The sequence below is a fragment of the Cimex lectularius genome, unplaced genomic scaffold (genome assembly GCF_000648675.2).
Source record: "Cimex lectularius strain Harlan isolate CLEC.00 unplaced genomic scaffold, Clec_2.1 scaffold8, whole genome shotgun sequence".
NCBI classification, from domain to species: Eukaryota; Metazoa; Arthropoda; class Insecta; order Hemiptera; family Cimicidae; genus Cimex; species Cimex lectularius.
The window spans coordinates 3,003,239-3,069,821 of NW_019392656.1; the positions used below are offsets into that span (position 1 = coordinate 3,003,239).

At 36.0% G+C, this 66,583-nt stretch overlaps 1 protein-coding gene across 1 annotated transcript; it reads left to right on the forward strand.

Annotated features, from left to right (window-relative positions):
* Nucleotides 1-23,687: 23,687 nt before the first annotated feature.
* On the forward strand, nt 23,688-54,872 carry LOC106664444 (homeobox protein unplugged-like). The gene is made up of 4 exons (XM_014390146.2): nt 23,688-23,785; nt 37,297-37,662; nt 50,805-51,001; nt 53,727-54,872. The coding sequence occupies exons 2-4, from the start codon at nt 37,332-37,334 to the stop codon at nt 53,937-53,939; spliced, it is 741 nt and encodes a 246-aa protein (XP_014245632.1). The 5' UTR covers nt 23,688-23,785; nt 37,297-37,331; the 3' UTR covers nt 53,940-54,872.
* Nucleotides 54,873-66,583: the final 11,711 nt, after the last annotated feature.

Genomic DNA, 66,583 nt, shown 5'->3' on the forward strand with positions numbered 1-66,583 from the left:
CGTCAAACACGATCTTAGATTAAAAGTATAATTAATTAAAATTATACTTTATGTAAAATACATGCTGTATGTATATGTATATGTAAGTACATTTTTGCTGAAATGCAGACAACACGAGGCCCTGAAGATGATCTCAATAAAGATCGAAACGTTGGCACGATAAAGAAAATGTTTTTTTTGAAACTATCACACCAGACCGCATCTCACGATTTCTGAATAATTATTGATTAACACTCACTAATCACCACACAAAAAAATATTATTTTAAATGTGTGTTTCTTAGAGACCTGCTGTTTCATAATTTTTTGAAATCGTGAGAATCGGACAAGAACGAGGTAGTTTAGAAAAACACCTTTTTCATTTTTTTGCCGACGTTTCGACCTTTATTCGAGACATCTTCAGTGGATAAAGTGTACGGCTATTCTTGTGGTGACATATTGACAAAGGGAAACAAAAAATTACACTTCAAAAACAGGCACTAAATAGAACACAGTCGCATACATAAAAATGGAAGTATATATATAGATAAATAGATCGCGATTGAGATGGGGAAAGAGAGTAAGAGGGAGACAAGTAGAAGGAAAAATAGACCCCCAGAAAGCCCTGCAGACAAGGCAATAATAAACAAATCGACACCATAAAGACGACACTACATGGACGACCTTCACATAAACAAATAGAGCAGTTTAGAATCAAAACAGCGATGGAGACGACTAACACAATTGTAAAAAAACAAATATAAAATGAAAAGCTATGAACATAGGCGAAACATTGATAAAGGCCGTACACCCTTCCCCAAACGACCTTATAAAAGAGGCTTGACTTTACAGAAATTACGCAGACCCACCACTGAACATGACGAAATGCCGAAACACGCTTTTAAGCGAAAAATATATACAATGGGTGATACCACGATTGTGATATTAAAAAAATTGCATCTATAAATCAAGAAATGTTGAATGAGTCAGACGCCCTGTCTATTGTATTCATTCAAAAATGCAGTAGATTTTGATTGATTGATGCACGAAAAAATTGGACAAACAAAACTCATTGTTTCTGTATATATAATCTTATATGTATATGCTTGAGCTTATTTATTTCTATATGAGACCTCAATTAAAAAATTATTTCTGATTTCACTATTTTATGGAGTTTTACCAGCCAAAGATGTAAAAATAATAATGAAATGACTTACTAACTATATAAAATTGTAAGTTACCTCATTGGCTGGAAAAATTACATAAAATAGTGAACCTGAAATAATATCAATCAAAAAATCAATAATAATTGTATAAAATTCAGTAATTAAAAAAGAAAAATTGTACTTTCTAATATTATTGACTAAATATTACAAAGATATGCGTTTATTTTTACTTTGGCATGTTTCCTTGACTATCTGCTTGATCGTGCCTATTTTTCTATACAAATATTTATTTATCTGGGTATTTATTTAACTTCTACTAGACAGAGTATACTAAAAATCATTCTTTTACATATATAAAAAAACAATTAGGCAAATTTGAACGAATCAAAACACAAATAGGTATTTTGCCGTTAAAATAAGACAAGAAAAGAAAGAATCTTCACCGTTTCTTTTGTCACGCTGCACACAGGGCTGTGGTCAACATCAGGTAATTATTCCACAGAATTTCATTCTTACACAATCGCCACCAGGCAATTTTCAAATCAATTATTCTTACATTTTACAAAAGGAACATCTGCCCGTCTGTCGTACTGTCGCATTTGCAGTTACGCCCCTAAGAAGACAAACGGCTAGCAATAAGAAACAGCGTAATAACTCATGACAAAAAGCTGTGTTTTTTAATAGTTTACGACTGTACCAACAAAATAACCCTATAAATTGTTTACTCTCAGCGATAAATAAAGATAATAAATTATTGTATATATGTTTCATATTTGAAGCATCACCAAAATTAAAAGCACATCGGGAGTGCACGTTTTTATCATTTCGCATCACATATCAACATCCTGTCCACTCAAAAAGAAATAAAAATAATAAAATGTTCTTTTATTTTCATTTGTTAAATAACTTAACCTCCGCGATTCAGCCCTCTGACGGTAAAAATGCAATAAAAACATGATTAAAGTAAGGTGGCAGTCGTTAGGCCGGGACGACAGTCGAAGGTCACCCTCACCGATTGAGGATAGGCCATGCGGGATTGACACGTAGGGTTGATCGATGTGTCCGCCTAAAGTGAAGAGTGTAACTCCTGTGAGATTGGTATGGCTGTATGCTGTAGTGAGAGAGAATGGCGGAATATTGAGAATCGATCCTCAATTAGAATAATAATGCAGGGTGTCCCAGAGAAAGTCGATTTTTTTTATGATAGTACACCCTATTTGAAACAACTTCCTATGTATAGTCCCTACATCTTTCTTCACTTCCTGAGGAGTTCCGATTTTTTGTTAGTTTTTCATGGAAATGCAACCTTACTTGAGAAAAACACAAATATCTATCACCAGGCCTACACAATTTTGGATTCAAACACCCTGGATTTACTTCTGGACTGAATACAATAATAATAAAATATATCGTTCTTGAAAGATATATTTGGTTCGTTCTTAAATTTATTTTTGTCAAATATTTATACAATAAACAATTTTTAACAAAGAAGTAGTTTTAATTTTCAACATTTAAAAAATTAGGCGAGCTGAGCTATAATTTTTTTGAAACTACATTATTTTCATCTTTTGAGTTTTATGTCAAAAATAAAAGGTATTTTTTACCCTAAAATTTATTGTGGTGAATGTGTAGAATTGTGTGTGGTGTTTAGTGACGTTAGTTAATGATTATATGGAGATCGTGAGATGCGGTCTGGGGTGACGAAGGTTTTAGAAAAAACATTTTCTTTATCGTGCCAACGTTTCGAACTTTATTGAGTCATCTTCAGGGCTGAAAGTGTTTGTTTTCCGTGTAGATGTTTCATTCTTGTCCGTCGTATTGAGAGTGGCACACGAAACGTTGGCATGATAAAGAAAATGTTTTTCTAAAACATAGGTCACACAAGTCCGCATCTCACGACCTCCGAATAATCAATAATGTGTTATTATTACCCCATCGAGGGTTGAATTTAAATATGTAAGAATAAGTAAGAGTGTGATCGGGTTTGGATCTATGAACATCATGCGTTGTGTGCTGAATTAACCTAGCTGTTAACCTCGGTGGGTGGATAAGACCTCAGACTGCCAGCACCCTAGCTGCTTGATTCTCGACTCCTTCCGGCAATTTATTGTTAATTACAAAAGCTGGAACCGGTGGACTGCGAGAAGGATAGGCTCAACTATGCGTGTCTGTATTCTGTAATGCGTGTTCAGATTTGACCTTATATAATTATTGTACACTGTCATGTATTATTCCAAATCTGCTCATTTTATATTTTATTTTTCTTCTTATACTCTTCAAATTGGTTTAAACACGCAATAACAGTAAATTATTGCCTATTTTGTTGTCTTCAAGGCTTCTTAAAAATTAAAGTATGAAATACCATTATGCACGACTTCCCTGTGAGCAACAACTCCATATACGGGTCGACTTGCGGTCGACGCAACTTGAACACGATGCGACTGCAACGCCATCTCTGCTCGACCTAAACGTGAGGTTAAACATGGGCTGATTTTTGTTCAGTCTACTTGTGTTTTGCCAGAAGGGTTCTCACTACATAAACGGTTTTTAAAGGGGGTAAATGGGTTGATCAAGTGATGAGGAGGACACTCATGTTCTATTGGTACCGTCAAATGAAAAGGAGGCAAAGAAAAGAAACGGTACATCCGTTCAATTACTGATTAAGACGCGGAAGATGCACTTTACGTATATAAATATACGTACTTCATTAACTAAATATACGTACGTTATGTATTATCATTATTTACTTGTTTGTTCATACTGAAGATTCTAATACTTTTTGTTGTAATAATTTGTAAAACTCATAAAAAACTTCATTCCAAGCCTTCGCCGTTGAGTCCTTTCAGGAATAAACATGAAGTAATTGTACAATTCAGGATGCTTTCCCACCTCCTGTACAAATTTTATGTTCGACCTGTGCACTAACCCGAAACTCGCACTAGCTCTACTTTTTCGTATACTGCAGGTCCCACGATTCGAATCCAAGTTGCGTCGCAACCAAGTCGAGAATGGTTCTCCCGTGACTGGTTGCCTACTTACTTTCACAGGAAGTAGAGTTGTGACAAAAGTTGCGTCGCAGTAGTATCTAGTCGACCCGTGTATGGAGGGCATTATTGATACATATTATTTAAACTTTCCCATCATCTTCATCAGTTAGATAATTTAAACCATACAATTATCATATGTGCGTTATTTTGTGCTACATAATTATCTAGTATGTAAAAATTAAATAATTTATTTCAATTAATCATGCTTTTTATCTAAAGTCTTGGTCGAGATGGAAAAAGTTAGTGTCTCAAGCGGGATTCGAACCCACGACCTTCGGTTCAATACTCCGCTGATCTCATTGGTTGAGCTATCCTGACTTCCTGATTAATTGAAATAACTAAATAGGTCAATTATGACAGCTAAACATATTTGGATTAATTTTTATATATTTGTTTATTTTTATATATTTTAAAATATATAATTATTTATTTTTTATTTATTTGTTGATTCAGTGAGTGTGCAGGGGTCAAAAAAGCCGAACTTGTCGCTGTACTGATATAAATTGGTACATTAAATATGAAAACAATTAGAAAATCACGATTTATGCCAGTTTTTAAGCATTTTGCATAAATCTGCGCAATTTTTGTCCAGATAAGGTATTTTCTTGCCCAGAATAGTGAGAAAGTAGGTATTATTTAGTGATTCGATTATTGTGCATAGAAATGATAAATGATGGAGTGAGTGTGGTGTTCAATCCTTTTAAAAAAGATAGTTCCTACTCATAGTAAGTTGTTTTGCAACGATCCGGTTTCGAGCCCTTTAGCTCATCATCAGGTTGAAGGATTTCTACAACCACATCTGTAAGATCTTACAGTATTTACTATTATAATATTTATTTGTGTTATAATTTCCGCTTTTCGCACGTTCAAATTGAGCGCCATTAAAAAACCAGCTCCTCATTGGAACGTCGCGTTGGCGGGGGTATCAGAGGGTCCACTTTTGCAATTCATGTCGAGAGACGTGTTTGTAGAAACCCTTCAACCTGATGATGAGTTAAAGGGCTCGAAATCCGGATCGTTGCAAAACAACTTACTGTGAGTAGGAACTATCTTTTTAAAAAGGATTATTGTGCATATGTCAAAAGAGCTGAACTTGTCAACTGATGTAGTGATATAAATTGCTACATTAAATATGAAAATAATAAATATAAAGCATGATTTACGCTAGTTTTTAAGCATTTTGCATAAATCTGGGCAATTTTTGTCCAGATAAGGTATTTTTTTGCCCAATATAGTGAGAAAGTAGGTGTTGTTATTTGGTGATTCAATTATTGTGCATATGTCAAAAGAGCTGAATTTGTCAACTGAGGTACTGATATAAATTGCTACATTAAATATGAAAATAATAAATAGAAAAGCATGATTTACGACAGTTTTTTAAGCATTTTCCATAAATTTGGGCAGGTTTTGTCCAGATAAGGTATTTTCTTGCCCTGTGTTTAATATTATTTGATTCCTGTTATTTTAAGGCAGTGTGAAGAAGATTTTTGTAAACGAAGTTATTGGACTTAGGTGAAGAGGATAGGAGAGTCTGTCTGGATAGGTTTTTAACACGTCGAGAAAAAGAAAAGGAATTAGAAGTCGATTTGTTTTTCAGAGATTGTTTCTTGATTATTTCCGCCGTGGGACAATGGGTCATAAAAGCCGATGGGCCGTCGCCCGTCGGGCTCATTGAAAAATTCAGTTTCGGTATGAACTTTATTGTTCCTGGGCCGTGGAGTAAACGGTCCCCGGGCCGGGTCCTGCATACACGAGAACGTAAATTAGGCAATAATCGTTTACAAATTTTGACTCGCCTTCTGTTCCGGGGTTTTGTTTATAAAACGCTCACTCGGCGAACAAAGTCGAGATGGAAAACTGTCAATGTTGCGTGCCGGTCGGGTTCAAAAACAATAGAGACCGCAGGGCTCGGTTTCCCGTTTTATTAATGGCCCTATCGTGCGGACGGACGTATTTAATTCAACGTGAGCCGACACCTGGCCAAAACCAACAAATACAATTCGGACAAATATTTTCCTTTTCCTGTTTGCCTTGTGCTCCGGGACCGGAGGCGGGAGGGAGCGCTCGTTTTAAAAATCTTGTTATCTTTGGCAGGACCGGTTTTATTTATCTATCTACAATTAAAAAAGTCAGACAAAGCGATAGCCAGTCTTCAACTAAAAATATAAAGCCAAACCCCTTATTAAATGATAATAATAATGGATACGACGATGACATTACTCTGATGACAGACTATTTTAAAAGGATCGAGTAAAAAAATTCAGCACATAACATTTTGATCCTAAAGCTGAATACAAAAAATAAATTGTGTTCACATCAGCCCACAATTTATTTTCTTTTAAACAGTTGATAACCTTTGACTAATTCTTACAACATTTTCAGCTATAATAAAAATATAGTTTCATCTCCGATCTTCATAGTCGGCTGTCTGCTCAATATATCTTTCAGTTTTAAACAGGTCTATACATTGTTTTTTAAGCAGACAACAAATTGATAGGATAAATTCACAGATAGAAACTGAACTATAAATCATTTAGTGATAAACAGACCTACAGATAAATAGAAATACGGTGGCTGTTGCTGACCGTTTTATAATACTTTTCATATATTCACGACAATAACAAAAATAATCACATTCGAAACAATAATATAAAAAAAATGGTTCAAAATCAAAATTACATGAGGGCTGAATTTGAACTCAAAAGTGTGGCAATTACGACCGATAAGCTTCTAAACACACATCCATTGCGGACCTCTAAAATGATAAATTGATAAATAGAGGATTAGATGCATAAAGAAGAGAGAAGAGGAAAGGGGAAGATAGGAAAGGAGAGTTGAGAAGAGGGACGGAGGGATAGAGATAGATAGACATACAGACACATAGACAGAGAGAGAGAGAGAGAGAGAGAGAGAATGAGAGAGAGGGGGTGAGAAAAAGGAAAAAAGAGAGATAGATAGAGTGAGATAATGAGTTAGTGAATAAAGAGACATTTCGAAAGAGAGAGTATATGTAAGAGAGAGAAAGGGAAAGATTCAAAAATGAAAATTGGATTATGAAAAAACAAATAAAGAAACATTATATAATGACTATGAGGATCATCAAATAATTTCATTTTAATCTTGACCATACACCAGATCCACAAAGATTATATAATAATTTATAAATAGGTAAAACGATAAATAAATTAATAAACAGATAGATAATCAAAATGAGAGAGAGAGAGAAAGAGAGAGAGAGAGAGAGTGAGAGTGAGTGAGAGTAGTGAGTCAGAAAAGGAGGGAGATGGATTGGAAATTTAGATTCAGAAATAGTAAGATAAATAGTAATAGCATAATAAACGATACGTAATACTGATAGACAATGAGAGAGAGAAAAAAAGAGAGAGAGAGAGAGAAAAAGAGAGAGAGAGAGAGAGAGAGAGAGAGAGGGTGGGAGGGAGGGAGGAGAGATAGTGAGTTAGAAAAGGAGGGAGATGGATCGGAAATTTAGATACAGAAATAGTAAGATAAATAGTAATAGCATAATAAACAATACGTAATACTGATATCTGATTACTGATGATCCAATCAAAGTGAGATAAAAAGAGAGAGAGAGAGAAAGAGTGAGAGAGAGAGAGGAGAGATAGTGAGAGAGAAAGGGAGGGAGATGGATTGGAAATTTAGATTCATAAATAGAAAGATATTGATAGACAATCAAAGTGAGGTAAAAAGAGAAAGAGAGAGAGAAAGAGAGAGAGAGAGAGGGAGGGAGAGAGGAGAGAGAAAGAGAGAGAGAGGAGATAAGAGTGAGATCAGTTTTGGTTGCAAATAAAACAGACCAAGACCAAACTGCAAGGTCCATTATCTGTCTATTGACGTAGAATGTAAACATTGTGAAACAAGGCATGTACTTTTTCATGAAAAAAAAAACTCCTGCATATATGTAAATAGATACTCTAATCAATAATAATAAAAATATAAACAATATAATTATATTCTTTTTTTAAATCGTCTAAAATTCAACAATTCTAATTGTCGAAATAGTTTTAATTGGAAAATCTGTCCTCAGAATTGAATTTAAATTATTGGGTAAATGGTTTTCAGCGCCTATTGAAAAGTTTCGTAAACATCAACCGTTCTTAATGGCTGTTAGGATGGAATAGGCCACAAAGCTTGTGCCAAGGGTCAGAAAGAAGAAAAAAATGGGGAGAGAAATTTGTAAATATTTGGCAATTTACACAGGTAAGACCTCGGCGGTGGACAATTGGCGGTCCCTCCTCCTTTTCCCATCCTTCTTCTCAATACAAACCTCGGGGGAGACGCGACAAAAGGAGCTTTGTCGTCGGTTGTTCGAAGTTTCCTCGAGTCGGACTGCATAATGGGATTATAATTTTATACTTCGGCCAGGCCTTTTCGGGTCCATTGAATCGATTTGTTAAGCCAGACGTCCAGAAGTCGTCCCGGGCAATAAAACCGGCCAAAGATGAATTGATATTGTCAGAAACGGGGGACGATACGGAGTAGAGGAATCTGTTGAGAGCCATTCAGTCGAGATCGGTAGGTTTTGAAAGAAAAAAAATATACATTTCCCAAATACAACTAGGTTCCTTTTTGGGTGGCATTCTGTTTTTAAAAACTACACAGTCCCATTATAAACAATTTAACAACAAAAATATCTTCCCCCATAAACGTAAATACGTGCAAACAATCAAAGTTCGGAAAAAAAGTTAAATTGTCATTTCAAATAATGTCTATGCGAGCTTTTACTTTATATGTTCTCCACATTGGTCTTTTATTGGTTCAAAGTCATAAAATCACCATTGAAAGTCATGGTCTCCTTGCAATAGAAATTCCTTTCTTGAAGGGCCAGACACTTGCTGTGATGCGAATGTGAAACGAAAACGAATAAACGATAAAAAAAAAAGCTTGTAATGAATAAGCAAAGCGTGTAAAATGTACGTGCTTGCGTGCAGATCGCGGGCGTCATCCCCTTGTAAATACAGTGCTGCATTCCAATGTTCCGAGATTTAATGTCTCTACTTTTTCTAATTAATCAGCTTTGGAGCTAATTTGGCCAATAATAAAGATTAAAAAATATCGATTTTCAGTCGTAATACTGATATAAAACTTCAAGTTCAACCCGGAGGGAAAAAAAACCTTGTCTGTTTTCTGACCTTTCGGCTTTAAATCACCATGGGTGGACGGACATGGTTTGGGGAAAGAAAAGAGAGAAGAAACCACTTGTGGTGTTACAGTCAATTGGTTTTATAATAATTCAAACTCGCGTCAACGGATCTAATCGGATTACACGGGTCGTTTGCTTTCTTCCTTTCTCCAAACATTTGGCCACCGTATGATTTACAGCGTCGAACGCGGACAGTCCTCATCATTGATAAATCCCTATGATTTTCGCTTCTCAAAATAAACGGTTTTGTACGATTCGGTCATTCTTTCTTGGCCGCAAATTCTCAAATTACTGCACCAAATACAGATACATATTTAGTAAAACAAAATTGATTGAAAAATGTAAGGTAAGGTACATAAAAATAAATAGATTGATAATATGATTCTACAAATGCATTGTTTTATATTTAGACCTGCAGTTTAGTCAAAATTCGTGTCTGGTACACACGAATTAAGTCAAATATTTGGAATTCAAATATGGCTTCCACATTGGCCAGAACACTCCGTCACTTTAAATCTGGAAATTTGGTTGTTTTTTTTAACTAAACGCCCAATTTATTTATATGCCAAATATTTTAATTGCTAATACATTTCGGGCCACGTCCCTGTCCCTCTTCAGATCTCACTATTTAGCTAAATGGAACTCATGGAGCTCCATGGAACTTGGAATTCCGTTCCAGAAATGCTTTTTTCTAACAAAACAGCTCTATTTCTTCCAAAAATCCAAACAGGGAACCCCAGGGTCCCAATTTATTTATATGCCAAATATTTTAATTGCTAATACATTTCGGGCCACGTCCCTCTTCAGATCTTCAGAGCTCATTATTTAGCTAAAGTTCCTTGGAGCTCTATAGAGTTCCATTCAGCTAAACAATGAGCTCTGAAGAGGGACAAGGGACGTGGCTCGAAATGCGTCAGCAATTAAAAAATTTGGCATATAAAATTGTGTGTATAGTTACAAAAAATAACAACTTTCTTGATTTAAAATATTTTTACCACCGTATTAAATTAAAATTAATAAAAAAATAAATATAAAACTTGGACACCTGTCTAATATTTTAAGAGTACAAATCATCGGCAGCAATTTTTTGGGCCCCATTTTCGGATTTTAGAGGAAATCAGATTATTTTGTGAGAAAAAAAGCATTTCCTTCCGTTTTCAGAGCTCGATATTTACCAAAATGGAACTCCAAGCTCCATAGAGCTCCATGGAGTTCCATTTAGCTAAAAAGTGAGCTCTGATGAGGGACAGGGACGAGCCCCGAAATGCATTATCAATTAAAATATTTGGCATAAAAAAAATCAACTTTTTAGATTTAAAATATTTTTACCACCATATTAAATTAAAATTAATTTTAAAAACTCGGACACTTGTCTAATATTTTAAGAGTACAAATCACCACTGTACGGCAGCAATTTTTTGAGTCCCCTATTCGGATTTTTGGAGAAAATAAAGCTATTTTATTTATATTTAAAAAAACACAGTATGTAAATTGAGAGATAGTTTGTTATTAATTAATACCTTAAATTGGATTTAACCTGTGTTTTTTAACTTTTAATAAAACATTAAAATGAAATTTTACTTCTGGTTTAGATTGATAATTTTAAAATGTATTTTGTCGATCTAAACATGCACGATAATCAACTTCTTTCTTCGATGTTACATAAAATTTAAGGTTGCATAATTTCTTTATGTGCTTAATTCATTCAGCAAAGTAGTTTTTAAGCACAGCTCTCAGACAAAGTGCGTATAACATTGTTTTTAATTAGACGGCAGGATACATAATTTAATGAATAGATAACGATTTCTTGTTGAAGGAGTTCTTTGTAAAGAAACGCCTTTTTAATTGCAGGTTTAGCCGGAATCGTCGGCAGGGGCTTATTAAGTAGGCTTCCATGTCCAGTCCCCGAATAGAGCCGGCTCAAATTGGGCTAATCACCGGCTTTGAGGCCAGCGGAGCGATTACACGAAAAGCGAAACTGTCAACTTGTCACGAAATTATAACCGAAGGGCATCTGGCGGGATGGGTCCGGATGGCCTCGCTCGATCAATTCCAACAAAACATTATTGTACAAATTGTACGACGAGTGAGATTGTGGGATCAAACAGAACATCGATCGACAACACAGTCAGTGAGAGGTGTTAAAATAAAACTGACAAATTAGAGCGGCCAGGTAAGGGAGTTATGAAAATTAAAATACGGAAAATATTAAGTATCAGGAGATAATAACTTATTTGTGGTGAAAGAGAGATAGATGGATAGATATGCGCATGGTAGTTCGATAAAGTATAGGTAAAAAATATCGATATATTGTTAGATTGCTAGTTAAACAGACAGGTAGTTGTATAAACACCTATACGATCTTATGAGAAGAAACAAAGATAGATAATAATAATACTAATAAATCGTAATTTGCAAGAAGCTACATTACGTATAAATTTACAACAAAAAATAATATTTTGATACATCCCTGCCTGCTGTCAAAAAGCAAAGCTTGTACTACACAGCAGGAGTTTTTTTAGAGATCCTCAGAGAAATAAACAAAATATATCCTCAGAGAAATATATATCTCTAATAGCATAATGATAAACAAACGTAATACAGAATAACCGTTTAGTATGAAAAAACCAACTGAATTTAACCTTGGCTTTAAAATAGCTTAATTACAATTTAAAATTTTTGAAATTATAATTTTGTTCCTTTCTTTGTAGTTTTTGAATGATTCTCTTTATAAAAAACGAAGTGTCCTATTTAATGAAAAATTATAATATTGTGTAGTCTTTAGATTGTAAAAATGTGAGTTAGCCAATGTGTCTTGTGCTATATTTACTGACGTAACTAGTTACAAGATTATTTTTATATACACAAACATGAACATTTAAGAAAGATTTGGTATAGATTCATTCACTTTAAATTCACTGCACAATTTTTTCGTATTATCTATACGGTGTACGTAAAAAAATTTTAAGAAGTGAATTTATAAATTCAGAGTCTTAGTGTAGCATTTGTTTAGTACCCCCCTAGGAAACAATACCATAGGCTGTTATAGAGTGTGCAAGAGAAAAATATATTACCCTTAAGAAATGTGTGGTGATTAGGGACCGTTAATCGATAATTATTCAGAAATCGTGAGATGCGGTCTGGTGTGATGTAGGTTTCAGAAAAACATTTTCTTTATCATGCCAACGTTTCGATCTTTATTGAGATCATCTTCAGGGTTCAAAGTGTTTGTCTTCTGTGTAATTATGCCATTCTTGCGTGTCGTGTTCTGTGTGTGTTTGAGCCCTGAAGGTGATCTCAATAAAGATCGAAACGTTGGCATGATAAAGAAAATGTTTTTCTGAAACCTACATCACACCAGACCGCATCTCACGATTTCTGAATAATTACCCTTAAGAGTTCATTTTCATAAAATTGTGTAAAATTCTAAATTTATAAAAGAAGAGCTTTCTCAGAAGGAAGACCAAAGAATCAATATGTAAATTAAATCTCAAATTTGAGTCCAATGTCACACCAAGATATCCACCACTGTAAACAAAAGGGATAGGCAAGCAGCATCGTCATTATTATCACCATAAGTATGAAAAGCAAATTTTAAATTATTAGTATTTATTATATTTTTTAATGAAATGTGTAATGCATTACATTTTTTGTATTTAAACGTAGAAGTTTGAGCTTGAACAAAAATTAAACATTTTCATATCATTATTTATACTTTACTTAAATTAGTTTAATTATCACCTGAGAAAATGACATAAGTATCATCTGCATAAATAAATATTTTTCTAGAGAATTTGTTTTTCAAAAAATCATTAATATATTAAAGAAACAAAATTGGGCCTAAGACTATACCTAGTGGTACTCCCGTTTCAAGGCGTAAAGAAGAACTATAAACTGTTCCAACCTTTGTGACTAGAGTTCTGTCCGATAAATATAATTCAAAGAATTAATTAAGGTTTTTAGTTGAGATAAAGCTAGTGAATTTAATGTTAAAATAAAGTATATCTTCACTAAAGCTCTCCGTGGCCGTTTCATTTGTCGCCGAGAATAGATTACACGACATTTGAAAAATGGCAAAAAGGAGGGAAAATTCAAAAGATGGGGTTGAGATGGGAAGTTAGTGTCCGAGAAGATCGAAGTCACGATAACTCAATTGGTAGAGTAGCGGCTTATCTAGCCGAAGGTCGTGGGTTCGAATCCCGCTTGTGACACTGACTTTTTATCTCAACTAAAAACTTTAATTAATTGAAAGATATTAATTGGTCAAGAATCAAGGTCACCACGAAAGCTAGTGAATATAATTCAAAGAGTTTAAGAGGAATATTAGGCATACCAATACATTTTTTTAGCATCAACTCAGGTGATAATTTAATTAATTTAACTAAAACTATAAGTAATGATATGAAAATTATTAATTTTTGGTTAAACTCAAACTTTCTACTTTTAAATGGTCAACAGAGTCGAAAGCCTTTTTAATGCCCAGAAACAAACCAATAACGTAACTACCTTTATTAATTTCTTCTGAAATCAAATTAGTAACATCAAACAAAGCCTGCTCAGTGGATCTGCCCGGAAGAAAACCATACTGTTTTGGAGAAATAATTCAATTTTCAATTAAAAAAAGTCCAATAATATATTTTTAATTATTTTTTTAGAATTTTTGATGTAGAGAATGTTAATGAGATAGGCTTATAATTATTAAACTCTAGTTATAGGTATTACTAGGGATTTTTTAAAAGCAGGGATATTGACCAAGTGAATAAGCTAAATTAAAAATGTGCACCAAAGGTGGAATTATAAATTTAGAAATATTTTTTAAGAACAAAATTATTTAGAAAGTGATCATGAAAAGTATTATTGTCTTTCAAGCATTTAAAAAGGGATTCAAGTTCCGTTATTGGCTTTAAAGTAAATGGTGTAGTAGTTTGTTCTCTCGAACAGTACCGATTATGATCAGAGTTGGAAATTTCAAATGCACTGTTTTCTATTTCCTCTTTAATATTCTTACCAACATTCGCGATTTTAAAATTAACTGTTATATAACCATCAGAATCAGAAAATAATTTCATTAAAATTTCCTTTTTTCTTTTTTTTCTAGTATAAAGTCCCTATAGTTTGAAATTTATCATTCAGTTAGTACAACTGATTATAATTCGAGTTGACATTGATAAATCGGTGGAATTACTGTAGTTTGACGTTTCACTTTCAACATTTCAATCGAACAAAACAGCTCTGTAATTTTACAAAGTTCTGTACCATCTTTAAGGTGTTTGACAATCCATAATAAAAACTTTGTAGTTCCAAATTCTCGAATATGTCGAATTACAGTAGCTCTTAACGTGTCATTAAAGACAATATTTAAAGATTTAAATATTTTTAAGTTGATCAATCAAAAAAAGGTTGCCGTTTAAAATAATATCGACCCTTTAAGTCTTAAATTAATCACAATTAAATTAATCTGACCTTTATTTCCACAATTCTTAACATCCAATAATGTAGTTCATAACGAGTGTGTAGTATTTAATGACCGTTAATTAATAATTATTTAGAAATCGTAAGATGCGGTCTGGTGTGGTATAGTTTTAGAAAAACATTTTCTTTATGGTGCCAACGTTTCGAGCTTTATTGAGATCATCTTCAGGGCCTGGTTTTTGTAAACATTGTTTAAATTATATAAATACATGTAGGATATGAAAAAATGAATTTTTACAATTATGTACACAATATAGAAATTTTAATCAAAGTCCATTATACATATTTAGTGGTCTATTGACCAAATAACTTCTTTCAATTAATTAATCTTTGTATGTAAGGTTTTTGGTTGAAATGAAAAAGTTAGTGTCACGAGCGGGATTCGACCCCACGACCAAACCATCCAGCCGAAGGGATAAAAATTCGTAGGTTCGAATCCCGCTCGTCACACTAACTTTTTCATTTCAACCAAAAACTTTACATAAAAAGATTAAATAATTGAAAGATTTAATCAAAGTGTTTCTACTCACTCAAAGTGTGTGTTTTCTAAGTAGATGTATCACTATTGTGACGTGTTGAGAGTGTTAGTGGGAGTTTAATTTTTTTGTTTATATATGTTTGATTTTGAAGATATGGGGAAGGAAGTCGGGATAGAAAAACATTTTTATAAGAGGAGTCGGCTTCTTTAGGTGAAGGGACCGACTATTGAAAAAAGGAAAAGGAGAGATAAATTGTTGAAGAAGTAGACCATGTAGAATTGTTTGATGTGTGGAGTGTAATGATTGTTTTATATGTTGTATTATATATTTTGTGTTTTATATGTGTGTTATTGATATTGAATTTGATTTATGATATTAGCTGCGACTGAGTTTACATGTGTCTGTTCTGTAATTGATGCTGTGTTTATCTCTGTTGATGTAGACCATTTCTAAAAAGTTACGTTTATGTTTATTTTGTTCTGTTTTTAATGTTTTTGGATTGTTGAATTTTTTTAACGAGGGTTCGCAATAGCAGAGGTTATATCAACCCTCGGGGTGCCGGTGTTTTTGAAAAAAAAACATTTGTCGAATGCAAGGCCGCTGGATTCGAACCCGGGACCTTTACCTTACAGTGATGAGCGTCGTGTCGACGCCTAACCCGTTGCGGCCACAGACGCCCCAAAATTTCCTTATTAGGTTTGTCATTATTTGCTGATCTAATCAACTCCCAAATCTTTTTAGGATCTAGTTCAAAATCAACAACCATTTGTTTAAAATGGTTATATTTAGCCTTTTTTATTACGTGTGTGTGGTGATTAGTATGTTTTGCATTGTGTAAATTCACTTTTTTCCACATCCTACATGTTTGTTAAATTTAAACAATGTTTGAAAATCCCAGGCCTTAAAGATGATCTTAATAAACGTTGGCACGATAAAGAAAATGTTTTTCTGAAACCTACATCACACCAGACCGCATCTCACGATTTGTGAATAACCAATCAGCAAGGTTTGCGTAGGTGGGACAGTTTACTTTAGTCAAAAGATTTCTGTATTTTTTTAAATTTAGGTAACAAAGAAGTTTTCTTTCTTCTATAATTTATCCCTATTTCTCACAGAGACCAGAATACCTCTCGTGATCCAGCTCTTTATTTAAATGTTTTTTTTAGTTTTAACAAAAATATGGGAGTTATCAATATAATAACTTACACAATCCAAAAATATCTGATAAGGGTAATCAACAGAATCACTAAGTTTATATATTTTGTTTTATAGATGGATTTTATGGTTATAAAGAATAGACAAAAAGTGCATAGGCATACCGACAAACAGAAAGACTAATAGACTTCATAGAATTACAGATTTCCACCAGGTGCGATTTAAATTCGGCTTCTCGGGTATTTTAAATTCCAAAGGCGACCGCAAATATTTAAGAGGCACTTAATGGGACATGTTCGGGATCAGATTGAGAGTAGGGAAGCCTTGAAACGAGGGGTGACTTAGCATCGATCTGCAATCAACCCCTCTTTTGAAACTGGCAGCGCCTCTCATTACGCCCACAACCCCCTTCGGCCTACCAGAAATCCCCTGTAATCCGATCCTGCGAAACAATTACCGACAACATTGACAACAAGGCGTATATGAGATTTTTATTCTAGTTGAAATTAGATTTGGATTGTTTAAAATTACAACAAAACATTCTACGTACAAAATGTTTCATTTGATTTATTGTTTTCTTTAATGAATTTTTATTGGTTCCACTTGTTAGAGTGCATTGAACGTTTAACGTTGTTGGCTGTTAGATTTTTATTAGGCTACCATAACGTAGATTGACCCAAATTATTCTATTATTAAGTTCTAAGATTCGCTGCATGCTAAGGACACATGGCATTGGTAACAGCAAAGCTGGCACTCAGTGTGAGGGATTAAGGGAGGTTGGTGACATAGCGTTGACAATTTGTCTGAGGACTTTTGATTGTAAGGATTTTGTGAGCTGGATGTTGAATGACGGCAGTTCCACTCCATATTTCCAAAGTGGTAGCAGTAAAATCTTGTAAAAGGTTAGTTTTGAGTTGACGGTCAAGACGAAATCGGTCCAAGAAGTCTTCCTAGTTGTCCAAGTCTTCTGTTAAGTTATTGTCTCTTAGTCTTATGTGGGGATTCACTTCAGTTTGCTGTCTCGGTCTAGTCTTAATTATTTGACTTGAATGGAAGTCGGTATCTCTTTGTTGTTGTTGTACAATGGAAGGACTGTTTTTCAATGTTAAAGTACACTTTTTTCTGCCTAGGATATTTGACGCTACAGGAATTCTCGGAGTTTTGTACATTGAGTACATTTTTCTTCATTCAATCTTGTTCCAATTTTCGCACCAGTCTTCAATAAGCTCAATGTGTTTTAGATGGTGGAGGTAGCTTGTGTAGGATTGGAGTTAGAAGATAAAATTACGGTATCGATTATGGTAATGGGTCAGTGTATAGATGATAAAAAAGGATGGGACTAAGAATGCTCCTTGTGGGACGCCGGCTTGTATCGGACTGATTTCCGAGAGCTCGTTGCCGCAAATCTCTCTGAAGGTGGATTTCAATAAGATAATAAGGATCGGTTAGGAAGTGTTTAAGTTTAAGAGGAAGTTTTGGTTTCAGACCCTATAACCTGTGCTACATCTAGGAACACCCAAGAAATACTCTTTGTTCTCTAGATGAGAGAAAATGGTGTCGACTGCTCTCTTGCTGGATTTCCACCGCGCGAAAGTCCCTCGCGAAGATGTTTCGAGGTGAGCCGACCGGCTGTTTTTTAGTGTGCATCAAAGTGTTTCGCGTTTTTTGTTTCGTTCCGCGTACTTGTCTCAAGTATGAGAATGAACCAGGAGGTGTGCATTCGATTTATCCGAATGTATCACAGCTAACGATTTTTCTGAGATGCTAAAGATAAAACTTATCAAAACAAGAACAAGAGGATGCTTGGAAGGAAATTAACATCAAAATGGTACAAACTGTCTATACGCTTAAAGCGAAAATGAAAAGTCTAATTGGGTTCGCCGACGAAATAATTCTTTGTTTCACCAACAGCGTTTTCTCCGTCCGTTTTCCTTTTTAACATAAAGTATCGCCATGATAGCAAACGCTGATGCTGCAGTTTGTGAGTTATAAACGCATGCTTGTTCCGCGCAATTGATGGCTCACCTTGTTTCGCCTCGTGGAAATTGTAAACCCAAGACCGCGTTTCGCGTGAAAAGTGGAAACACAGCTTAAAACCTTGTTGGATCGTAGAATTATGAGGACGGAAGCCGAATTGTGGAAGGAGATGATTTTACGAGTATCTAGGATGGGTAATAAACGCTTTCATAGGAGTCTTTCGAAGATTTTGGGCGTTGCAGGAAAAAGACCAACGGGTCTGATAGATTGGTTGGGAGGTTTGTAAGCATTAAGACTGAGAATAACGGCGGAATATAGTGTATTAGGGAGGATAGTGAGTGGTTCGTAGGATGGCATTATATATGCTTTTCTTATTGTCGTTAAGAAAACTATAGCTTTTTGTGGGAGGTTTCGAAGTATGATGAAGGTAATTAGATTGTTTGACTTATTTCCTGTTTCTTTCGGTTAAAACCATAACCACCATTCGGAACAGTTGTTGAATTTTAAACAGTGTCGACGCCGCAATATTTATTTCATTAAACTACCCACAAAAAAAAGTTGTAGTAAAATATTTTCTTTGGCGTACAAAATCGAAATGGGAAGGAATAACTATAAATATCCAAGTCGAAACGGGTGTCCTCTCTCTACAGATACTTAACCAAATAAACTGCCTTCGGAGGAGGAGGAATTACACATAATTCAGGGCAAATTCAGTAACTAAATGAAAAGAAAGGGGCCGCGTCATTTTTCTTGTAGAACGGCGGAACGCGGAGGGTCGATTTGGGCCAGGGCCAAAATCCCGATTCCACTAAATTGTCCATTGTTTCACTTTTCCCAAAAGCCGACGATTTGAGGTGGCCCCGCGGCTGACAAATTGCGCCGATTTGAAAATGCTTTAAGTAATTTTTTTTTTTTTAATTTTAATTGCGATGCCTAGCTCCGACTTAGAGCAAATCGTCGAGGGGCGTCGGTGGCCGCAACGGTAAGGCGTTGTCGCGGTGTTCATCACTATACGTAAAGGTCTCTCTCTCTCTCTCTCTCTCTCTCTCTCTCTCTCTCTCACTCTCTCTCTCACTCACTCTCTCTCTCTCTCTCTCTCTCTCTCTCTCTCTCTCTCTCTCTCCCTCCCTTTCTAATTTTATTATAAAAACCAAAAGAGTCTGCGCATTAAATTGTATATATAATTAATCCATATTAGCGGTCAAAATTGATCATATTAATTATTCCAATTAATTATTCTTTTTATCTAAGGCTTTTGGTTGTGATGAAAAATTAGAGTTACGAGCGGGATTCGAATTGGCTCAAGTGGTTAGAGCAACGGCGTGTTGAGCCAGCCGAAGGTCGTGGGTTCGAATCCCGCTCGTGACACTCGCTTTTTCATCTCAACCAAGACCTTACATAAAAAGTTAATAATTTAAAAAAGTTAATTTATTTTATATACAATGTATAATGTGCAACATAACTCACATTAAGTAAAAGAAAGGTCCATGTGGCCAAATTTTGCATGGTTAAATAAAACGTTCTCACTCACTCTCTCTCTCTCTCTCTCTCTCTCTCTCTCTTACTCACTCTCTCTCTATCTATCTATCTATCTATCTATCTATCTATCTATCTATATATCTACCTCTCTCCTCTTCAGTAATTTACCGAATTTAACAGATTTTTTTTTTCAAAAACCCAGCACCCCGAGGGCTCATATAACCTCGTAGTTAAAATATCATAAAATATAATAATAAAAACTTCTTGAGCTTTTCCAACGTTTTATTTTTAGTAGATGCATCTCGAGGCTCTTTCGGCCTTCTCCTCTGAACATTTTTTATTTTGTATGTCAACAAACGACGTATAAACAAAACAAGAATCGTGATCAGCGGACAGCAAATTCTCGAATTTTCGCCAATAAAAGGAAATTGGAGTAGGACATCGGTTTTTACAACAAGAATACTGCTAGGATATTTCTTTTTTTAATGGTTTTTTAGACTTTCGTAACCAATATGCAGACAGACTCATAAGCAGACATTTAGAAATATAGACACGTAGAAAGATAAATAGTACACAAAGGATGAAAAAGAAAAAAATAGAAAAATGAAGGGGCAATTGTAAAAATAGATAGCTAAATCCATCTAGCGCTCTTTCTATCTATTTAAGTAGATAAATAAATTTATGGATATAGCAATAAATACATGAAAAACACACAATATTTTTGGGGATCTAAGACGAAAGCTAGGTTAGTTTAGTGTTAATTAAATAACAAAAATATTCACGTGCTGGTTAAGAATTTGTTCTATTCTGCTTTCGGTGAATTCTCGAAATCTTTTTCCCACGTCCATAAATGTAAACTTATTCTATTATTCCTAATAAAGGATACAAGTGGAAGAGGCTCGTGCCGCAGCTGTAACTAAGAAAGGATCCGTCACTTCAAAGCGGAGGAAGTGCACGGAATCGATTTTGTTCTAAGATCGCTTTTAGAACAGGCTAACGAGCTTTCTCGCCGTTTCTTTCAAAGCTAATCGACCAGTACATCTGTCGGTACAGGATGTGGACACACCTAACGTAAATGCGATACCCTCTCGAATGAGCTAATGGCAAAATTACTATTATATCTTTTTTCTTTTACTGTAAACATAAGGTACGCATTATTGACAAGACACGGCTATTAGGGATAAAACGGTGCACACGAACCGATAAATGGTAATATTATCATAACGGATTAATTGAATTAGATAAATGTATATAATTTTATTGTACTGCGGAACAACCTTTTAAGCAGAACTGTGCACAAAAGACAGGAAGAACTTTGACCACGTGTAAAAGAAGTAAACAGAAAAAGATAGATTTTACGATCTTGTACACAGGTGGATTGATTTTTAGGTTTATGAGTATACAAATTAATGGATAGAATTCAACAATATAAGGTGGAAGAAGAGGCTAAAGCAACTAAACTAAGAAAGGACTGGTAGACAAACAGATGTACATATACAGATAGATAGATATATTGGTAGACAGATATATAAACATATATATTGAGAAATCAAAAGATAAAAAGAAGCAGACAAACCTATAAACAAATAGATGAAATACTACTGGAAGTTTGGTACAGGAAGAAATTGTAAGAAATAAACAGAGTGAGGTGGGAAATGAAAAATGTAAGTGAGTAATAATAGTACAAATGGTATTACTTGGTTGGTGGCACTGGGCTACTTATTGGGTCCGCCTAAACTCGCGGGTTATGAACTTACTCAAACGCATTTCGGCTTTACGCCATCTTCAGTGAGGAACTGTCTATTTATCTACACTGTATCTCCCATTGCGGAAGATATATAATTGTAATTATTTATTTGTTATGTATTTTAAATCGCACAACTCTCTCCCTCTACCTCACTCGCCACTATTCTCTTTCTTTTTTTCACCTCTTTCTATATATCTATTTATCAAATGTTGGGTTAATTATTGCATTTATGATTATAATATTTTTAATTTATTATATTTTCCAAGCTCTCTCACTCTCTCTTTCTCTCTCTCTCTCTCTCTCTCTCTCTCTCTCTCTCTCTCTCTCTCTNTCTCGCTCTCTCTCTCCCCTCTACCAATCATTCGCTTTACGTATAAAAATTTCCACAGGCGACCACACTACAAAAATTTATATACAATAAAAAAACTAGCTTTTAATAACCTAATACGTTCTCTAAGTGAATTGTAAATTACCCATTTATTTTTGCCTTTTCTCCTGTGACCGTGCATGCTCAATTACTTAACAATACTAGTAAAATTTAATTATCTAAAAACATTTCTTATAAGTAAATTGCTAATGTAAACGTACGATAAGTTGGAAGCTGATTCATCGAGTAGTTTAACTAATAAATTAAGCCTTAGCACTTCCCTCCTAGCGAAAGTAGTTGATGAAGTAACGGCAGGATTTAATTCTTTAAAATTTCTATTTCAAAAAGTCTACAGCGAAAACTGCCGATTGAAGCACATACGATTGTCTAAGATCTTGGAAGCACAGGAGAATAAAACATATTTTATCCTCCTGAATCTTCTCACTGTGTTGCCTTGTTTTGTCTAAAATTCTTATTCTCCAACTTTCTCTCTTATTTAACTATCTGTTACTTAATAACTTATACAAATATTTATCCACTAACTCACTGATTTGTTAATTTATTATACTGTTAATTTGTTAAATTGTCAATTTATTACTAATTTGTTAAACTAACTTGTTTATTTAATTATTTAAACAAACTTATTTAGTTTAAACTAAATATTTCTCTGTATATACTATATTGGACCAACTTATTAAATTAATATCTTTTTTGCTAACATATAACTGTTAGTTCTTGGTAAAATTAATAAGTAGTTTTCCCAGTTTCTGAACAATACCGTAATGATTTTGTTAATGCAAAGGATTTGTTAAAGTAATGGTAAATGGGGTTTTCGTGAACATTTTCCCATCACCATCAACAATAATGTTTTTCAGGAGGTATGGTACACAAATGGAGATATGCTAAAGAGGACGCATAGGGGCCCGCCACTTTCCCTCAAAAATACATATGTACGCAAATTACTTATTGTTAGAAAATATGTTAAATAAAAATAAAACAAACAAAACCTTAGCATTAATTTTTAAAGAATTGCTTTCATGAAAGTATGGACTTAAAGAGAATAACGTGCATTAATAGGATTTATTATTTATTATACCGCACACACCAAATAATTTAAAAACTTCTCATTTACAAGCGAGGATGGAGTAGCAGTGATGATTTCGATTAAACTGCCGTCAACAATGCTAAATAGCCAGAATGGGCGGTTGGCGGAGGGGGTTTTACTGAGCCCAAGTCTATTTAATTGTCACTTAAGGGGCAGGTCCGTCGGTATTTTATCGTACAAGGGTTGACGTACTTCGTACAGTGCTGCGGGTGGGGGGGGGGGGGGGGGGGGGGGGGGGGGGGGGGGGGGGGGGGGGGGGGGGGGGGGGGGGGGGGGGGGGGGGGGGGGGGGGGGGGGGGGGGGGTTTGGTAGCGATGAAGGAGCGGGGGTGGTATTAGAGGAGTGGGCGTGGCCGGCGGACATTAGCCACCAAATTACATCGTAATTAATCAATACTGTAATTCGGGCCAGTGGGTGGGGGTGATTATGACGTCACCTAATTGGCAGGCCGTGATTGGCCCGGGCACGGCCAATCCAACGGCAGGGACCGAGGGGGCGTGGCCCGTCCCGATCCACCCCGCGCGAACCGGTTAGTCTCATTCAGTGCCGTGTGACCGCCGGAGGCTCTTTCACGTTCACATTCACCGACTGAAACTCCGTCCTCTGGAATTATTTCTACTATTTTAATCCAAGGGAAACAACAATCTCCGTAAGTACAAATTTAATTTAAATTAAATTTGATGTAATTGCCATAAAAAGGCTAAATTATATTTTTTTTTAAACGAAATATAAAGCAATATTATCTCGTTTGCCACTTACTAATTAGGTTACATATATAAATGAATAGAAATACAAAAAATGTATGAAAAAAGCAGATTCCAGGGGACATTGCACACGCACAAAAAAAAATTTAACTTAAAATACAAACATAGGAAACAGAAACGCTTTACTTGCCAAAGTAATATTTTTTTTAGAGAAAAAATATCGAAAGTAAGCAAATATAAAAGCAGAAAACAAACTAAAATTAAAAATCAAAGTGCTATACCAGCAATATACCACATGCTTAATCAAGGATATCCCTTTAAATAATAACAAAAAAAACTTACACTTCTTTGGATTGATCATTCCGCGAGAGAGTTTTCACATACATGAACACAGATTCATACATTAATGTCAACGAACATTAGACAAAGAAGACGACAAAAAAGTCCTTTGAGATTACTAACTTCGTGTCTGCTCTTACCCTTCTTACTGTAAGGCATTATTTTAAAATTCATTCCTTCATATTGTTTGTATTTTATCTCACTTGGCAAATATGTTAATTATGTACAAAGAAACGATATTATACAGGAAGATGAACTGTCAACAAAAATTAGACCAAGAAGACGACAGAATGTATTCTTTGTCGGAATAGGGCACCTGTTATCAATTTTACAAAATGACCTTTTTTGTCAAGAAGAAGACATTCCTTTCTACGCTTATTTATATTTTTATTATCTAAGTCCCCTAATGGTGTAAAACCATGGTGATGTCTTTAACCTATTAGATAATGTGTTATTTCATATTATGTATCATTCATGAAAAGAAAGACTTTAAAGTTAAAAAAAAAAATATGTATATATATAGATCTGGAGGGTAAATGGGTCAATTAAGTATTATGTATGTAAAAAAGTATTGTACATCGATCAAAATAAAGCAGATCCTTCGGATAAGTTTCATGTCTGTGCTTATCAGTTTTGTTCTTACTTATCTTTCTTTATATATGTTGATATATAATTATTTATGTATCTTTATTGCTTGACCGAAATTTTTAAATAAAGCGTTAACCGTCAAGAAAAATTAGACCGAGAAGACGACAAAAAAATTGATACTTTGTAGGACGAGGACATCTTTTATCAATTTCATAAAAAAATTTTTATTAAACCTATTTATATCTTATGTTATTACTTGAGGACAAATGTGTCAATACAATAAATTAAAATACATGTCAGAAGCAATACTATACATAAAAGATCCATATGAGACAGATCCTTCTGATGACCATTATTTCTGTACTTATCTTGTTATTATGCTTTGCCCTTTACTTTTATTATTTATTTTAAAAATTATTATATATTTATTGCTTGCCCCAATTGTAAATAAGCTTATCGCCAACAAACATTAGACCGAGAAGACAAAAAAATATTTTTTGTACGAATACGGGCATCTGTTATCAATTTTACAAAATGACAAAAAGTACATGTATGAAGCAATGTTATACAGAAAAGACCCACGTAAGACAGATCCTACGGATGACCTTTATGTCTAGGCTTATCTATTTTATTTTTAGTTATTTTTAGTTTTATTGTTTATGTTATTGCTTGCCCTAACTTGTAAATATAGTATACATTAACTGCCAAAAAAAATTAAAGCGAGAATACGGCAAAAAAATTATTTTTTGTGGGACTAGGGCACCTGTTATCAATTTTACAGGATGACCTTTATTACCTATTTTTATTTTATTTTACTACCTGAGGATAAATGTGTCAAATACAATAAATTAAAATACATGTAAGAAGCAATATTATACAAAAAAAGATCCAAGTAAGACAGATTTATTATTTATTTCATTGCTTGCCCTAACGTGTAAATATAGTATGCATTAACTGCCAACAAAAATTAAAGCGAGAAGACGGTAAAAAAATTATTTTTTGTGGGACTAGGGCACCTGTTATCAATTTTACAGAATGACCTTTTTTTACCTATTTTTATTTTATTTTACTACCTGAGGATAAATGTGTCAAATACAATAAATTAAAATCCATGTAAAAAGCAATATTATACAAAAAAATATCCAAGTAAGACAGATTATTTATTATTTATTTTATTGCTTCCCCTCACGTGTAAATAAAGTATGCATTAACTGCCAACAAAATTTAGCCGGAGAAGACGACAAAAAATTTTATTCTTTGTGGGACTAGGGAGGGCTCCTGTTATCAATTTTACAACATGAATTTTTTTTTTAAATTCGCTTCTAAATCTATTTATATTTTATTTTATTAGTTGAGGATAAGTATGTCAAATATATGCAAGAACCAATACTATACAGATCCTTCGGATAACCATTATGTCTGTGCTTATCTGTTTTGTTCTTATTTATTTTCTTTTTAAAAATCAATATGTAATTAATTAAGTAAAAAAATATTAAATTAAGTGTACTAACGATCAAGACAAATTAGACCGAGAGACGACAGGAAAATGTATTCTTTGTAGGTCCATCGCACGTGTTATTTTCAATATTACCATTTGACCGTTTTTAAAAAGATATTGTTATGCTTTATAACAAATGAATATGTTTAATTTATTTTATCATTTAAGGGTAAATATGTCACTATTTACATTAAATTAAAATACATATAGGACGCGATGTTATAAAAAAAATAATTACGTAAGACAGATCCTTCGGATGGCTCATGTCGAAATTAATTATTTATCATTGTTTGACCCAAATATTTAAATTAAGAATATATTAATTGTAAAGAAAGATTAAACCGAGAATATGACATAAAAACGTATTTATTGTACGACCATCGCATTTGTAGAGGTGTCTGATATCTAGAAACCAATTGGCCTAGGGGACCGAGACTAAAAAGCGCCCTTCTTATCATCGTAACCAAACACATCAGCCCTTAGGCCAATTAGTCAAATCAGATAAATATGTATAAAACCGCTTTTATCTACTAGGAAAAGGGCTCACTCTGTTGCGTGTTATGTCCGTTATAGTGTCGGTTCCCCCGTTGTAATCTTTCACAATAAAAATACTTTCTTTTTAAAACGTCTCTTAGGCAGAGTGGTTATTTAATTTGCATTAACAGTAAATAAATACACATTTTAAAAATTTTTAGACCTAGGATATGAATACACAAATAATTAAAGTCAGATTTGAAATACTTTTCTCTCCTTTATATTTTAATATTCATCAATCAATCAAATAAAAGTAAATGCTTAAATGAAGTCGTGATATATATACAGGGTGTTAGGTTACTTGTGTAACATACTTTGCCAGTAGATTCTAAATTCAAAATGGAACCAGAAGGTCCTAATTAACTATAGTCCGAATCTCACCAGTTTCGGAGTTATTCCACTTTTTCTGATTTTTTAACATTTCACGATCATGCTTCAAATAAACCATGATAACTCAAAACTAAAAGGTTTTGGACAAATCCGCTGATAATTGAAAAGTACGTTAAATTTCCAATAAGATTTGATTAATACTAAATTTGTAAACCTTGGTGAAATAATCGTTTTAGGAGCCAGAACGTTGAAAAATAATTCTTTTTTAAATGTTGAAAAACTTACTATGGTGATTTGAAACTACTATTTCCAAACTTAGAGACCAGCAAATTTCAGAAAACTCTATTTAATATCCTTTTAAGTGGTGTAATTACTTTTTCAATTATTTTTTTCAAAGATGAATAAATTGATGAAAGAAACGTAAAAACCGTGGTTGACGGATTGGTAACGAGGAAAGATTTAAAAAAATGAAAATCTTAAGGAAATTTTGTATGAATTTTTTAAACTTTTTTTTAATTTGGGTTCGAAACCGAAATAGTGCAATTGTTTACTTATTTACCAACACGACTGCAATTTTGATTAAAAGATCATTGTATTATGATTCTCCGGAATAAAAGAGTTTTAAGAGTCAAAAATTTTTAGTTCATTCATTCCAAATTTCATAAAATTTATTTATTATTAATCTTTCCACTTCACCAATCCGTCAACCACGGTTTTTTCCTCTCCTCCATGAATTTCTTCATCTTTGAAAAAAGTTTTAAAAAAAATTACACCATTAAAAAGATATTAAATGGAGTACGTTTTCTGAAATTTGCTGAGCTCTAGGTTTGGAAATAGTAGTTTAGTAAAAACATGCTAAATTTTTCAACAGTGAAAAAAGAATTATTTTTCAATGTTCTGGCTACTAAAACAATTATTTCACCAACGTTTACAAGTTTAGTATTAATCAAATCTTATTGGAAATTTAACGTACTTTTCAATTATCAGCGGATTTGTCCAAAACCTTTTAGTTTTGAGTTATCATGGTTTATTTGAAGCATGATCGTGAAATGTTAAAAAATCAGAAAAAAGGGAATAACTCCGAAACTGTTGAGATTCGGACCTTAGTGAATTAGGGCTTTTTGGTTCCATTTTGAATTTAGAATCTACTGGCAAAATTTGTAACACGAGTAGCCGAACACCCTGTATACCAAAAACCATTTCATACAGTTTTTTATTGACTTTGGTGTATTTTTTTTAAAATATTTATAATGTCTAAAAACAGCACATATGACGCACTTGCGTACATGCATGTTCACAACTGAGCCTTTTTCCTGGCAAGCCGCGAGAATCACGATCGCCCACTTCGGTGTGTTGATAGAATAGGTTTAGACTTCGTCTTATGCGTACCACCGTGGAAGTTAGGCTCAAGGGGCAATGGGAAACGAGGCCACCACAGCCCATTGAATTTTAATTGAGAATAGTAATACTAGTATAACAAAAATATTGTCAATTTGACGCTATATTTTTGATTATTTGATAAAACATGTTTCAAATCATCTATTCTGATGACCCAGGTAAAACTCGAAAGTCCTTTGCATTAGAAGAAGTTTTCTGACATCAACTTTCACATATTAAAATAGAACGAGAACTACTTTTAATACAAGATGATGAAATGTTTTACACGTATAATTAAACGTTTCGATTAGTCTTATTGAATATTCCAATGCTTATTTATAAATCATTGCATAACAAAGATTAAATTAGCTCTTGTCGTTGTAATTGCCAAGGTGCGATCATTAGAGAAATCTCCTTTTGAAAACTTACGGTGCATTCATTTGATTCATTGATCACCATCTTTAATTCGGCAAAAAAATGTTTAACATTTGACATAGCTATATACTACAGGAGTATGTGTTTAAATGAAAATCAATATTAGAAATTCTAGTGGTCAAACAGTTGTGAATACATCAGTCAATTAGTCAGAACCCGTTGACGTCAAGGGGAACGACACCTGTGCCAATTGTTAAGAGGCCGATGAAATGAAATTGCAACACCCGTGATTCTAGCTTTGAACTGGTCATATTTTGTTCTCTTTTTCAACGTCGACGATGTTAAACAGCCCATTTCTGACAAATTGGACACAACGATGTTGTTTTTAATAATGGATTAATAGACCGTTTTCATCTTGGCCTCACTCCACATCTGCCTCTGGGTTTTATTTTAGTTTAACGAATAAGTATCAGTGAAAATAACTGTTGAAGGAAATACGGTGGGATTATTTGAAATAAACTGCTGGCACATAGCACTAATTGATTGAACCTCAGCAGTTCAATATGGTTAAGTGTCTTTTTCTTAGGCTGTTTTGATCATATCACTTGCACCAATTAAAAAATTATTTATTAACAAGACAGTCACTGATCGAGTTGTACGTCCAAGGATCTACTTTTTTTTAAATTATAATATCCCACGAATTTACCCATGAGTGATAGGGTAGTGAACTAAGAATATAATTTGTTATGGGATTTCAAACTGAAAATTTGTCACTCCCCGATGTGCTGACTCTAGGGTTCTGTACATCAAGGGAGTTCATCTACGACGTTATGCGGCTGGGTCGCTAGTATCCCTCTTAACTAGACGCCAGGAGATCATCGCTTCCAAACTGACGATATTAGGCACATAGCTAGATGATTTCAACCACCAACGTGAGCAAATTATGATCTACCTAGAGCTAAGGGTGGAAACACCCGGCAGATGCTATTGACATCCAGTACCTATATACTGCCGACATGGCCGATGGTAATTATGTATCTATGTATACTGATGGAAGCAAGTCAGAGAACGGTGTCGGTCTCTTGTCTGTTTCCAGAATGGTTCGACAATGTATGAAGCAAAGTACAGACTGCATCAGGCATGTTCTGATAATCAGACTGAACTTTTGGCCATTCTAAAGAGATTACAATGGGTTATGAATAAAAAGCAGAAGGTAATATTGCCAAATTTATCATTTTAAGTGGCAGTCAAGTGTCTTTAGAGTCAATTATTAATTATGATAATCATGATTTTTTGCCTGAGCAAATAAGGAAAACTATTCAAACTCTAGAGAAACAGAATATTAATGTACTACTAGGCTAGGTTAAGGCTCATTTCGGAATAGAGGGAAATGAAGAAGCTGACAGGCCAAATTAGCATCTACTGACGAGAGTTTAAATTTGGCATACACCAAACTCCAAAGTCATCAATTACAAATAAGCTTTTCGAAGAGAGTCTAGAAGAATGGGAAAATATTTGGTCAAGTACAAATAATGGAAGGCAGACGAAAAAGTTCTTTCCCAAAGTTGCCGATAGATTCCAGGAGCACATCCAACTATCCGCACCACTAACCCACATCGTAACTGAACACGGCCCAAACAATAGTAATTTTTTTCGCTTTCATCTAAAGGAACCCTCATCATGCTCCTGCACGACAAATTTCCCAGTAGAACAAAGCATAAAACATCTAATATATGAGTGCCCACTAATAGAACAACTGCGTAGTGTTTGGATACGTAAGTGCCTACTGCAAGACAAGAAATGGCCACCTGATGAGAAGGACCTCATGATGAAAGAATATTACGTTCATTTTGACACATTCATCAAAACAATAGATTTTAATGTGATTTAGTTAAATGCTAGGTTATTTGCTTATTGAGTTTTTAATTGGTTTTCTATTTATCAACGTTATTCCTTATTCTATTCACTAATTTCGTGGTTCGCTTGACCAATTAATATATTACAATTAATTAAGGTTTTTAGTTGAGATAAAAAAACGTTAGCTCAAGTGGTAGAGCAGCGGCGTATCTAGCTGAAGATCGTGGGTTCGAATCCCGCTCGTGCCATTGACTTTTTTATCTCAACTAAAAACCTTAATTAATTGTAATATATTAATTGGTCAAGCGGACCACGAAATTAGTGAATTTAATGATTTAAAATGAAGTATACTTCACTAAAGCTCTCCGTGGCCATTTCATTTGTCGTCGAGAATCCAATCCGATGACACGACAGTTGAAAAATGGCAAAAAAGGAGGGAAAATTCAAAAGGTGGGGTTGAGATGGGAAGTTGGTGTCCGAGTGGATCGAATTCACGATAGCTCAAGTGGTAGAGCAGCGGCGTTCTAGCCGAAGATCGTGGGTTCGAATCCCGCTCGTGCCATTGACTTTTTTACCTCAACTAAAAACCTTAATTAATTGTTATTCCTTATTATTTAACAGTTTTCAGTAATTGTCTTTTCGCCTTAATACAATAATATATTTTATATTTATGGTTATTGTATTGCATGTAATATTTTGTATAAAGCATGTGAAATAAAATATTTTTAAAAAAACCTAAAACTAACTAACTTCTATGATACAGTCGCATAAATAAATACATTCACACCTATGTTGCCCTCATTTTGATTAGTCGGTGGAGTATCCGATATTCCTCCATCGACGTACACACCATATCAGTAGTCTAATCAAAATTAGGGTCCACACTCACACACACACACACACACACACACACACACACACACACACACACACACACACAAACATACCTGGAGGGGCGATGGTGACGTTATATTTCGCCATCACCCATCACCACTCGCACTAATAAATACCCGCATTCAATCAAAACTCATAGTGACAAAACACATAAAACAGATCTATATACAATAAAAAACCACATCCTCCAAATACCGAAATAGGGGACCCAAAAATTCGCTACCGTAGACCATTCTTAAAGAAGGAATTTTTCTCTCTTTTCCATTACTTTTACAAGCACATTTAACACACTTCGGTTTGTGCTGGCAATATCCATCCTCATGTGTGGCCGTACTCTTGACACCTTTTGCACTGAATAAATCATTCTGATCTCTCTGATTCTTCGTACAATCATAGTCTGGAATCTGCTGTCCGCTTTTGGGAGAATTTTCGACTGAAAATATCTGTGTCCGTTATTGTGAGTGTCATCTTTATAGATTTTTAGGTGAAGAAACTAATGGGAAGATGCCGGGTAATTATAATTTGTCCGTTCACGGAAGATATCCTTTTTTCATAGCTGTCGTTAAGGGAAGTTAAAGGGGAAAATAAAGTCTGGAAGTTTATATATATTCACACTTCCTTAATGGCTTACACTATTCGATTTTTTCATACTGTACGGTTTTTATTTATTTTATTATTTAAAAAATAAAATTTTTGGGTGGTCATTTCAATGCCATTAACCAAACATTGTTGTTTTTTATTTCATGAAAGTTGTTATTCTAAATCCATACTTAAAAAAAGCTCTAGTGCATTTGGTTTTAATTTTCAGTACGTAAGATTTTTTTTATAGCATATTTCTTATATAATATAATTATTTTTATAAACTTTGTAATATTTTATAGAGTTTAATTTTGGGGAATAAACATTTGACAACTATATCTACTTTTAATTTTTATAAGTAAAAAAATCCATTGTTCACAACCATGTTAGATTTTAAACTTTCCGCGACCGTTCTATTGGCAATTTGAATAAAATCGGTCCCAGGCCGAATGTGTTGGTGGTTTCGTTGGAGGGAGCGGGTCGGAGGAGTACACCCATAAATATTCATCGGTTCTACTTAAGCGTCCAACAGCTCCTGAATATATATTTTAGTACGGGACATTAGTTATAAAACAATGACACAATAAACCAGACGTTGTTATAAATCTGATGGGATTTCCGGCCTGTTGAAAAAAAAAACCTCTGATCCGGCTCACATCAAAGCATGGCACAAATTTAATTTAACGTACCTGATCAATGACCATTATAACACGTAACAAATAGTACTTAATAAAACTGTTTATTCGTAGTAAAATAATTTAGCTTCACAATTATCAAAACAACTGGGCACAAGTTATACTACACGTACAGGTAAAATATTCCACCCAATTGATTTTTTCTCGATAAAAGAAAATTCTGCTCTTAATATGTCTCACTGTTCTTATCAATAAATATTTGTTTATGCTATGGTTTAAATTGGGAGTAGCAATTAGAGGTAAACACACTTATAATCCAAAACAAGGATAAAGTATTTTTCAATGTTTAATTTTTACGGAATTTAAAATGTTTATTCAGTCTCATGTGAATTCTGACGCAATAAACAGTTTAGATTTCATCTTTGTTTTCTTAATTTCAATTTTTAAACTTAAAAATGCAACTTAGTGTTGAGCATGTTGCGCGTGGTGTGGCACTTATTGATGAAGGACGTTCCATCAGGTGCGGCTATTGCCATCGGAGTTCCCTACAAAACATTGCGAGATGCCGTTAGATATTTCGAGAAACAGGGTCCTGCCGTAGAAGGCCTGGTTCTGGACGCCGTAGGGTAACAGAACCAAAGGATGGCCGTTTTTTGACTTTGAGAATTTTGCAAAACCGGCACCTTCAAGCGTTCAAGCGATTCATCAGCCCCAGGAAATTTGAGGTGTACAAATATCTAAACGCACTGCTCGAAGAAGGTTAAATCAGTATGGATTGATGGCTTTTCGCCACCTAAAAAGATCAGAATTGACCAGAACACACGGAGTTGCACGACTCCCATTTGCTCAAAAACAAAGCCATTGGTCTTTAAACAATTGGTCTGCTGTGCTTTTCACAGGTGAGTGTAGATTTTCTGTACGATCTCCAGATTGGCGTGAAAGAGCGTGAAGAAGGCGAAATGAAAGGTACGAAGCTTGTAATTTTTCCCAGAGCTAACCTTTTCAACGTAGCTCAGCGATGGCGTGGGCGGGAATTTCAATGGAGAGTCGAACAGATTTGGTTGTTGTTCGTGGAGGATCATTGACGGCCACTCTCTATGTGGATCAAATTTTCGAACATCAAGCATTGCCAAGCTCGATGAAATCAGCGACAATCCTATTCTAATGCAAGATAAAGTCCGTTCGCAATTTTAAAATATTTTGTAAAATGTATTGAAACGATCAAAATACCGACCCATCTCCGAAAATAGCGAAACGCTTGAGGCCCTAACATTATTACATAAGTACCTCATTATTTGCCTTAATTAGTAGCTGGTAGGTTCTCTGATCTTCTCCGAAACCTCTACTAACCTTTTTGGATTGTTATTTTAATTAAAACATTTATTTATTAAAAATGGTCAAATGAGACAATCTATTAATTTTTACAATGGCTAGTTTCGTAATAACTACATTTTAGTTCATTTATTAGTGTCACAGTTTATCTAGTTGAGTTCGCCTTGTAACTTTTTACATAACTAATTCAAATGGCTTTGCCCTCTTCAGTCGTCTTGCCCTTGATGTCTATGTATGGCTGGTGTTGAAGACGTAGATAGTGCTTATAAGCATATCGTGTGATCTCCGTGGCGATGTTTGGAATGTTCAGATCTATTGTGAACTTAACGAGAAGTATCACCACATTTCGTAGAACGGGTATTGCTTCTTTTGGCACACCCCTAGAGTAGTATACCATATCCATATACGTTTTAACATATGATTACAAATCATTATTATAGCCGGGAATTACTCCAGTAAAGTTGACGATATTTGAAATCAAGTTTTGTCATTTTCTTTTAGATATGTGCTTCCCAATTTCATTTTTTATCTAGTGCCTAAATTTTTAACTGAATTCTGGATTGGAACTACTTTACCATTGAAGGTGATTGGTTTGTCTACTATTTTTCTATTTGTGAAATTTACATGTTCGGATTTCTCTTCGTACATTTTCATAGAACCTGTCCAGTCATGGATACTATTGAGTACCATTTGCAGCTTTTTGGGATTAGATTTTAAAAAAATTAAATCCACTTTTGTCAGATATTCTAAAGTGCGATGTTTGAGGTCCTTTTCGGAATTGATCTGCTGACTTTGGACATAAACAACACTACTAACTTCTACTCAACAGTTTTAATAATGCTAACTTTTTTTTATTTGGCTAGCCAGGGCAAAACTTAAATATTTACACCACTCGCAGTAGGATCGCATGGACATCCAAGATTTGAGACCCCTGCGTAGATCTAATGGACTCGGTGTCGGTGGGAGAGCCACCTAAGATTCCGTGCAGTATTCACAGCTATTAGCAATTCTATGCCGCGCTGTTATGATGATAACGCTGATTTCTGATAGTATAGCGTGTCGCTGCCGTTTGTTGTTTTTATACATTTTATAAATATATAATATAAAATATCCAGGCTCATTAATCTGACATATTGTATATTTTTTCGTTTAACTTTTGCCACATTTCAGCAGACGTATCATTTCCTTTGGCATAGAAATCTCTTTCGATTCGTATGATCCTTAGATCGATTTCGTTTTAGCAAATTTTGAAAGAAAAAGACCAGAACACATAGTAGTCTGGATTGAAGTGTAGAGATAGCAACAAAATATGGAAAGACCATCCGATACTCATGGCTCCAAGAGACGACATGAACAGGATGTTTGAATTTAACCAAAACTTCCGAATAAACCTGGGTACCAAAAAAGAATAGGAAAAAGAAGGAAACAACTCTTTCAAAAATGCCACCATCCTCTGGTACACAAATGGATCTAGAACACAAGAAGGCACAGGGGCAGAAATATTTGGACCTAGAACCAAATACTCAGAACCCGTTGGAAAACACACCAGTATCTTCCAAGCTGAGATTCATGCAATCGAAAGATGTACCCGACTCAACCTAAGTAAAGAGTACAAAAGCAAGAATATAGCTATCAGGTCAGATAGCTAAGCAGCCATCAAAGCACTAAGTTCAATTATCATTAGTTCAATGATGGTGCTGAACTGCAAAACCAAACTAAACATATTAGGTATGCAGAACAAAGTCAGCCTCTGCTGGGTCCCCGGACACATGGGAGAAGAAGGCAATGAAAAAGCGGGCACCCTTGCAAGAAAAGGGGCTGCTACACCGCTGATAGGACCTGAACCCTTCTGTAGCATAGGAACCCACACTATTAACGAGTATCTCAGACAGAAGGACAAAAAGAGAATGAGGGAACTTTGGAATTCACTCATTGGACACAGATAATCCAAGAATTTCCTAACTAATTTTGTAAGAAAAGAAATTACAGAATGTGTCAAGGGAAACAGGAACAAACTGCGACTTCTAATAGGATTTCTAACAGGACACTGCAAGTTAATAGGACACTTAAAGAAGATTGGAATAATCCAAAATGGCACATGCAGATTCTGCAAGGACATTTACTAACAAACTGCGGAGCTACAGTAGCCATTAGAGGAAATGTTTTCGGATGTAAAATGTGACCATAGAAGAGCTTCAACCATTGAAACCGGGCCTACTAATCAAGTTTCTGGATGAAAAAGGACTCACCGATGTGCTTTAGACAGAGCACGGGGGATACAATAGCTCTTAAAGGGCGCAGTATACTACACCCCGGATCTATGTCTACATCTACATCTACATGCCCGAATATTTAGCCCCATCCAATTTATTTGTTTTTGGAATCTCTGTGAGATTTTCCTAGCTTCTTCGTATATAAATGTGTCCAATAGAGGTAGGTTTGATTCATAGGTTTTTGAGACAGTTGATGAGGTTATTCTCATTTCTTTCACGCTGTTTCATTTTTCGGGAAGCTTGGTTTTGTTGAGTTTTAGTCCATTTGATAATGAGCCACAAAAATACTATGATGTAGACGAGGATCATTTTCTTGAAAACTTCGAATCGTTTTAAAGATAGAAAATCTATGTACTATCAAGTGTATTTAAGCTATTTCATGGGTTGGAAGATTTCTTCATGAGTACTACGGGGTGATGTCCTGTAGCTTGATCTTTTCCGATAATTGTGGTCTACCTATCTTCGTCACTTTGGCAGTGGCAGGCATTTTGGGGTTTTGAGTATTAAGGTCCTTTTATATGTTCAGTGTATATGAACAAAGATTCTTCCCATAAAAGAACATCGACAGAAGAACAGAATGTAGAGAAATACTATCAAACCTGAACTCTTTCATATAGAGCCATACTGAAGATGGCAAAAATGCATCTGCCGACCAAGACATCGAGGCACAGCAATATTAATTAGCTATTTACATAGTATAAGAGTGATTATAAGTTATTTATTGCTGTTTTTTGTAATACTGCTACCAATAATAGGCTTGATCTAGGTTCATCGAACAAAACTAGACCTAGCAGACTGTCAATTTAATTTGTATTAACTAAATACGTAATTTTGTATGATTTTAGGTTTTACAGCAATATACCAGGATGAACCTTTAGTGATGGAGGACAAGAGAGAAGGGAAGAAAGCCGGCGGGCGAGGTTTCACCATCGAATCTTTGATAGGGAAATGCGACGAGGAGGCTGTGAGGAACCTGAGCCCTTGGGCAGTGCCGCCCCCGGTCACTCCATATTTCCCTCTGCCGCTCCTTTACAACTCCTGGCTGCCCTTTTCGCCCTTGCTCATCCCTCCGGGTGATATGCTGCCCTATCTGCCTCGGCCGCCGCAAATGTCGCCCCCTTCGGCGTCAACCCCGGCCCACAGCGACGATTCCAGGTCCGAGTCGAGGAGCCCGCTCACACCGCACGACCTCACGACGAAATCACCTCAAGGTAACTCTTCAAAAGCTTTTTGACATTTTGTGAACTGCCGCAATGCAAGGTATATGGATGTGTTGGTTTCTGTTCATAACACTTTTTTCCTTAATTAAAAGCAATTGGGTTGCTTCACATGTCCGATATCACAGTTTCAGAAATTCAGAAAGGCTACAGCGGTTTTCTATTGTATACGTCCAATTGTTTACAATAATTAAGCAGTTATTAATCCTCCACATTTGTTTATATTGATGAGCTCGCTAATCCATTACACACTTTTTAGTATACCTCCAAATATGAACATGGAAACACGGGATTTTCGTGTATATTCCTTTACGAGTTTAAACTCGGTCATTCTGCAGCTGAGAATGCAAGAAATAAAAGTAAGGCATTTGGGGATGGGAAGGAAAATGAACGTCCGTTGGTTTGCTAAGTTTTCGGAAGGGAATATCGAATTGGAAAACGAGCCTCGCGGAAGACCTCAAACTTTAATTGACAACGATGTCCTTATGCCTCAGGTGGAAGTAAACCACTATCAAACAGTCAGAGCCCAGAGGACTCGCAAGACAATTCAAGACAATTAAAGAACATAGGAAAAGTGAAAAAGCTTGATCTATGGGTCCCTCATGAGCCCATTGAGCGACAGCGCCTTGAGACATGCGTTTCGTTGCTTGCCAGGCAAAAATCCGAGCCTTTTCTTGACAGATTAATCACTTGCGATGAAAAATGGATTGCATATGACAATCAGCGTCGGTCTGGGCATTGCTTCCCGTATTTACCAGAGCCCTTAAATGGGCATGAGGATCTTCAACGTCCGTATCTAACCTTTTCGGCCCTACCGGACGTTTAGATTCTCAAGATGAGAAATGACGCACCTCCGCTCACGACCAGATGGGCGTTATAGCCTCAAGCGTTGGTGTAGAAGCCCCGAGGGGCCGAGACGGACCTCACTCTCTGCTTATCCATTCCGTGTGGATGGGGTTGTGTTAAGCACCAGACCGTGTGTCGCACAGCAAAGGGTAACCTCAGATGGCTGAAATGCATCAGCCTGGGTCGTCCCGCCGGCTCCGTAGATAGAGAAGGCGACTCTATCTCCCAGAGAATTGAGGCTCCTCGAGCGTAATAAATTTAGGATCCGCTCCGGCCGCGGTTTTGGTTAAAGTGGAATTTCTAACCACCCCACTGCCCTCGGAAGGAAACCGCGAAGTACCCCCGAGCAACAGGTTCACACTAAGTTCTCTCCAGGGGCATCGCCACTAAGCCACTACGAGTCCATTCCCATGTAGTAGGGTTGACTTGGAACATTTTCTGCTACCCCACTGGGGTCGCAATGTCATTTAACATTGAGGTTCTTAGCGTGCGCACCTAGACGTAGTTCAAACGGTTATGCACCCTCCCCCCGTCTATGCAGACAGCATCTGTTACCCTAACCCTCGTGTGCCTCTGATAAAGAACTCGCCGTCCGCTGCCGACCCGGAGGAACGAATCCAGCTTGTGATTCAGAGAGGCTACACCATGATGTTGTGCCTGGATACCCCCCTTGCATCCAAGGGTTGGGAGAGGTCTCAAGATCGGTCAGGGCATGCCAAAACAGTGGCTTGACATCGACGAAAGACCAGGATATTTTAAAACCAAATTTACCACTAAAAAATTGATGGTGATGTATTCCAGGCTTCACGTTTCAAAACATACAGTAAACAAATTGAAAGATCTTGGCTACGAAGTTCTTCAGCATCCTCCTTATTCTCCAGACTTATCTCCAACAGATTTTCACCTGTTTAGGAATTTAGCCAACTTCGTCAAAGAATTTTTAAAAATTACGTTCAAGTCCAAAAAGCATTTTCAGATCTTGTTTCATTTTAAAGTTCAGAATTCTTCAGTTCCGGCATAAAAAAGTTCGTCACGCGTTGGGAAAAATGTGTAGAAAATTTAAGGTAAATACTTCGAATACAATTTTGTTGTTATATAGCAATTTTATTAAACACCTTCTTCTTGGAAACGGACATTTCATTTGAAACAACCCAATAAAAAAATCTCAAGTGTAAAGGAACAGACATACCTGTACATCTATAACACAAAAATATGAATCCTGATCAATACAAAATTATAATGCAGAAGGCTGGCCACTAATTATATCGGTGAAAAATAAAATATATCATTGACAATAATTGATCAGATATTGCAATTTAGGTCGATGCTGAGAATACTTAAATTATTTTTGGCAGGGTCTATTTTGAAAATTAGAAGCTCGTTAAGAATTTAATTTATACCTATCTATGAATCGAATCGATCTGTCAAGATTCGTTGGCCAAATTAGCCCAGTCTTAATTAGTCTTCATTTTTTAAATTCGTACACTGCCGATATATTTTAGCATATAACCAGTGACAATATGCAATTATTCCTCGTTGGAATATGATTCATACACGCTTCCACGTAGATTCTAAGGAACGTGGCATGTTAAGGAAAAAAATGGGACAATCAAGTATTTCGGAATCGATCTTGTGAATAATTGAAAACTTGCCCATGGATAATCGTTTTATTTGAGTTTCCTGGGCCACGCGAAACGCGCGTTATACTCGTGTATAAGGAGGATATAATTCCCCTGGACAGTTTAAGAACTAGCGGACAATCTTCAAAACTGGCAAATTATACGAATTGTAACAAATTGATTTAGCCAAGGAAGGAGAAACAATTATTACAAACTTACCGTTGGCCCTTTTTATCGATTCTAGCGTAATTACAACTTTGATAGATGGCATATTTCCTGCCTTAATGAACCAAATTCGAGTCATTATTGTTTATTAACATTTATTCGATGCGTTGGGGAAAACAAATGAAATTTTTTTCATTATTCATTTTTAGACGATTGGTAGAAATTATTTGTCAAAATCACTAAATATGACTAAAATAACCACAATTGCTAAGAAATGGGAACTGTTCTTGATAAAACCTTAAAAAATTTGGCTTTTGTTCCTAAGTTAATCAGTTAAAATTGAATACAAAAGTGAAACCACCCGCACACACATGATTCACATTCAGTCACAATCAAGACGCAGATTAATTGTAATATTTTTTGCAAGAATACCTACCGAAAAATACGTGCTAAAATTTACAATAAGCGAATAATTTAAACAATCGTGTTTAGAAGGAGCTGACAAGAGAACCAGTAACTTTTTACGCACTTTTTTTATTGAATAACCAACTGATATCTCATTCGGAGATATTCTGAGGCATTCTTTGCGGAAAATTGTTCTTTGGAGACCAGTGCCAGTAGGAACTAGTGTTTCAAACTCAATGAAGACAAAATAAAACCAGTAATATTAACGCACATTCATACTTCACTATAATTACTAGTTATTGAGTAGTTATTTGAAAATAAAATCAATTGACAATGTGAAGATGGGAAGTAGGTGTCTGAGTGGATCGAAGTCACGATAGTTCAAGTGGTAGAGCAGCGGCGTATTTGGCCGAAGGTCGTGGGTTCGAATCCTGCTCGTGACACTGACTTTTTTTTATCTCAACCAATACCTTACATAAAGGTTAATTAATTGGAAGATGTTATTTGGTCAATCGGACCCCGAAATCTAATGGAGATTATAAATAATTTATAGTTATGCATTGTCGTTATGTATTTGCAAAAAATCTTGTAGCAAGATTCTTGAGTATGTATGTATACTACCATAAAAATTAACAACAGTAATTTTACAGAATATTTGAAAAATAGATTTTTCCAGTTTTTTTCTTTATTTTTACAAGGGTTCGCAACAGCAGAGGTCGTATAAACCCTCAGGGTGCCGGTGTTTTTGAAAAAAAAAGCCCATTTGTAAGTATGTCGGGTCCAAATGCAGGGCCGCTGGATTCGAACCCGGGTCCTTTATCTTACAGTTATGAGTGCCGTGTCAACGCCCAAACCGTTGCGGCCACTGACGCCCCATCCAGTTTTTCTTAATTTACGGCGAGTTGTGATTATCTACTTGATGAAAGCATAAGGACATAATTTAATCAAAAACTGATTACGATATTTTATTTTTAACAAAATCCGACTAATAAACGCGGTCTATTATCAATTTTGATTTAGCCTTAATACGTTATCTTTGGTTGAATGGCGAGACTCAAAAGGCATGATTGATAATCATGATTATCATGATTATTTCACGGTTCCAGATTCAATTCATCGTAATTTCGTAATTGAACAAACAAGAGGTTAAGATATTTGAAAAAAAAATCAAACGGATAAAAATGGTCTAGAAATCTATTTTTTAACACTAAATCTTACATATTCTGTATGACAAAATTTGGAATCACGCACTTCTCTGAGTCGAAGATCTAAAGACATTACAATTTCATTAATTTTTACTCAGACTAATTCTAAAAATTATTGAAAATTTCGTTGTGAAGATTTTATGGTTCTTTAGACAATTGTGGTGCTTTTTTTTAAAAAAAAAGGGAAGGTTTTTTCTGGTTAAATAGTGAGACTACGCGGGCAGCGATAATCATGAAGCGACAATTTTAGAAAAAAATTATAAAAACTAATAACAATAAAAAATATTGAGTACTACAACTACTACATGTACTAAATAGAATGAATGCAATGTATATAAGTGTGAATGTATTTATTTGTGCGAATGTGTATTGGATGTTTTTCGTTTTATTTCGCATGCGCTCGGGGCGAAATGACCAAGCTGTCGGATGCCCCTTAAAAAAATAATTTAAAAAATCATTTTCATGGCAATTCAAAGCCCGATTTATCAGGATCAGTTATAAAAATCGAATTCGACTTTTGTTAAGATCGTAAATTTGAAGATATTAGAAGTCGTGGCTATTAGCGGGCAATGTGTAATAACGCGTGTCAAATGAGCCACACTTCTGAGAAGGCGGCAATGTCAATTTTTGATCTTTGTCCAAAAAAGTCTCCTTCTTTGCTTTCATCGGGTTGGCCCTTTGAAGGGCTGGTTCAAATTGGCCGTCCCTTCTAATGGTCCAATATCCGCCAAGACAAATAGACGGACTAATTCAAGACGGCGAGGCGGGACGGATTAAATCAAGACACAGAAAACACATGTCTCAATTTATTTCACACCCGATTAAATCCGATGGGGCCGGCTATTTAATAATGGATTGAGCTCTCGGCTCATTTGGACCATCTTTATTTAGAACCTCGGCACTCCACCTAAGACTAATCGTTTCCCCCATCGGAAATAAATCAGCATAACAAATCCTTCCCTAATGCTTCAACACTTCCTCAAAACAAAATGGTGGGTCTTCTCTTCCGATCAGCAGACACACTGTCAATTTAATTACTCTTACCAACTAGCAACCGATTACGTTCTTGATTTATTTTATTTTCATTTTTAATAGGATAATTGTGGTAAGGTTTACGAGATGAATGAAAAAACCATAGGTTTTATCGGAAAACACGATTTTTCTGATTATCCTGATCTGAGCTTTGGAGCATCGGCGTATTTAGCCGAAGGTCGTGGGTTCGAATCCCGCTCGTGACACTGACTTTTTTTATCTCAACCCAAACCTTACATAAAAAGAATAATTAATTGAAAGAAATAACTTGGTCAAGTGACCACTAAAACGTAAATGGATTAATATTTAATAAGTAAAAAGAAGTATCACTTCACTTGTGGTCTTGCAAATTTTCTATAAGTAGTCCTTCACAACTATTACTCGTAATTCGTTATTTATATCTATTTTAAATTATATTTTATTATTATTTATTTTATTGTTAAATTTAAACTGCATAAGAGTGCATATTAAAATATCTTTATATATAAAATCTATGATATTTGACCTCTCGTCAAAATAAATTACGCCCTCTCGCAACGACGCCCATCCAATCTTTAACCGGGTTCTTACTGTTTGTTTACATTTTATTTTTACCGCTAACTCCACCGGCATTAAACTTTCCAACCGATCGCCTGGCAGACGATTAAATGACAAAGAGCCGAGGCTTTTAATTTTAAGTCGGATCCGCAATTAATTCCGTCAAAGCAGGCGGCACGCAACCGAAATGGCACCGCACAACAATCGGTTACAGCACTGATTGATGGCCTCGGGCAGACGACAAAAGGAAACCACCGATGAGATTATCTTCACAAATATTCAATTAATCCTCTGAGACCGACGTGTTTAAACATACAATTAACGTATAACGTCCGGCTATGATTTTCGGTTCCCATGATTTGCCATTTATACAAACTATCCCTTTTCATTTCTATTCATTATGTATTTTATCTGTAGTTTTCTACTTCTTAGATATCAGTATAAATAGCAATAATAAGAGGTCAGCAATTTGTTTTGACCAATAGTCGTATTTTGAAGTTGATAAGATACAAAAACAAGTGAATAAATTAATAAATTATAAATACAGGAAATAAAATATAAATCTATCTGTCAAGTGATTTCCTATACAATCTGCCTATCACTGTATACGTGATTATCCATTTAGACATTAATGGAATGAAACAGACTCACCACGAATTATTCTCACTTCTGCTAAACTGCTATATACAGGATATGCCACTCTCTATGTTCATCTAACTATATGTCAATTGATTTTCCAGTAATACCCCCATATAATATTTATGATTATCCATCATAGTTGTTAATACATATAACATATAAATTTACGGGGATACCACGATCTATCATTCACTCTTTCCATCTAACTATCCATCAATTAGCTTTCTCTCTATCTATTCTTCTTCCTATCAATCTATCTGTGATTATCTTTATAGACCTTAATTCATTTAAAAAAGCCCACCAGTGAAAATTCTCACTCCTGATAAACCAACCCTCTAGCGGATACCATGATCTCTCTCTCTCTCTCTCTCTCTCTCTCTCTCTCTCTCTCTCTCTCTATCTATCTATCTATCTATCTATCTATCTATCTACCTACCTATCAATTAACTTTCTCTCTGTCCATTCCTCTACCTATCAATCTATCTGTTATTATCCATTATAGAAGACATTGATGCATCCAAAAAAGCCTAAATTGATTTTCTATTAATATCTCCAGCATTCTGCCCTATTTGTACAGAATATTTATGATTGTCCGTCATAGGTTTTACTGCATCCAGCAAAGCCCGCCACTGAAGATCCTCACGCCTGACAGACCATTCCTCTATGTATACGTACCATGTTACTTACTTTCTACATATCATTCTGTTCATCAATTTGCCTATCAATCTATCTGCAATTATCCATCATTTATCAAAATGCACTTAAACAAACCAGTGAAGGTTGTAACGTCTGACAGATCAAACAAGCAAGGGCACTAGTATCTATCTTCACTCTATCTACCAATCTGTCAGTGTCTTCTATATATCCCTACCCATCAATCTGCCAATCAATCCATCTGTGTTTATCTATCATAGATCTAAAAACATCCAATCAAACAGTCGCTAAAGATCCTTCTCACGTTTGAGAGACCAAAGTTGCGAGGATACCCATTATTATTCCCTTTATCCTTCTAATTAAGGGTCCACAATTTTTATCCATCATTCTGCCTATCAACCTAACTATGATTTTTCATCATATATCTAATTACATCCAAAAGTGTGACTGGTGCCATGAGCACAACGCCAACTGCGGTCCTGGAAGTTTTGTTAAACCTTCCACCACTTCACATTTTAATCCAAGGAGAAGCCAGTGCAGCAGCCTATAGGATCATAAACGGACAACCATCTGCTAGGATAGACCATGTGAATAAACAATGGAAACTGAGGGAGGAGATACAGGCAGATCCCATTTTAGGTATGCCAAGTGATGCCATACTCAAAGTACAACTTCACCAAGACGTACAAAGTACTGATACCTGAACGGGAAGAATGGGCCAAGGGAACACCACTAAAGGCAAATTCCTACAGCTATACTGACGGCTCCAAAACCGACAAGGGTACAACAGCTGGGGTCTTTGGGATGAACCCCAAGACCGAACTGACGGTAAACCTAGGCAAGTCTGCTACAGTTTTCCAGTCTGAGATCATAGCGATCGATCAATGTGCCAGAGAATTAAAAAGGCTAGGAATCCATTCCCGGAAGAGCCATTTTCTCTGACAGCCTTCATGCGAGGCGAAGGCAAAGAGTGTTTGGAAATGCATGGAAGTCAGCGACCTAATGACCTGACATGGTGGCATTTTGGGCAAAGAGGCAATGAAAAGGTTGACATGCTGGCCAAAAAGGAGGCAACTCTATGGGCCTAGAACCCTACTACGGCCTAGCAGCCTGCCACAAAAGAGGATACATCTTAAAATGGATCTTTAATGACTACAAAACGTGGTGGAACAATATCAAAGGTATCAGGCACACGAAGAGATTCATAGAAACCATCCGTAAAACTTACAAAAGGACTACTGGAAGGCAACCGCAGCCGAACAAGGATTCTGCTTGGACTCCTGACGGGGCATGCTTTCCCGTATACCCGGTCGTCCTAAAAAGGAGAATGAGGATCTTTAACGTCCGCACCTAGCCCTATTCGGCCTTATCGGACGTTTTGACTCTCAAGATGAGAGCTGATGCATCTCCACATATGACAGAATGGTGGTACTGCCGCAGCATTGGTGTAGGAGGCAGCTCAGCCCCGAAGGCCCAAGATAACCTCTCTCCCCGCTTGCCCATACCGAGTGGTCGGGTCTGCATTAAGCATCAGACTGTATGCCGCGCGTATAGGGCTACCTAAGCCGAAATACATAGGCCTGGTCTCCCGCGCACTCCCTAGATAGAGAAGACCACTCTACCTCCCGTAGTATTGGGGCTTCTCTAGCGTAGAAACTACCGGATCCGCTCCGGCCGCGGTTTTGATTAAATTGGAATATCTATCCACCCCCTAGAGGAGTACCGCCTATGGTAAAAGCCTCCAATCGAGCTCAGCCTACACCTACGTGCAAAGCATACTCGAGTAGGAGTACCGGATAGGAGTACAGGCAGAAGAAACACTGTGCAGATACTGCCAGGAAGAGGAGGAATTTTATGTTTCTGCGAAGGTCTATGCAGGTTCTTGCAACTAGGACAAGAAAAACCACAAGCAAGATCCTACACCAAGGAACCGCTGGCAAATAGCTGGTTAATAGCCTGAAGCTGGCCAGTGTGTTATAATTAACAGAGGAGCACAATAGGTCTATTTAGGTCGAGGTACAGTAAGCCTTGTGGCCGCCTCTCTCATCCCTATCACTATCCAAACAAACCCACCACTGAAGATCCTCACGTTTCACAGGCCCAAACTATCACTCTATCCGTCTACTTATATGTCGATTTTCTTTATATCATTTTATTCATCTATGTATCTATCTAATCATCAATTTATCTATCCATGATAATATACATCATAGAGCATGTAGTCAAAGAAACCCACCAATGTCTTTTACTAAACTAAAATATCTGAAACCACCAAACTACTGGTTCATCAACCGGGGGACCTTAAGAATAAATCTCCCAATATTATCTGTACTAGATTTATGTGCCAATGATAATTTTAAATATACGAGATAAACCTAAAAAACAAGGGGAATTTCAATCAAGCTTACACGGACACATGTATACATAGAAAGTTTAGCGAATTACGCGTCAAAGGTTAATTCGAAACGCCGGTAGGATGAAAGGGTCGATTAAGATTCGTGGCTCGCCTGTGTCCTATCCTGAGCCGGCACGACGTGAATAGTAAATCGGTTTTAATCGGCTTCCCAAAAACATCATATCTACTTCCTCCGAGTCAGCCGGCGCCTCCGGCCGTCTACCGAGAAGTGGAGAACGTGGAATAAATCGGTCTCATTAATAGTTAATGATTTTCTAAAAATCCTTTACGACTTCCGAAGAGAGGATGTTTACATTTTTACGACCAAACAGAAATTGTTCTGACAAGTTAACAAGACCGGTCTTGTACTTCAATGATAGTCAAACAACCTGTTGGCCATACCGATGATGCTCAAAGCTACAAACAATTCTTCTTTGATCTTTGAATCGTCAACAAATTTGTTATTAAAGCGTAATGTTTGTCTTTACGAACAAATTATCTTTCTAATCACGATATTTGCTTCAAGATTCCGAAGGACTACAAGTTGATTGTATTTACACTGCCTCTTCAGAAGCTTTTGTTAGTGTTGATCATACCATTCTACTACAGAAATTAGAAAAATTAGGCATATATGATAACTTGTTACATTGGGTTGCATCCTATTTAGAAGGTCGAATGCTTAAAGTAAAATTTAAATCAGTATTGCCGCATAGTTTTCTAGCAACTTCTGGAGTTCTTCAAGGGTCGCACTTAGGGCCTTTTCTGTTTAAATTCTATATAAACGATATCTCTGATTCACTTCCATCCGTTACGATCTTACGTTACAGATTAATTAAAAATTTTCCTAAAAATTAATTTTGTTTCTGACTGCTTACAACTGCAACATGCCTTAGTAAAACTTGATAATTGAACAGCTAATAACAGCTAATAATATTCTTTTAAATTCCGACAAATGTTCAGTTATAACTTTCCGTAAAATAAAATCTCCTATCGAATTTAACTGCGACATATCAGACTCGCTCCTAATTCGGAGTGAAATTGTTATAGATTTTGGTATCATCTTATCATTCCAGAAGTCAGATAACATTCTCCATCGATTGCTATAGAATTAATTATGCCAAATTCAGTTTTATCGAGTTGAATGGTGAAGTGAGTGTGTTGTTCTATCTTTTTAAAAAGATAGTTCCTATTCTCAGTAAGTTGTTTTCAACCATCCGGACTTCGTGCTTACAGCTCATCATCAGGTTGTAGAACTCCTTCAACCTGATGATGAGCTATAAGCTCTAAACTCGGATCATTGAAAACAACTTACTGTGTGTAGGAACTATCTTTTTAAAAAAAATCAGTTTTTTACCAAGAACAACAAATTTGTTAAACTCGTTCGAAAATATAGATATATTTAACGTCAGTTTAAGCAAATTTTATTATTAGAAAATTAAATATAGTTTCATTAATATAATTAATATTGAATTTGATTATGATATAGTGTTAATACATTTTCAAATTGTTTCTATTCATTCTAAATTGTTTGTTTTATTGTTTTTTTATTATTTAAATAGTTCTAAAATTACTTAAAGTTATAACTTTAATACTTTTATTGTAAACATTTGTAATCCGGAAACCGTAAATAAATAAATAAATCTAATTATACTTTGTTTTAATTATAACTTAATTGCATATAGAAACTTAATTGCAGAATTGGTTTTTGGTGTTGCAGTCGACCAACGTCGAATGCTTTTTCCATTCAACAATGACATAAACGTTTTCCTTCCGGTTTAATTGTCTGTGCTGGTGTTTGATGCACGGGGGAAAATATTCGTTTAAGCGGAAACCACAAGGTGCCCTGGGGCAACGTGATGTTATGTGTGAACGTGGGCCATCCTGGGACGGTATTTCTATATTTGTACAGGATATGGGGCAAAAGCTCGACCCCTAGCTTTTATTCCATTCGCACCTAACTCATTTGACAAACGGGGTACAACAGGGTTTGAAACAACCGTGTGATTATCGAAGTATCGCTTTAAAAAATTCATAAACCCTTTTGGAGGTTCATCAGACAATCTGACATCATTCGATCAACTCAGGTATCATTTAACAACAATGCACAATATAATAAAAATTAAAATTAAATGTTATAAAATTAATGATACTTATATCTGAAAGATAAATACCCAATTCCTACAATTTACAATAGCCAGTTGGGGTAGAGGGATGTTAGGTCTACTACCCATTTGGGAAAAAATAGACAAGTTCATATTTTTTAATCATTCTTCCAATCCTACATTCTCAAAATATAATTCGTGTCCATAAATTTGGTCTGTACGACTACTACTCATTTGGCCAATAGTGACATCGCTTCGTAGGCTTCATGGCATTATGTTAAATTTTTACACTTAAGAAATTAGGGATGTGCACCGACAAATTTTACGTTATTTAACTTTGTTTTTAAATGGCATTTTATACAATTTGATGGAGGATATTGATCAGCAAGTAGGTAAATGTTAAATTATTGTTCGGTCACTTACTAGGTACTGAAGTAGTAGAGTAACTCACTGAAGAAGGCGCCAATCCGATACGCATTTGAATCGAAACCCGCGAGTGTAGACGGAATCTGTAAATGAGTTCAACAATTAAACACAATTCTGGTAAATTTACAGTCCAAGCAGTTTAGGAACATTATTTAACCTATAAAATGCTTATATGGTCTTTTCTTCAAGACACAATATGACAGAGCCAGAAGGGCGAATAGGAGGCCAATAAATTGGTCATCTATGGGCACCTTGGCATACCAAATTGCCAAAAAAGTAGATCAATAAATTGGTTAAGAATAAGTTCTCGGTTCAATGGGAACGTATTCTAGGACATAGGCATGCAACAAAGCTCATAGACCACAGGAAACTAACGGCAGAACCACTAAACCAAGGCTATCGTTACTAGTATGTCAGAAAAACTATTGACGTAGTGCTTAAACGATAAGGACTAATTAAAACGATACAAAATCCTCTCATAACTGCGGATATCTTCCATATTCGATAAGCTCAATCCAAAATTCTTAGAAAAATCATGTATGATCCATTTTGAGTATCAAATGAAACATTCACGTGGTTTTAAATGTTCCATTTATCCTGAAAGTAACTCAATGGAAGCGCTGACTGTAGATGGCCTAATGATCACCAAAACAGTAGCAATTGAGTGAAAATCTTAGGACTCAAAACATTAATGTAACTCTACCAGTAGGTAACTCCACTTTATGTAACTAGTGTTTTTTAATCATTTACTTATTGGTTCCGCGGTGTTACTCAAAGCGTTAATTATTTTTGTATAAATTGGGCTGTTTGTTAATTATGTGATTATTGTTTAATAATTGGAGTATTCGGGTATCCGTAATCGGCCGGGTAGATCGGTCGTCTCCCGAGGCATTCCCACGATCGTTTCTGCGGTTGTCACAGCCCGGCTGCGGTGGGCAAGTAGCGGCTAACTGTTGTTATACGTTAACAAATTGCCGTCGTCGCGGTCGGCCGATGCCGTGACTACCGGAGGCCGCTGCGATTTCTTCCTCTCGTCCTGTAATCCAATTGTCTTTATCCACAGCCAGGCGTACCATAAAACCTTCGTTCAAACGAGAAAATTACGTTTCAGCGAGGACGGAAGGTGAGACGAGCGGAGTGGAGAGCGGCTGCGAAGAGAGCGAGGGCGTCAGCAAAACTAGACGGCGGAGGACGGCCTTCACCAGTGAGCAACTGCTCGAACTTGAAAGGGAATTTCATGCCAAAAAGTATCTCAGCCTCACGGAAAGGAGTCAAATAGCATCCGCACTTAAACTCAGCGAAGTCCAGGTACTAATCAACTCTTTACCATTTACAACAATTTATATTTTTTTAATTTAAATATAACTAAATGGTCAATAATTTTTTTAAATCACTTTTCCATTACTATTTTATTGGGGTAATGCAAAAATAATGCAGATTTTTGATGTTCAGTAAAAACTAACTACAATTTAATTAATATATTTAATTAAATATATTTAATCGAAATAACTTCCATTACTTTCTATACACTTTTGCATATTTAGAAACTAGCGCCTCTGAAATCGATGAATTCCCGAAATGAATGTTCAGTGTTATTCTGGTTTCTGAAAGGTTTCTGGTACAAAACGGTTTTGACATGTTTATAAAAGTGATAATCTGTAGGAGAAAGATCCGGTGAGTATGGTGGTCCTCCCAGAGTCCGTTGTGCGACGTGTGGGCGTGCGTTGTCGTGAAGGAGGATAGGCCCCCTTCCGATTGGCCATGGTCGTAGTAGTTTTCGGTCTATCTCATTAATTTCATTACAGTACTTTGGATGGTTTCAGTGATGGTTTCATCCGGATTGAGGAAGCTGTAATGAATGAGTCCTGAGATGACCACCAGTACCCATATATTTTTTGGACGTGAGCTTCGCTTTTGGAAGTACCCTGGTTTTTCATTCTTATCTAGCCATTGCATAGAACGCTGTCTATTGTATAATATCCATTTTTCACACGTTACTATATGACTGAGAAATGAATCATTTTTGTTGCATACGGAAAAATTGAACGAAACTGCGATCCTTTTGGCGGTCGTTCAGCTCATGCGGAACCCACTTTGGCGAGCTTCTTTATTTTTCCAATAGCTTCCAGATGGCGAATTACTGTGGATTGGTCAACAGCAAGTTGTTCCGCCATTTCTCGAGTAGGTTTTGTGGGGTCAGCTTCAACTACAGCCTTTAACTGGTCGTTATCAACAGAACAAGGACGGCCACCACCTTCTTTGCTCAGGTCATAATCTCCAATACGGAATTTTTGAAACCAACGCTGCACTTCATTTATGGTTCCTGCCCCCAAATATGATTAATGTTTCTAGCGGTTTGTGCAACACTTCGCCCAAGTTTAAATTCATAGAAATAAATTTGCCGAAAATCGTTCTTAGGCATCATTTTGTTTGAAGGCACTGAACAGACTGAATTAAATATTTTTTAAATGACCTGGTAAAACTGATAGAAGCTGATGCCAAAAGGGGGCGAGAAAAAAAAAAGCCAAAAGTGCTATAGCTGAAAGGTCAATCTTCCCTCATAAATGCCACACACTAAAATTAAAAGTAAAATTTAAGCTCATCTGTCCGCCTGAAATACCTCGGAATAGAAATAGGAGAAAATTTAAACCCCATTCCCTAGCCACTTGGGATAACAAAAACAAATATGGAATGCTCCATCGCAGAATGGATCCAAACAAATCAAAAGGAAAAGTGGATAAACTCTAGCGGCGCTGGACACAGTAAACTTATGATGAAACAACCCTCACCAGACTGGCAAAAGCATTGCTGCAATTGGAAAGAGGCTAAACTCAGAGGAAGTCGCTGGCATCTGAGAAAACAACTGCACAACATGGGCATATACAGCGAAGATCCCATCTGCAGATTATGTAATGAGGATGAGGAAACAGCCACCCGTATCAACTTCGAATGTGAAGCAACAGCTCAGAGGAGATTTAACTTAACATACGAAAAAAAAGCTTATGGAATGAAATTGTAGCAGCGACAGTGAATGACCTGATACTTCTAACGAGAAGGATTGAGTCTATTGCACTGAACTAAGGAACTAGGAAGGTAAAATAACCCAGAAGGTTGCAGTGTCTGGGGAGCACAAACCCCGCTTCCTAGTATCCTTAATACCATACCATACAATACCATACCCCTAGCCATAAAAATAAGAGAGAGTAGTTGGCATATATTCTTTAAACTCAGTGGAATAGCAAAAACGAAATGGGCAATTTAAGCACCTGACCATAGCTACGTAGGAAGTGCAGTTCGACAAATATAAAAGGCAGTACCAGAAACATCCTTGAGCATAGTGAGATGTACAAAGTCAAAAAAGGACCACATCCACCCAGACCTTACAAGTTATAACTTATACCCAACCCATTGATATTTCCTTCAAAGCAAGATAGCACTTAGGGAAATCAAGGATAAAAAAGCCAAGCTTGTGAGACGTTGAAAATCATGAACTGGAATGGCTCAGAGTGTGCCGAGAAAGCAATACGTGATGTTTATAAAAAATAAATATACGAAAGGTGGCGAACCAGATGGGAAAATAGCAATAAGGGTTGACTTACTTTTACATACTTCCGTACAATTTAAAAAGGGCAAGGTGTGTACTTCCCGATTTTTATGCAACGCAAATGTTATCAGGTCAGGTACTCAGATTTTTCTATTAACTTCTACAAGTTTATAAGAGTCAACAACCCGTTATGCTCAGTGTGCTAAACTGAGGATAGTGTAAAGCACAAATTATTCTCGTACACTCTTCGACGGAGAGAAAGGGACAACTAAAGAAGACACCTCCCAGAAAATTGGCCTGAAAGAGTTTATAAAAGAAAAATATCGATTTAACCTATCTGACATCGCGGAAATTTTAGATAATTGACGTGGTCCGCCTGTTTGGGCTGGCACGGGGGTGGTGGATGGACAAAAACAAACAAAACAATAATTTTGTCAAGATTTAATTATAATTCAGAAAATTTTAATTGAAACAATTGTCGTTTTTCAGGTGAAAATTTGGTTCCAAAATAGAAGGGCCAAATGGAAAAGGGTTAAAGCCGGCCTCTCGGGGGCAGCAGGGGGTGCGAACAGGGGCTGCGCACCCTCGGGCGGACCTTGCAAGATCGTTGTACCCATCCCGGTACACGTGAACCGGCTCGCAGCAAGGCACCAGCAGGACACCCCACAGCTTTCCAGGCTCCACAGGCTCTCGCACATATGAACAAAACCGACAAACTTTCCCTCGGGATTCAAGGCACCTTTGGATCCACTTACAATTGTATTTCCTGTACAAAATTTCCAAACCACTTCTGGATAAAACACGAAATAATAAATTTAGAAAATTTAATTATCAACTGTCAGTTGATTTATAAGGCCTTGTAGCCTTAATTGAATCTTGATCGTTTACACTAATGATTTATGTAAACACACAACATAATAATTGAACAAGGACATATTACAATATGTTAGAATGACGATGTCAGTTTTTTGAGCATGTTTTCTTCTAATTGTGTTCAAGATTAGTTTTAGGGAAGTTTTCAACGAAAGAACCTCAAACGTATGTCATGATTTATTTTTTCTCTGTTTTATTAACTGTATTGATTACATAAATGAGTAACTTTTGCTACGAAAAGACGGGTGGAATAAATTTAAGGTGCAATACTGTTTTAAGAGCCATTGACGTATCGGGCTGTACAACTAGAAAATCTAGCGATCTCCAAAGTTGTACATTTGTAATAGTTTTAAGCCGCTTTTCTCAAAGCCGTTATTTATGTTTAATTTGTAGATAATGCTTGTACATAATAGTCTCTCGTGACTTTCGGCCGGGGTCGTCTTTTTGACAAATTGTAAATAACCAAACATTCGGCTATTGTATAAAATGTAAATGTATTAGGAGCACTCGTTGAGGTTGTATATCCCATTTTTTTAAACCACGGGACACGCACGCGGAAATCCCGCTGCAACAGAATTGACACTTGTCAGGCCAACAGGTGAACTGTAAATAGTAGTTGTCTAAGTTCTAAAAATTATTTACCATATTTTTTTTGTAAATAACATTTGTACCTTGTTTTTATTTATTAGTGAATTGCAACATATACCTCCTTAAGATATTAATTTTATATAGAAATAACGTGCAATGTAGTTGACTGTGCAACAAATAAAAGGTATCGATTTTATTGTCAAGATTTTTCTCATTGCCTCATTACCCTCAAGTCAATAAGTAACGACAAAGTTGAAGTAAATATATATTGTAAAAAATTATTATCTAAACGATCTCTCCTCTGACCAAAGTAACCATTTACACTGATCTATTCTTGTTGCTCTCGGAGCTACCATAATTTGCGGACTAGATAAAATTACCCATACCCATAGAAAACAAACTGGACTTAAAATTTCACTTAAAACACCTGACGAAGCAAACACCGCAACAGAACGATTTAATACAAGAATAGCAGAATCAATTAACAACTCAACACAATACATACAGCGACGGAACACCTCCGACCAACACATAATTTGTACCGTTGTACGTACGACACTTAGTAAAAAAAACAGTTTCGTAAGCAATGGCAAAGGATACGATATCAATTTGACAAAACACTCCTAAACAGACAGAACCATCAGCTGATTAAAGAACTACGGAAATACTTATAGACAAATTTTGCAACTAAACTGAAACACTGACAACAGAAAAGATCGCTCATGGTGGCAACAAAAAAGATCCTAAATTACACCAAAGCGTCCTCTCCTTTTCGACAGGCGAAATGAAGTCAAACCTGTTTTCTTCCTGTCACGACTTATTTTTCACCCCATGAAAACTTAACCAGCCATAATTTATTTGAACTCTTAAAATTTCCGCTCTCGTTATCTCTACCGCCTAGATAACGGTATTCTCCCCTACAAAAATTTTATATGCTAGACAACACCTCAAACCCACGAAAATTATATCTCATACCCTCATCTCCCCGAGAAAGCAATACTCCATATCACCAACCTCTTTAATTCAGTACCCTGCACGACTTACTTCCCTGTGACCTGGAAACACACCATAAATCGAATGATATCCAAACGCAAACCAACATTCCTGAAGACCCATTAAGTTATTGCTAATCATGGGGAAAATTCTAGAGCAACTCCTAAAACGAATCACGCATATCTTAAAGATTGAAAATATCATTCTGACCATCAGTTCCGCAGCCACCAATCCACCACACAACGTGTTGTTAAAGTTACCCTCGAGCAGTGGCAATACTGTTCAGGGGCAGTTCCTCGATGTGGCTCAGGACTTTGATCGCGTGTGCCGTCCTGGCTTGCTGACGCTACTCATGGGCATCCTCCCATTAACGTACCTACGTAGCTACCTCGATGACCGATATTTACATTTTAGCGACGGAACTGTTAATCAACATTTCTTTTTACATAAGAGGATTTGATGTTTACATCACGTAATACCAAGAGATTACTGAGTCGGTTCATTAAAAAAATGACTTAAACTGTAAATTATTTTTTATTTATTTATTGCTATCAGTAGAAAATATACATTAAGCAAATTGTAGTTATATACAAATCTGACAGATCTGTCAGACCAGCAGGCAGTGGGAGCTGTAAATTATAAAATATTTTTTTGCTTATGGCTTACTGTGGCAAATCGTATTAATTTTAGCTAGGTGCTTGGGCGGCCGAGGCGGTAAAATTTGTACAGCATTCTGTGATGAAAAAATAAGAGAGCACACTGCCCAAAAGTGGTTCAAAAAGCTCCTTCTGGGAAGTAGGGGATTGAGGATGAGCCATCGTCTGGTTGGACTACTGTCTTTAATGACGAAGCATTGAGAGAAACTATCGAACTTGATTCTAGTCAAAGATGTCAAGAGCTTGCCAGTGTTCAACGTAAGCAATGAAAGTATTCGCTCTACCTTACATTAACATGGAAAGACATACAAATTGACCGACTTTAACAAGTTCCAGCGTATAAACACTTCCATTTAATTGCTTTCGCGGCACGATGTAGGGACATTTTTTTGACCAGATTGTCACATGCAATCAAAAATGGATCCTGTATAGTAATAAAACCAGGAAGACATATCATTAGTTTTCACTAAATGAACTTGTCCCAATGACGCCAAAACCGAACATTCACCAACAAATGAATGGTGGAGTAGGGCATTGTGCAGTACGAACTCCTGCTACGTGGTCAGACTATCACCGAAGAAATCTACTCAAGCCTACTGCAGCCAGTATCTGTTGCCCTGGCCCAGAAACGACATGCTCTTGTGAAAGGAAATCTTGTAATTTTACACCAGGATAACGAAAGACCTCATACAACCCAGCCCGTACGACGAAGTGAAAATGATGTTTAGTTAGGATGTCCTACGACAAAGGATACTCCCCTCTATACTCTCCGGACCTGGCCCCATCTGATTTTTATTCTTTCTTATCAATGGACAATCTTATGCGCAAAGGAGAGTTTGTTAATAAAAAAAAACATCTGGAAAATGAACTGAGATTACTTTTTAAATTCCCAAATTTTTATTAGAATACTGGGTAGTAACTCGCTGGGAAAACGCTATAGTTGATGGAGACCCAGAAAAAAATATTTCTAAACTAATATTTTGTTTTTTGTGAAAATTATTATAACTCTTAAACCAGCAGAACTTTTCTGGTTATCTACCATCCGATGAAAGAAGGCGTCCTGGGTCCTATCTTTTAGCAGATATATGCAGTTGAACATACCATGACACTTCTATGTCGTGTAGGGAACATCCCCTTCTTCTTGGGGTTCGGCAAAGCGTCCTAACATACAAAGAATTCAAACATTCCAATTCAAAATCTTCAAAACAAAATCCTAAAATCACCCTTCTACGTATCCAATGAAATCATCTACAATTACCTATAAAGTGAAATACAAGGCAATGTAAATTAGAAATACTGCCAATAGGTAGTTTCTTCACTATAATAGTTTTGTGTTTTATTGTGCTTTTTGTATCGTTTCTTTCACTCTTGTTTACTATTGCTTGTTGCCCAAAATTGTAGGTCCAATAAAAAATTTAAAAATCTGCAGGGTAAAAGGTTTGTTTATTTTAACATTGGCTTCAATAGGTTAAAAAATAGTACTTTGTCAAGTAGCCGTTTCAGTAGCCGATGTTGTTTGTCGATTTATTGCATTGCCATTTATTGCAGTTTTAACTTAGTTCTTCCGCTATGACACATGCTGGAAGGTATACGTGTATTGTGTGTGGATAAGCACAAATTTGAAATAAATATTTTTATAGACTTGATAGTTATTGTATATTTTTTCTTCTATTGTGTACCCGCTTACAACGCCTCGGAATGCCAATAAAACTGATTTCCCACCGATGACACTTTGAATTCAGTCACCTCACGATTTGTAATCAAGCACAAAGGATATTATGAAACGACGTGGACGGAAAGTGGCTTCTGATCGCCGCGGCGTCCCTTGAAGTACAAATGAATTACAGACTATTCACAATGAAGCCTTATCGGCATATAAAGGTTTCATCATTAAGTCTTTCGGCATATTAATTCACTATGGCCGATGACTACCATTTTAATTATTGCTTTAATAAAGTTCCATAAGCCACGGATTTTTCCGTCTCCTTGACTCTCTTTGTCAACCGACGGCCATGACATTAATCCCCAATTATGACTTTAGGCAATTTGACAATTGTGCACGAAATATAAGTTGTACGCTGATAAATGTACGAAATAAATTTCGTCCGACGCTTTGAAGGCAAAATCCGGATGACCCCAGGCATCTTTCAGTTTTCAGAAAAATAGATTTTTTCAATATTTTCTTTTATATTTATTCAAGAGTGGAAATCCATTTCTGCAATATTTATGAAGCTCGCCCTCGCTCTTTTGTCTCTCTGACTCTTTTTTTCCCTCTCTCTTTCTCCCTCGCTCTCTCTCTCTCTCTCCCTCACTCGCTCTCGCTCTTTTGTCTCTCTCACTCTTTTTCTCCCTCTCTCTCTCACTCTCTCTTTCTCCCTCTCTCTCTTTCTCTCTAACATCTTCCATCTTACTCATTATCTTTCATTCCCCATCTCTCTCTTTTTTTTCTCTCTCATTCTCACACTTTTTCTCTCTTTCCCCATCGCCGCTTCTCTCTCCCTCTCTCTCTCGCTCTCTCTCCCTCACTCTCTCTCACTCTCTTTCTCCCTCTCTTTCTCACACACTCTATCTTTCTTTCTCTCTCTCTCTCTCTAACTTCTTCCATCTTACTCTTTACCTTTCATTCCCCATCTCTCTCTTTTTCTCTTTCTCTCATTTTTTCTCTCTTTCCCCATCTACGCTTCTCTCTCTCTCTTCATCTCTCCCTCTCCCTAGCGCTAATTCACTGAATCATCATTTTCTTTCTTTTCCCTTTATTTCTACATATGTATCTATTTATTTTTGTTGAACCGTAGATTGTAGATTTTAATTATAATTATTATTAATTTGTTATATATTTTCAATCACTCTCTCCCTCTCCCTCTTCCTCACTCGCCACCCATCTCTTTCTTTTTTCGCCTCTTTCTATATATGTATTTATTTATCAAATGTTGATCCGGCATTGGGTTAATTATTGGATTTATGATTATAATTTTTGTTCATTTACTATATTTTCCAATCTCTCACTTTCTTCTTTTTTTCTCTCTCTTTCCTTCTCTCTCTCTCTTTCACTCTCTCTCTCTTCATCTCTATCTATCGGTCGCTCTAACTATCTGCGACCTTTCTCTGTTAAACGTTGAGGATCAAGCTCTACCTTAGACTTATATATTCCTCATTCATACTAGGCTTTATATTTCTACTTTCAAGTGGGTTTCGTAGGTTGTTTTGTTCTCTTGGCTATCGTGTTCAACATGTTGCTTAGAACTGTTTTAAATTTTCAATCACATCTATAATCTTGACTTGGAAGCCAAACAACAATAATATTGTTAATGAGTTTAGCACCTTTCTTCAGGACCATCCATCATGAGCAAGGGTGTGGTCGGGGTCATAGAAATCAGCATATGATAATAGCGCCCTAATGCAATGAATGGAAGAGAGATTAAATGGGAGTCAGGCCCAGTTGACACCCTGGGCGTTAACAGATCGGCTCATTAGAATAAAAATCGCTTCTATGTTAATCCCCTAATAAACCCGTTGATCGATACACTTTAGCATCTGTTCTCCCGGTTCGGAGTTATGAATTTTCCCAAATGGGTCGACGACTATGACCGTTGGGTCGATCTGACCATGAATTTTTGAAAAGGGGTTTCACCTGTAATCGCCTCTTTATATCCAGGCGACAGTTAGTCGGTGATCAAGAAAGTAATTGTAATCGCTGTAATGACGGATCATGTTCTTGCTCTTAAAGCGGGGTTGGGTGCGTGTAGGTAAATGTTGAGTCATCAATGGAATTACGATCAAACATTTTTTGGTACGCTTATCCTCGCTGTACACATTTTAACAAAATTGTGACAACTCAGATCAAATTAAAACAAAAATTGTTAGAAAAGACAAAGTTGGTATAATATATTAAATAATTGGCAAATATAAAGGAATATGTCGGTTTTTCGGAATGAATCTTCAGCCTCAGAGTTAGATCCTTTCTTGCAGTATTGCCGGAGATTTCGGGGGCGAGGGGTTAATATGAAGTAATTGAGGGTGAGGGAGGCGTGTCCCTCGGACTTGTACCCTCGGGAGTCCACTCAGCAAATACAAACTAACATTTCACCAATCTCTTTTATTGTTTACATGGAAAGAATCCACCCTAAAAAATCAAGACGTCCTAGGGCGGGCAAGGCCACTCGGGTTATTTACTGCTTGAAAATAAAATACGAACTCAACCGAATTTCTACAGGGCTCAATTCCCCTGGAAGTCTTCTTCGTTAGGTTTCTTGCTTAGCCTGATGTTTTTCTTTTGAAGCACACAACGTTTTAAGAAGGTTGCTTTTTTTCACTAGCTCCCACAGATAACACGACTAAGAATCAGAACGAGAAGTTCATCAGAAACGATTTACGGGGGAATATATAAGTACGGGGCATCCATCTAGCAGGAGAATCATTCTTTGTCGTTGTTGCAGGGGAACATCATCTAATAGTGTTGGTAAAACTTGAGGAACTGATCATCATTTAAATTATTTTCGGAGAAATAAGGGCCAAGTAATTTATTATCGAGAAGTCAACACCAAACGTTGATACTGTGAACCACCTGATGATGATGAGTGTACGAAATTCATGGATTTTCCTCTGCACACGTACGAATACTGAGGTGTACTTGGATTCATCAGTCCATAGGATGTATGGAAGAACGTTTTCTTCATCCTACCAAATCGATGTTTGTGCAAGGAACGTTAAACGCCTGTCATAATCAGAGTCCCGAATTCCTTGGACAATATGAGAGCGATACGGCTTAAAATTGTAAATCCGGAGTACATCTCTAATTTTATTTTTTGAAAAATCTAAAACCCTTCCAACACATCGGAGAGAGTAATTCAGATTTTCGTGAACATACAGTAACATATTCAGCTCCTCGTCGAAATTACACTGTCGATTTCTTTTTGCCATAACTTTGTCATTTTTTTGACCAATTTAAAATCCGAATGCACCAGTGTTTTCAGCGTAAAAATACTTTCAAATGATGTGTCAGAATAGGTGTGATGATTAGTGTCCGTCAGTCGATGATTATTCGGAAATCGTGAGAAGCTGTCTGGTGTGATGTAGTAGGTTTCAAAAAACATTTTCTTTGTCGTGCCAACGTTTCGATCTTTATTGAGATCATCTTCAGGGCCTGGAATTAATAAACATTGTTGAAATTTTACAAATACATGTAGTATGTGAAAAAAATGAATTTATACAATCCTAGAAAATTTTAGATTAAAAAGAAATGAATTTATACAATGCTAGAAATTTTTTAAATTCAATCAGTGTTTGTTTTCTGCGTAAGTACAAATACTTTGATTGAATCTAAAAAAATTCTAGCATTGCATAAATTCATTTTTTTAATCTAAAAGTTTCTAGCATTGTATAAATTCATTTTTTTCACATCCTACATGTATTTTTAAAATTTCAACAATGTTTATTAATCCCAGTCCCTGAAGATGATCTCAATAAAGATAGAAACGTTGGCACGATAAAGAAAATGTTTTTCTGAAACCTACATCACACCAGACCGCATCTCACGATTTCCGAATAATTGTCAGAATAGGGTTGCATTTGAAATTTCGATGTTGAACTTGGCATAATTAACCTGCATAATTTTTCTCCAAAAAAAGTAAAAGTTTAAAACGAGACTAAAAAACATTAAATCGAGTATATTTTTTATTTTATATATAGCGTCATTGGTTGAAGAGAAATTCAGACGGGCCATCTAAAAAGGATACCCTGTATAGTAAGTAATAGGGGCAGCGAGGCGGAAAGTGAATGAGAATGGACAAAACAAACGCAGAGTAACGTAGCAAAGGCCATCCAATCCGTAGACAACTGCAAAAAGTGAAACAAACAGGGGAAAGAAGAAAAAGGTGAGGCTTCAGTTCCAGGAGTGCGCTCAAGAGATATACTATGCAAAGACAGCTGTCCTCAGCTAGCTTTTAACCTGGAAACATATCGCCTTGATCTAAACCCTTGTGGATAGTAAAACGGATGCCATAATGTACAGATGAAATGGTTTACTGTAGAGATCATGAAAAACCTAGAGCCGCAATGCTAATGAACTCGAAAGTAGTTATCTGTTCCAGAATATACAAGGGAGTTGGTGTAAGTATAGGGGCCTCAGCCTATTTCCGTGGAGAGGAAGAAAAAGAAGCACCACCAGAAGAGGTAAATAAATTTTAACTAAATAATAAAGTTGTCAGAAAAAATTAGTATTAGACAATTAGTACTATTCAAGGCAAGAAAGTTTTAGTAAATAAATTACGGTTTCTATAAACAACTTGACTAATCCAATCCTGTAAACCGATTATAAGTAAACGCAAAATTCTATAATAAATTAATCAGTGTTTTTCGCCTCCCCACAATAAAACTCATCCCCTTGTTTACAATGAGTTTTTTTTGCGTTTTGCATCATCCATACAAAATCCACACTGATAATCATGTTTGACTCATTTGGCCCCTTCTGAAAAAGCGTTCGCGGTCCATTTGGCCCGGGCAAACAGAAACAAAGTTGAAAGCTTTGTGCGGTTAATTGTGCTATTTGTAAGGGGCTAACACGGGGTTATTGTCGGCCTTGCCGAGGGGTGTAATGGGATCTATTGTGGGAGAGAGGCCCCTATTATGTTGGGGCGCATTGCATAAATAGCCCGATCTAATTCCATTGACTCTCGGCATAAGCGTTTCGAAACATTAACACCGCTCCCACGAACGACGCGGCCCCTGTTTGGCCAAGTGGATGTGGAATTGGCTTTGGACGATCTGCCGTTAACATGTACATGGATTATTTCCTTTTAAAATCCAATTATCTTAGTTTAAACACAACAATTAACTTGGGGGAATTTTATAAAAATTTAAGCTATTTACAGTATAAACAATGAACAATAAAAGCAGAAGTGATCAACAAATTTTATTATCAACGCTTCTGGTCCACATTTTAACTTAAAACACCTACTTCACGCAAGATAAACATAAAATTTAAGACTTAAAAGCAAAGAATTTTCTATGTCTGCCACGATTTTTTCCGTTCTTGTTTATTAGATTTTTCAAAAACTACAACAGCGTTATGCAGAAAATTAGATTTTACATGCAATGAAAGATTCCACTTTTACACATCCTGGCTCCATATAGAGAGCAAGCAGGTCGAATTGTTCTTAAGTCGCTCTGTTTAGTTTTCTCAATAAAATAATAGAAACCCATTTTTCGTTAGGTTGATTGTACAATTTAATTTATTAGCACAAATCATATAAGAGAGCCTATGACGGAATAGCCTTAGACGGAATATAGCCTTATCTGAGACTGTATAGAAGCAACATCCAATCTTTGTCATTCACGGCAATAAATTCATTCACTTACGCAAACACAGTTGATGACTGGAAAATTAAATGATAGGGAGAAAAATAGATCATTGTATTCTCATAAGATTTTTGAAAAAACGAACGAAACGTAACAATCTTCATTGGTGGGTTTGTTTAGATGCATTTAGTTTGATGGATAATCACAGGTAGATTGATGGACAGATAGATGAATAGCAACTACATTGACAAATAGGTTGATGGATAGAAAGATCCTGGTGTATTCGCAGATTTGGTTTGTCAGACGGGAGGATCTTCAGAGGTGTGTTTCTTGGAATGCATTAATTATGGTTTCTGACTGATGGACAGAAAGATAATGGATAGGTCGATGGATAGAAAAGTAATCAATAGAATGTAAGATAGTTTCTGCATTCCGGTCTGGTCTTTCAGGCGTGTATTAGCCATCTTCATTTCATTAAATTATTTTTCTATCTTTCTAGTTTTATGTAACTATCCATTTATCTATGAGACTATTTATAGCCAAACATCGCTAAAGATGCTGAAATGCCGAAAGTTATGTAAGAGACCAATCAAGCGAGGAGTGACAATCTAGCATGGCTGAGAATAGGAAGAAGACCTTACAGAACAGAACCATATACCCTCTGCCGTGTTAAGGAATAATTTGTTCTTTGGTCCTTGGATCATTTTGGCCTGCTTGTTCTTCCTATGATAACTCGATAGACAGATTGTTATATAGAAATAATTTGACAGGAAGTTAGGATAGATAGAAAGATCGATTCTGGTATCCTCGAAGATTTGGTCTGTCAGCAATGAGAATTTTTGTAGAGGATTGGTTTTAATGCATTGAGATCTATGATGGATAATCCTATGTATTCTAGATATATAGGTATTTTAATAATAAAACATTAATTGAACAATAGCCAAATAAAGAAAAAGATTCTAGTATTCATCCAGATTTAGTTTGGCAGACGTAAGAATTTTCGGTGATGAGTTTGTTTTAAAGCATTACGATCAACGATGGATAATCACAGATAGATCGATAAGCTGAATGATAGATAAAAGAAGTTAGATCGCTGGATACAGTTAAATATAGAAAGTACATTGAGAGATGGTAGACATATAGAGCAAAGATAGATACAAGTAGCATTGCTTGGTTGATCGATCAGACGTGAGGATTTTCATTGGTGGGCTTATTTATATGCGTTATGATCTATGATAGATTATCACAGATATTCTAGAATTTTAGGAAGAATGATGCATACAAAATCAATTGATATATTGATGGATGGAGATAAATCCTAGTATTCTCGACGGTTTGTCAGAAGAAAGAACCTACTGTGGGTTCTGTTTGGATGCATAATTATCTGTGATGATTAGTCAATGATAGATAGACAAAATAGATAGAAATTGATTGAGAGAAAGATCTAAAAAATATTTTCGTTTACCCATTGGTTTGGTCTATCGGATGTGTTTCTGCTTTTAGTCGTCTTCAGTGGTAGTTTTGTTTGGATGCATTAATGTGTATTATGATTACAGATAGATAGACAGACATAGCCAGTCTAATAAATAGCTATATTGATGGATACAAAAATAATTGAATAATGAAAGAAATGGTCGATGGTCTGGTAATATTTGACGATTAAAACAAAAATTGAAAAATTAAATTCAAACAGTAAATTTTACAATTTAAAAGTTTAAAAGATTTTAAGAAAATGATTGCGTGTAGTTTCTACTTTAAAATATAAGTGAAATTAAAGACACGGAATTAACCGGTCGATTTAACAGAATAAATCACTTTCGGTGCGAGGGAATCAATTTTTCATCGGTTTCACTCTTCGATTTCTTAGAAATGTTTACTTTTCTTTTTTAACATTCGTGCAAGTTGGACATTCGGCCTTTTTCAAGCGTTTTCACATTTCAGAAAATCCGAAGACCGGGGCAAAAATCAATAGCGACCCGCTCCAGAGACAAATTCTCAAAAGGCGAATAATTAATCAATCGAACGGGAAAAAATAATTACGAACCCGCTTGGATCCGATTCGATCCTTTAATTATAAGGGTGCCTCGGCTGTGAAATATTCAGATGTACTAAAGGGTTCCGAATCAAGTCAAATCGACGTGGAAATCGTTATTTATTGAGCAAGCGGGACAAATCGGCAGTTAGCCACCCTTCATGAGACACGAGAGCTGTCTACAATTAAAAGCGTTTATTCACACCGCTGTTTGAACAAACATGGATTTTTTCTACCTCAGGTTTAATCTATTATTGAGCGGTCTTGAGTTCTCGTCAAATAATTTAAACCGCCGACTATCCGTGAAAACCGTAAAAATGAAATCAAGCATCGACAAATCAAAATACCTTTGAACTGCAAAACACATACAAAAACTTATGAATAACCTTCTTGAACGTAATCACGATTAGCGAATGAAAGATCTTAAAAGCACACGTTTGGTCTTTCACATTTATTTTTGCTTTTAGCATTCTTCAGTAGTGCGATTGGGCTAGATTAGTGTTCTATCATTCTACTTCTATGTCAATATATATCTTTCCATTAGTTTATCCATAATACAGTTAACCATCACACCATCACTTAAGAAGGAGAAATACTGAAAGATATCTAACAAGAAAGGATAGGCAGAGCAACATAAATGGACAACTATAAGTGCTTCACCTCGCAGACATCAACAAAGTATCGCACGAGGTTTAAAAAAAAAGGCAGTTAAGTCTCTGTTCATCTACCTACTTGTCTATACATTCAACCTATTACATTATTCTTTTTATGTAAGGTTTTAGATGAGATAAAAAAGTCAATGTCACGAGCGGGATTCGAACCCACGACCTTCGGCTAAATACGCCGCTGCTCTACCACTTGAGCTATCGTGACTTCGATCCTCTCGGACTCCATCTTAACCTACAACC

Excerpts from the sequence above, each read along its gene's own strand:
- LOC106664444 (XM_014390146.2), top strand. The coding sequence starts at position 37,332 with ATGGAGGACAAGAGAGAAGGGAAGAAAGCCGGCGGGCGAGGTTTCACC. Across the intron at positions 37,663-50,804 it reads CACGACGAAATCACCTCAAG|CGAGGACGGAAGGTGAGACG; the intron begins GTAACTCTTCAA and ends ATTACGTTTCAG. Across the intron at positions 51,002-53,726 it reads TTAAACTCAGCGAAGTCCAG|GTGAAAATTTGGTTCCAAAA; the intron begins GTACTAATCAAC and ends GTCGTTTTTCAG.